This window comes from Nesoenas mayeri (genome assembly GCF_963082525.1).
Source record: "Nesoenas mayeri genome assembly, chromosome: 16".
In the NCBI taxonomy this organism is placed as follows: domain Eukaryota; kingdom Metazoa; phylum Chordata; class Aves; order Columbiformes; family Columbidae; genus Nesoenas; species Nesoenas mayeri.
The window spans coordinates 8,346,463-8,418,551 of NC_137562.1; the positions used below are offsets into that span (position 1 = coordinate 8,346,463).

General features: G+C 47.1%; 1 protein-coding gene across 1 annotated transcript; it reads right to left on the reverse strand.

Moving 5' to 3' along the window:
* Positions 1 to 26,018: 26,018 nt before the first annotated feature.
* Positions 26,019 to 37,998, reverse strand: GATA5 (GATA binding protein 5; the record flags this gene model as incomplete). Its single annotated transcript, XM_080354832.1, has 6 exons — positions 36,658 to 37,998; positions 34,415 to 34,581; positions 28,825 to 28,950; positions 27,914 to 28,001; positions 27,210 to 27,334; positions 26,019 to 26,174 (listed from the first exon to the last, which is right to left on the reverse strand). Exons 1-6 carry the CDS (start codon positions 37,175 to 37,177, stop codon positions 26,019 to 26,021), a joined length of 1,182 nt encoding a protein of 393 aa, XP_080210958.1. The 5' UTR covers positions 37,178 to 37,998.
* Between the last annotated feature and the right edge of the window lie 34,091 nt (positions 37,999 to 72,089).

The window sequence follows — 72,089 nt, forward strand, 5'->3', positions numbered from 1 at the left end:
AATAAACCAAAACCTTGTTCTCTTGGTTTGCTGATGCTGCAACAACCTACCTGGACCATTTTACACAACAGGGCTCTCCATGAGGCTGAAGGTGGCACCACTCATCCTCGTGGTCCATAAAACGTTCCTACCATCGTTAGGCTGCTCAGAGCCTTGTGTGGTCCATTATATTTTATGCCGGTTTCCTAAACATTCAGAGTTAAATAAACTGTGATAACACTTCATAAACATTTTTCTAACATGCGGAATGTTTGACATGAATTTCAGCTATTTTAAAACTAATAAACAATTGTCAATCGGACATCGGAGACTAAGCAGAAGCCACAACTGTTCTTATGGAACATCAAAGGCATAATAAATATCTGATTTTTTTTAAGTGAGGCTTTTGTACTTTCGCATATGAGCCTCTGTCAGAAAGCAGAGGGAGGAGCACTGGGGCTGTGTGTTATTGTCTACCATGGTTTAGGTTTTGACTGAGACATATGAGGCGATATACTTCATAGGATCAGACTGCACTTCAGAAATCTCACAGTATTTGGGAAAAAAAAAAGGCCGAGCAGGCATCAGGCTCCTGCTCTGCCCACTGCAGATGCACTTACGTGCTTTTATCCATCTCCGGAGGATTTTGCATTGCTGCAGTATCAGAGCACATGCAGGGTACTTCAAGCATTTGGGACAGTGCCACCAGGCAGGGATGGGAGCACAGGACCAGGGCCCCATGGCCACCCCAAGCACTCGCGGCTCCTCCTCAGCACAGGACCAGCCCTGTGATCATGTCCCGCTGGGTGGGAAGAGGAGACAGCTCAGAAAAATGTTTGTCAAGAGAAACACAATGTCAGTGGAATATTTTTTCTCTGAAGAGTACCCTGGATTGGAGGGGAAAAAAAAAAGCAGCTAATTTAGAATAACAGCTCATTTAGCAAGAGGTAGTTCATCTCCTTCAATCTATTGTTTGCAACAACCCAACTGGTTAAAGGTTTCCCGGCTGGACAACAAGAGCTTGTCAGCTTTGGAAAGGAAACTACCACCGCTTAATATTTATCTCCGGGCACATACATCAGGAAGGAGTCACTGCGGGAGCAGAGCTATCGGGTCCCTGCTCATCTCTCCTGTGCCACGAAGGATGCGCCATTCTAGATGAGATGAAAGTTGTTCTCCTGCTTGGGATGACAAATGGTGGTCCGTGTCAGGGGAGGACCGCTGGGATAATCGCGCTGCTTTATAAAACTAGAGAGTTTTGGAACTGAATCTAAGGAAAAGTCGTAGAGATGCACTGAAAGCTTCATTTTTTGTCATGACACAAAACAGAAGCACTGGAGAAATCCTTTAAACCACCCATGAGGCTCATGGGGGTTCGGGATGCTCTTGCCAAGCTGCTACAGAGCCAGTGGTCCCCAGTACTGGGCTCCCACATTCCCTGAACAGCTCTGGAGCCTCTCTGCCTCACTCAGTAAAAGCCAAGAGGTCCACAAGATGAGAAGCCAGGAGGGTATGAAGCTATCTAGCAGATCTCTCACCCTTGTCCAGAGCTTTCTGCAGGCTGACAGGTGTGATGCCTGAGGAAACCATGTCAGGGACCTGCCACAGGGATGCTGTTCCCCTCTTCCCAGCAAAATCTTCTCTAAATACACACCTCAGCCTGTGCAGATGCCCCCTGCCCCTGCTCAGGATTTGCTTTAGTCCCTTCTGCCCTGAGATGTCTCTTCTTCCCATTACAGCCCTGCTGCTCCCATCTGTGCTGTGACAGGAGAAGAGGTGATGGTTTTAAACTAAAGGAGAGGAGGTTCAAGCCAGACATGAGGAAGGAATTTTTGACACTGAGGGTGGTGAGAACCTGGCCCAGGTTGCCCAGGGAGGTGGTGGATGAACCATCCCTGGAGACATCCCAGGCCAGGCTGGATGGGGCTCTGAGCAACCTGAGCTGGTGAAGATGGTGAAGAAGAAGAAGAACCCCTGCTCATGGCAGGGGTTGGACTAGATGACCTTTGAAGGTCCCTTCCAACCCAAACTGTTCTATAGTTCTATGATCCCTGCTGCTGCCATCTTCCTGTGCCAGGGCTGTGGGAAGGTTTTTGGCTGCCTCACTTTCCCCCTCCTGTCCCGACTAGCTGGGACGGGGCCGGCACCATCACCCCATTTTTCCCAGCAGCAGGAAAAGGCTGGTGAGCCCCAGCGGAGCCAGTCTGGCTGCTTTTGGCCGAGTCGGGTGCTGGGGCAGATAAGTAAACACTTGCAGCTCTGACATAAATTACTTTAGTCCTTGACAGCAGGACACTGACCAGGGTCGCCTGATAAGGGAGGGAAAACCTTGCATGTCTCTCAGTCCCACTCAGATATTTCACAATAAATGTCACTGGGAAAGAATAGACACTTCTGTACCCATTAGGCAGCTGCATGTTCCTGTCACCTTGAGAAGAAGGGACGCATTGTCAGAGCTGTCCGAGCAGGCAGGAACCAGCTGTTAATCTGCTTCGACATCCTTTTTCACAGAGCAAGTGTGAATGGGGCGTTGCAAAAAGCCAGTGGAAAAGTGATTAAAAATAGGCCCTCCATGAACACCTACAGGGTCTGTCACTGCCCTGCCGATGGAAGCATCAGCCAGAGAAGCAGGATGGAGACACCATCTGCACCACTCTCTGCAGTCCCCGCCTACCTGTGCCTCAGTTTCCCCTTGTCAGGGATTACATCGTGCAAGAGCAGGACATCTCCCTTTACTTCTGTGAGTAGCCAAACTATGTCTTGCCTTCAAAGGACCCTGATTCACCCAGATCCTCCTCCAGAGCAGATTGTTTTGGACTTGAGCTGGTTGCCCAAGTCCAGGTGGCACAGCTGCAAAGTTGATTTACAAAAGTTGAGGTGGATGGACCAATATTACATCATCTGCACGGGTCCTGGCAGATGTAACAGTGATACCTGAGGATGCCACTGGGTCCAGGTGGACACCCTGCTCCTCTGCTGGATATCACCCATGGAAACCTTCCTGTACCTTCAGCATCCATACCCAGTGTACAGATGAACAGATTTCTGTAGTGGAAATGAGCTTGATTTTTGCCCCGATGGGTAAGATTGCTGCAGACCCATTGTAGCTTGTTACTCACAGTGAGACCTTGCTGGCCCAGCTTTTGTTCCATGTAAGTCACCTGCATGCACTCTCTGTCAGATCTTTCGTCTATTCTTGAAACACCATGCCCTGCAAGTCTTCAGGTCATTGCTACTTGGTCTTTTAGCTACAGGTCCCTTTTATTACTTCAGATATTAGGAAATCTTGGGTGGGAGTCATCTGTTTAGTGTCTAATGTATTTAGTATACTTACTTAAGGGATATTTCCCTCCACTCTCTCACATCTGATCTCTGGAGGAGGATGCTGGTCACTGTGGTCAAAAGCTGCCACGTCTCACCAGGGTCTCACCATGGCACAGGCTGTGCCCCCCCCAGCCCTGCACACGCCCGGGGACCTGGCCTTGGCTCCTGCCCAGGTAGGACAGGTCTGGCCAACACCGTGAGCTTAAAGCTCCCTTGCAACCCCATGTTCAATATTTGAGTTTGCTCCACTGTTTAGCCTATTAATGTAGTTCTGCTTATTTTTACAGGTTTCCCAATCTGCCCCCTCCCTAGATTGTTTATATTTTTGGAAAGCCTTCTGTTTAGTGCCTGTAATACCCTTGACGTCCTTTAGCTGCAGTGGTCTTCCCCCACCCGCCCCTCTGCTGAGACTTAACTGGGATTTGTTTCAATACTAATCTCTCAAACTGTTTATTAAACCACCTCCTGATTTATCGGCAAAAGATTTTTCTTTAAGTTATAAAATTTCAATCAAAATTCCTTTGGGTATTTTACATTCCCCTCTTACGATCACTAAATCCTATTTGTTCTCGGCGTGACCCCCCCTTGGCTTGCAGCCTGGGCTCAGCTGGAGAAGCAATGGAGAACTTGGATATGCACCACAATCGAGTGGCTCCGGCTACCCCCCTGCCCCAAAAACCTCCCACCTTCAGATGATCAGCAGCACAGGGGCAGCTTTGCAGCGTTTCCACCACAGTGACTCATTCCCTGCTGGACTTTTTCTTGAGTTGCTCTGCTGAAACCATTTCTTTCCTTTTCACCTCCAGCCTAAGCCACCAGCAAGGCTTCCCCATTAGCAAGGGTGAGTTTTCCTTGTTGTTTCATCCCCTTGCACCTCGTTCCATGCTAAATAATTCCTCTTCCACCTTGGTGTTTACATTCTTCAGATACTTTCCACTGCTTTTCATGTCCCGACTCATTTGGCCCTTTGCTGGTTATACCCGACTCCTTTTATCTTTGCCCGGCGGTGCTGCCTCCCAACCCTCGCTGTTTTCAGCTCAGCAATGGCAGCACCAGCCAGGCTGTTTTCTCACCAAAAAAGACTCATCCATCCACCCCAGTTCTTTCAGGACAAGTGTGGCCTAAAGGACGAGCTTGTTCTCCGTCCCTGTTATCTCTCAGCCTTCCCACCCAACTCACTCTTGGTGTAAATCAGATGTAGATCAGACCAGGTAGCACTTTATACCTATTTCTCACTCCACAGCAAATACAAGTGTCCAAAATCCTGATTTGAGAGGCAGCCCAAGAATGTAAATGGCAAAGCTGTACCCTCCCAGATGGATGAAGCTTCATCCTCCTATTTCCCACACGACCACCACAGATTTTCCTAGAACCCATGGAAGCTTTTGGCCAGAGGTGAGGACAGAAAATATTTCATCTATCTGGGAAAAAATATTTGGTGTTCAGCCCTTCAAACAGCTTTTGGGCTTTATTTACAGGAGAAGGAAAACGCTTTAACGGTCTGCATACTAAATAATGTCACATTGGGTGTTCAAATCCTTATGAGGGTTTTACCCTTGATGTCATTTGATTATATATTTACTATAGCAAAGGAATGGCAAGCCAGTAATTGGAATAATACAGCTATACAGAGAAGAAAAAAATGCCTTATTAGTTTAATAAACACTATTTCCCCCAAAACACAGCTCCTGACTAAAGTTAGCCAAACAAAACCATCCACCTACTATATGCAAGACACTTCAAAAAGAAAAATAAAAGGGACAAAACTGATATGAGAGGATGAGGAATCCCAGAGGGTCCTTATCAGGATCCCTTTCAGTGGATGTTCCCATGTTTTAGTGGAAAAAAAAAAAAGGCAACAACAACAGAAAAGAGCCGGGAGTGCGAGCCTCTGTGGCTGATAGAGGATTTTCCTCTGGCTAGACACGAAGTCTTTAAAAAAGCTGTGGCAGAGTGTGGGATCATTAAACACCTTCAGATTCCTTCCCCGCTGCCAATCATGGCATCAGCAACCGCCCTCTCCCTGGCGTCTGCTGATCCCACTTTGAAAACCTCCCCATTTATCACTGCTGGGAGAGATCCTGCTGGGACCGCTGGAGCCTGCTGCTTGTCAACAGGGCACCTTATCTTCTCCAAACATTTGCTTAACCCTTTGTCTGGCAGGCCAGGAACAATGGGAGCCCGACCTCAGCCCAACACTGGGATCCCAATTCCAGTCCTGCCTGGGGCAGGCGATGCTGGACCCTGCGTGGCCATGGGCACCAGCGGTGGGCTGAGTCAAAGCAGAATCTTGGAGACCACCATAATACCAGCCTCCACCTTCATGGAAAAGGTCACTTGCAACATCATAGAACAGAGAATTATTTTAAAAGTATTTTCTACCAGGGACAGAGGTACAAGGAGCTTTTCTAGCTCTAAGCAGGCCATAATTGACCCCAAAACCCACCCCAAACCCCCCAAAGTGACCCTTTTTTTAATCCACCCCACCAGCGGTGAACTGACATTTAGCACTGGGATGACAGCACACCCAGACCTTTGCTGTTCAGGGGATCTCACCTACTGTTCAGGTGATACGATTCAGCCACAGACCTGATCTCCAGGTAATAGTGTTAAAGATAAGGAAACCTTTTGGGGATCATCAGAAGTACTCACAGGATCTGGAGCATGCCTGTTGAAGCTGTAGGTCTGTACCAAGCTCTTCTGCCTTTCTCTGGAGCCGTCTCTGCAGAAGCAGCAACCTGACTGCATGGAGACCAAAATATTACTGATTATGTGATGGCAAACAGGTTTCTGATGCTGTAGCATGGCATGCTTACACAGGTAAACTTTGTCTCCTTCAGGGGAAATATTCCTCAGAGAGAGAGGACCAGTCTGAAAATGCCTCCTGTATTCCTCTTCCAGGCATTGAGCAGAATAAGTTTTGTTTGATGGTGTTGTTTGTTTTTTTTTTCCCCCCACCTGAGCTATTTTTGTTTATCTTAATGAAGAAGGATGACTATTAGGAGGAAAAGGCCATGGTGTTGCTTTTTTCTGCAGCTTGCAGAAGTTAAACCTCATCTTTAGGCTTTCGTTTCAGAACAGGTATATCTGCACCAAACCCACCAAATTGAAAACTGTTTTTTTTTGAGTCACCCTCTTCACACCTCTTTTGCCCCAGCCAGTAAGTTGTTCTCGTGGTACCAATGCCAGGTAAGCATTGCAAGTCTGACTCCAGCTCCTTGGGTCTGAGACATAAGTGGAGTTGAATAAAAGACATTAAGCTCATGAAACACCAGTTTAGACACCATGGGACTCTCTCAACCAGTAATTATCTGACTACTATAGACCAGAAGACCAGATGTAGTGCATTACTACCCACAAGTGTTGACTTCCTCGCTGTCTGCTAGGTCACTGTTAATATGGCTTTAAGAGGAGAACTGATGAGAGCCCTGCAATTATGTTTTACACACCAAAAATTCCCCACAATATGAACTTAACTTAATGGAAGATTATTATGAAGCAAGAGGAAAATGTTGTCAGGAGCCATTGGAAGGGTTAAAATAGAAATAAGCCCTTGAAAGTTTCAGGCATTATCACAGCAAAGCTGTGGTTTTTTGACTAATAAAGCACCTGGGACTGCCTGCAAGACCCCAGTAACCCCATAGCTGGATAAAGAGCTGCAGGTGAAGCTGAAGAGGTGACCTCCTCTGGGCCATGTGCTGCCAAATCTGGGCACAGAAGACCTAATAGTGGCAAGTCCTCATCAGAAAATTGGGAAGCAGAACACAGAGAAATCTCAGACCCAAGTCCCACTGTGGGAGAGAGAGATTTCAAGCCTCTCCACTGGGGAATGAAGCATTTCTGGTAGAAGCCAAGATTGCTTCAAACCCTAGAACCACATCCCTGAGACAATACACTGTTTAGCACACCTGATGTCTGCAGGTCCTCCAGGCAGGTCGGCAGCTCTCACTTGTCCTGGGCTTTCTTGGACTTTGAACCAGGTTTGCTGTACCAGGAGAGCAGCAAGTGTTCACATGGGGTGGGGAAACACTACTGCATCATCCAGAAGCTGCTGCTTACCTAAGCCCACCTGGAACCTTCACCTGCCTTCTCCACCAAGAACTTCCCTTATAAAGCCCAGCACCTCCAGCCAGGGCTGGGGACATCCTGCTCGCTCTTGAAGAGGCAAACTCTGGATCTGGCCTGTTCTCACAGAAATTGGCTTTGTTAGAGGGAGATAATTGCAAAGGAAAGCTTTGGGCAGCGGCTGATGGATGTGCTGCAGCAGGGATGGAGGTGGGGAGTACCCAACTCTCCTTTGGGCCACACAGCATTGATGGAGCATCCTCTGCTCTGTGTAAATACAGAATCATAGAAGTCCGTAATAAATATTTAATGCATAATTAGTCATTTTTCATTCATCGTCACTTCTATAACGTGGCTCCAATATGGAGATAATTTAGCTGGAGGAGTATAAAAAATACTCCAAGTTCCTACACTTGCATTGACTTAACATTTTTCCAGATACTCTTCCTAGTCTTTATTCATGTTGTCCCTACCCGTCATGGTCTTCCTTTAGCCATAATTTGGTTATTTATTTCTTTAGTCCCCAAACGGTGAGGGAATACAACATGGAAAAAAAAATGGGAAATAGGCCCGGCAAATGGAGTTCAGGAGAGATAGGAAGGAGCCAGGGACTGTCAGCTCCCCGGGGCCCCGCAGGATGCCTGCGAATGACAGACAGCATTTCCCGAGTATCAGACGAGGCCAAACACATTTCTTGATAAACTAATTAAGTAAATGTGTTGAAACAATGTGAGTGTGATTGTGTGCGCTGGCTTGGGCTGCTGCTGGGGCAGGAGGGAACCCTGTGCCTCCCGAGGAGGGTACGGCAGAGGTGCAGCATCTTTCCAGGGAGATGGGACCCAATAAAGTACATTTTGTGAGTGGGTTATGACCAGGGTGCCTGTTGTCACTGCTCAATAGGGAATCTCCAGTGCCTGCTTGAGGGAGGCTCAGTGGGTGCCCACCTCCAGGGTCATCATCCCAATGTGCTGAGTGAGTAAAGGTCACTTTATGGGGCTTTTCTGATATAAAGTGGGGGTGCCGAGGTGGGACGTGGCATGCTACAATCACTGTTATCTGGGGTAGCCCATGGGAGCAGCCATGTGCCGAGGGTTCAGCCCCAGGGCAAGTGTCCCAGCCCACGAGGGAGATGTGACATTTTGTGGGTGAGACTGGCAGGTGAATAAGGGCTGTCAGCCTGGACCAGTTGAGCATTGGCACTAGGAGTACTGGGGGATGTGATGTGGGCAGCTTTGCGCAATAGCTCTGGGTAAAGCCACCTGTGCTTATTATTTAGTTACAATGCTGATGCTGCTGGGGTTGAGGTGAGAGCAAAGAGGAAGATGGTGGTGGTACCCTGGAGAGGAAGGATGGGGTGAGCTGGCATGTGGCTGCCCTGCGGTATCCTGAGCTCACACCTGTGTCCATCAGCTCAATGCTGAGCATCCATCCTTCTTCCTCAGCTCACCCATCCCCACTGGACGTTGACTGTGGTATGTTTGTGCCTTTAGATCTTCTATTTCTTCATCCACACAAGAATCACCACTGAGTTTAGCACAACATTGCTGATTTTTTCTGACTCTATGTTTTCCCTGTGCTCAAAGATATTCTCAGAATGGTGGTGCCAGGGCTGTGGAGACAGTGGCTGCTCTCTGCCTGGGCTGGGGACTCCATTCCTACACCCACTTGGGGCAAGACCCCCAACAGCAACAAAAAGAAATGTTCCCATCCAACATACTTGCTCGCAGGATGAAAGGTTACATCCTATCCTTCCTTCTCCTCCCTCTCGGTCCTCCACTGCCTTCCAAAAATGACGTTGGGCCACGTGTATCCTGAGCAGCATTTGCTCAGACACGACAACCTGGACTTGACCCCTGCGGTTCTGGCTCCACCGAGTCTTCCTGGCCGTTTCGGGCAGCAGGAACCTCTGTCAGCGCTGGTGATGGATGGGTTCAGTGGGAGAGAGCCCTACAGACAGAAAGTCTCACAAACACAGCGACAGGCGAAAATAAAATAGGCCCAGAGCAACAGCAGCTTGCTATGGGCAGAGCTCATTGTTGGCGGCCTCGGAGGGCCATCCCTCCTCAGGGACACTTGGTTGTCACCATCCTTTCTGCAGCCCATGCTGTAGGTAGAAATCTCTCTTGTCCAGGTACTCATTGGCTTTTAGGCTTTCCCACCCTTCAGTTTAATCACCAACAGCTGGAAATAAAGCAAATAACAGCAGAGATTTCTCTAGTGTGTTAAGAAGCAGAGGTTTGAGTTTTCCAGGTGGAGGGAGTAACATGGCAGACACAATAAATGCCTGAGGCCACATCTCTGTTCATTCACAACTGAACTCCCAGGAAAACAGCTGGTCCACAATGGTATCTCCAGCTAAATGATGTGATTTGACAAGCAGATGACTTCATTATATTGTGCAGGGTCAGGACAACTTCTGGATGGGATCCATCTCCTCAGGACCATACTACCTGTGAGATATCTCTCAACTAGAGGTGCTCCAGTATCCCAGCCCGGCACCCATCTCTTGCAGCTGCCAGTACCCTGGGTTTATGGGTTCACACTGGGAATCCCTGGTGAGAAGCATCCTGGACACTGGTCTCAGAGACATGAGCCTCTTCACTCCTCTGTAGTGTCTGAGCAGCCAGTACAGATAGAAGAGGAAATGAAAGCAGAAGAGAGAGGATCTGACCTTATGTTTCTGCCTCCTTTTCCAGATTAAGCCATTTCCTTATAAGAGACACACACCCTGCAGTCCAAATATTAGCTGAGTTTCCATTTCAGGCAATGCCATCATCAGCAAACTCAATCCCAGCGTGCGTTTGTACCCGCACTCCATTTCATGACATGCTAACATCAAAACTCTGTTCATTTTCTAAGACTAGTCTTTCATATGTGCATCCAGCACAGGAGACCAGGTTGTCTGAAGTGTCAGTGATCTGTGAGCACTGGATTGGGGGAACACCAAACTGGAGGGACAAGTCACAGCAACCCTTTGCTACTGTCCCAGCTCCACATGCTAGGACACAAGCAGAGTAATTCTGCTTCTGGGAACACCAGAAATAATGTCCCTCCTTATTCCACTACCCCTGTTCCACCACCAAAGCAGCAACAGGAGCCATGTTGTGCGAACCATTTCCTTCAACTATGGGGATCAAAGCTGGAGACTAATCCTTTGGGAATACAGGATCTGACCAAGAAATTGAGGTTGCTGTAGGACAGTGACCGTGTCTGCTCTGAACCCTTGCTGTTATTGCCGGTACCCCCTTATTCACCTGGTGCTTTATGATGGGTTATGCTAACATACATGAAATTTAATTTCCGGTTATTAACCCGCATAAAGGTATTGCTGGGTTCAGAGAAATTACATTGCTTCCAATTAGCGTTGCCCTTTGGTTTATGGTATGTTGTTTTGCTTGAAAACCTTTGATCCAGGTTGTACGCCAGCTGAAGGGCATGCTGGGGCTGTTAATAAAGATTAACTCTTTTGAGCAAATACGTGTTCTGATTCATTTGTGAGGATTGCACCGTTGCAAAGCAAGGAGATCTCAGGAAATGCTAGGCGGCTCTTTGCTTTCCCTTCAATGTTCTCCATATATATTTTTATGCTTTCCTGTTCCTTGGGTCCCAGTTTCCAGCCTTCCCAAAGGAGATGTCCTCTCTGTTGCCACAGCAAGATGGTCATGACAAAGTTAGGAGTTGCCTTCAGAAGCTGGACATTCAGCAACTGCCCTGCTTCTGCTAGAGAGGACTTTGGGTTCGCTTTGTCCAACATCTCTGTAAAACTTCCATGGAGAAGAGGAAACTAGAGACATCAAGAAGAGGGAAATGGGAGTCATTGTCACTTAGGAACAGTGATATACAAATCGATTTGACTGTCTTGCTTAGTCTTGACTCTCACCCTCCATCTTTCCCCATGGTGCAAAGAAATTTTATGGCTCTGAGCTTTAGTCTTTCTACTTGTCAGTTATTTACCCAACCCCTTACCTTCAGTCTACTGATGTATGGTACAAATACAAAGGCAAAAATGTCCCCAATGTGTGCATTTTCACTCTGACTGGCTTTCAGGTTACTTTTATTATCTTACACTTCTATCACGCTGCCAAAGGCCATAGTCTCCCGTGCTCATTTATTTTGTCCTTTCAGTGGACCTTCCCCAGTTAAAATACTTAAAACCAAGGGAAATTAAAAAAAAAAGAAAGAAAAGAAAAAAAAAGAAAAAAAAAGAAAAAAAGGAAATTTACCTTTAAAACGATAGCTTTCATTCCTGCCTTTCAGCCAAACACTTCTCTAGACTTCTTGCAGCCCCTGCAGGAGAAATGTGGTTTGCAATGCGGGTACCTGTGCTGGACGTTTGTGAGGCAAGGTGATGGGGTTTTGTCTAGGTACAACAATTCAGAATATTTCAATTTTCCTTTATTGTTTGCATGACCATGCGATAAACAACAGCTGGTGGATCTGAGCCACTCAGCAGTATGTCTTTCATCTAAACTCCTTTGATTTGCCCCAGCCTATCTTTTTTTTCCCCCTCCTGTCGAGTCTGGGTAGCATGAGATGTAATTTTGCATTTATTGTATGCTTCTCACCTTGGTACTTAGCTCCTAATGCCCATATTACCCCATAGATGCACAAGGCTCTCCAACATGGAGCTCCAGGACAGAATGTGGCAATCCCACCTTCATCCCCATGCTCCAGGGAGACACAGATGTTTCTCGTTTCTGAAAACCTACCATTGAGCTCTTAGAATGCCAATGTGTAGATAAGTCCATTATCTTTAATTTCAAGCAAAAAAGTGTGAATTAGACTAATTTGTGGACAGGTTTAACATTTTAGGAGGCAATATCTACATGGATTCCATTGGGATTCAAGAGCAGCTCACCCCTTTGCAGGTGCAAACTAAAGACAAGATCAATGTGCTGACGGCCATGGGTCAATATATCCCTTGTCCATACTAATTCCTTATGGAAGTGGGCGCTTTGCTCTGTGCCTGTTTAATCTAACGTCCTGGTCTAGCACTTCTCATGAAAGCTGATCTATAAAGCAATGAGCATAAGATCCTGAGTGGGAAATACATTGCAGATATATGGCCATGCTAAAAACAGATAAGTACAAGGTTGTGTGGTGAGCAAAATGGCTGCAACCTTGGCAGGTCTGTGGACATTTATTGTGAAAAGCAGCTGGGGAACAATCAAAGTAATTGCTCTGGGCCAATGTACGTGTTTCTAATGAATCTCGTTGCAGAGGGACTTATTCAGTTTGTCTGCATTATTTACACAGGACACCACTATCAGTAAAAGGCCTTATTATCTTCTCTGTATTTGTTTCTATATCTATCAGTTTAGCAACTCTCAAATTCAGTGTGGGGTTTTTTTTGTTGTTTTATTTATTTTTATAGCTTGTTTCCTCTTTAGTGATATTATCACAGAGCCAATAAAAGTGCTTTCCTACTACATCTGGTCAACGAAAGATTTTGCTGGGTACACGAGTCATATTTCTGAAAATGCCTCTGAGTGAATATAAAAAGCTGTTGGAAGCAATTGAGTTTATGGTTGCCTTATGTACTGTCATTAATTAGGAAATAAAGCAAACTGCATTTTATATAACTTGTAATCAAAATGTTACAGTCTTAATGTGAAGTCTTCCAAGTGCAGAGCCTGCAAACAGCCTCTGTTCTTGTGCAGATGAGCAGAGAAGAAAAAAGGGTATGGAGCTTCTTTAAATTTTAAATTAATGGCCCAGATTTTCAAAGTGACAGTGTAAGAAAAGCTGCCATGCAGTGAGGCAGGATGGGGGCAACTGCCCCGATGGGGAAGGCAAGATAACTGCACAGGATAACCAGGTGGCTGCTGTGATTTATTCCACCACTGCAGCATCACAGTAGCTGCAGTAACTGAGCTACAGCTCAGTCTGGCTCCCATTCTTGGGTACCACAATATGCCCATCTTCAGCAACCACTCTTTTCCTCTGTCTTAGATTAAATTGATATTTTGCTCCCTAATCCTGTTTTCAGGGAGTTCAGAGTTTTCCTGATTCCCTTTCCTGCCTCCTGGTTCAAAACATTGAGCAGGAAAAAATATAAATAATAGAAGAAATACAAACAAAACACTTTAAAAGAAAAAAAAAAAAAAGGCATTTCATCAGCAGCCCCTTTTTTCACAACCTTTAACATTAGCTGCCTTTGTCAAGTCCATTAGGACCATATCTGCACTTTCCGGAGTTTGAATGCTTTCATATATTTGGCTCCGTGTGAACAAACTGGTGGAGCAAACATATTAGTAGATCATTTGCCATATATATGATTCAGATACCCAGACATGTACAAAACCCAGGCAGGGATTAACCAAGTCTGACAGCACTGAAGTGACTCCAGTTCTGTGTATGTATAAGCGATAATGAACCAAAGGCCCTGTTTGTCTTCAAATAATACACAAAATGATTAATTAGACAGAGGGGCATGAGTAATAATCACAATATTATATGCTCTACCATAATGGAACGCTGCTCTCTTCTTGCTTTGTTCCTCTAATCTCTGAGAAGCAAATATCCACAGGGTGTTACCAACAGAGCTGGAGGCAGATTGCAGTTGCTCGCAGTTTATAAGAAGTACTTCTTTCCCATTGTGATTTTATACCCCAGGGACATACAGAAAACCTCTTTAGAAAATACACATGGTTGCTAAAGGATTAAAGGGATCAGCAGGAAAAAAAAAAGCAAAGAGCTCTGGTTGCAGATTACAGAATTGAACATGTTCCCATTAACTTCAGTCGCAAAGTTTTCTTTGAATCAAGGTTGGATCTTGAATGCTTAATCATCAAGATATTATTTGGTAAAAATCATATAGATACATTAAAAAAAAACCCTGAAGTTGCTTAACTGCTTATTTCCTGATTATTCTTCTACTTCTTTTGAATTCTTTTGAATATTTACCAAAGCAGCTCTTCTGGTAGGGGGTTCCCACCCTGGGAGATGGTCATGGTGGGGTTGGGCACAGGGTCTAGGTCCCTGGGCTGAGCCCCTCGCTCTGAGCTGGAGTTGGCAGAGGGAGCAGCAGCCTTGGCCACTCCTGTCCCCTTGTCCCTCCAAGGAGCAGCACATTTCCAGCACAAACTGGAGAGCAAAAGGTGATGGCAGGAGCCACCTTACATGTTGCGCCTTGGCCCAGATAGCTGGGCAGCAGCTGCTGTGTGAGCCCATTTCCAAACTGCAATCCCTGTCCTCCACTCCTCTAACCTGCTCAGCTGAATAGCAAAGGGGAGAAGAGGGTAAAATCCCCCTCTAACACTCAGTGCCTTTATTATATGATCCATACTTGTCCTCCAGCTTCCTCAGGAAGCCCACACACTGTGAAGCAGCCCCCAGGTGAGCTCAGCAACACATAGTACCCCGAAATTATTTCTGGTTTTGAAATTAAACCTACATCACAGCAGTTATCCAGCTAAACATCTATGCTTTTTTGTTTTCCTTATTTAAGCAACAAAACCCATTTTTCTGTGTTTGTTATATATAGCTTTGCCATCCTCCAACTTTAAAAATATTATAGGCAAGTTCCTGTCTTTGCCTATTTTTAGTTGCTATTGTCCACTTTGACATTTTAGTGTGCAGTATGGACTTGGATGCACGTGGATCTGGCAGAGGTTTTGAAGTGGTTTTTCAGTAGGAAGGGACAAGGGAACACAAGCTCTGATGCATTTCTGCATTTTAATTAATTAATTAGAGCTCAGCCCAAGGGAAACCAGTACACTCAAGTACCACTTGATCTTCTCCCCCAGGGACCTTTGGGTCTGGAGGGAGCAAGAAAGTGATCACAGCACCTGCATGGGAACCAGCCCCGGACAATGGAATTTCCCAATGCATATTTGCTTTTTGCAACCATATTTTTCTCCTTTAAAATGCCTCCCACCTCTCCCTCTTTAAAGATGACTTGGTTTGCAGATGCTCTTTGCAAGCAGGCAATGCTCAAGTGGAAGCAACATTAAGTTTTGCTGTCTCCAGAGTATTTCTGTCTCAGCAACATCAGTTTCTGGTGGAAATCTTTGTCTAGGGTTGCAAAAGGGCGCTCTCATTCATTCAGCAAAATAAGCTGTTTCCACCATGACCTTTTGGTCCAACTATGCTTTTGAAGCACCTCACATTGGCTGTTGACAGACAGGGTAAACGGAGATGTGAGAAACTCTCCCAGGCTGCGCCAAGCTCTTGCTCATGTTAGAAAGACTTGAACAAGTAAGAGGAAAGATGTTCTAGCCTACTCCAGAAACACAAGTTGGATAAGCTTGGGAAAACTGGTAGCTCTTAATGATTTAACTGTCCTTGCAACCTTGCAGTAACCTCTGAAATGCAGAGCCAAGCGGCTCTGCCAGCACAGCTCACGAACACCAGCTTCTCCTTCACCACCTCTGGGTGCCCAGCACCCCATTCCCACCAGGGGCTGCCTCCCTGGCACTGTCCCTTCCCTGCAGCCTCTGAAGAACCCTGGACCACACAACTTTACTCCTTGTCAGCCCTGACATTTGCAGACACGGTCCTGTGAGTGACCTCAGCAAAGCTGGAGTCTGATGCAGAAGGGAAAATATTCCCTTCACTTGACATACCTACGTGTTAAAATGGAACAGGCTTGTACAGGGGAAAAAACCTCACCCTTATCAGTGTGACATTGTGGAGTCTCACGATCATAATCCAATATTAGCGTGCGATAGGGATCCTGCTGGTGCTGCAGCCCATGACGGGGGAAAAATTGGACCTTGTGAGTGACCTCTGCCTGGGTCCCAGGTCTGTTGTCACCTGCTGCAGAACCCCAGCACGTCCCTGCTCCGACATGAGGAACATCAGAGCATTAAAGCCACATGTTCTGCAGGGAGGGCTACAGCCCCTCTAACAACCGAGCACATGTCAAGCCTCCTGCAAAACCAGCCACATGTCCCTTCTCATATTTATCATCCTATAGTCTCTCTGGCTCAAGGAAAGACATTTAGCATGTCAATCATATTCCCATTACTGTAATGATTCATTAGTGCGGTGGAATGAGAACCTGGGAGAAACCCTCTTGAAAGAAAGGGGAGGAGGAACAGGCTGGGGAGTCTGCAAGGTTAACTCACTGGGGAGTTGCTTTATTTTTTAATTTCAGGCAAATTTAATCATGCCTGCCAACTATTTTAAGGAAAGAACAATTACCTCGGGTGCTAAAACAACACAGAGACAAGCATAAATAGGGACTGGTCTGAGTTACACCCCTAAACCCAAAGCAGATGCAAGCTTTTCCAAACCAGGGGTAGAAAACAGCAAATGGCACTGCTTGGCCAGGCAGCCATGTACCAGCAGTAAGATCTAAACCTAATACTAAAATTTAACATGACAGTGGCTAGATGATGCTAGAAACCCTCCTTTTACTTTATACCCCTTGTAGTTCTGCCTTTACTACCAGGTAACTACAACCAAACAGCAGCACAGGCAGCAGCCTGTTTATTTGCTCCCCATACCAGATCAGTGGGATGCACATAAGCCCCTGGAAACACAACATTTGTCCCTGCCCTGCAGCATCCCTGGTCCAGACTTCAGCAAGAGCTGCTGAGAGCATCCGTTTATAACCGAGACAGTGGAGATCCTACTCAGCACTACGGAAAGGCTTTTTACATCATAAATTGTATTTAAAGGCTCTTTCAAGAAGACAAGCAAATTTAAGAGGGCAGTTAGCTTCTGGCACTTAGATGCATAACTTTATTTGAGTATTCAATTTCCTCCTTCATTCATAAAGTAAACATCTGAGTTATCTGAAAGTGACTGTATACTTACGCAGTGTTTTCTTAAAAGAGTCAATAGGAGCAAGGCGACATAAAATGCTTCAGAGAGCATGACACAGGAAAACACAAACCTTTAAATTATACACATTCAGGAAACGGTTGAATTCAGCATTTTAGATGGAAAGGTTAAAATGTTTGTGCTGAATTGTATTAAATCTTTCACCAGTAAATCCTGTAGGAAGCAGAACATTTGAAGGAACCTACTTATTCCCAGTGTCTAGGAAAGACTCCCAGAGTTTCGAAGGAAAAAGTCCATTAATCTCATTGGACAAGCGCAATCTAATAAAAGCTGTTGTTAAATTAAGGCAACTCTGTTATTGAGTGTTTTCCAAATTTAGTCTATTTTTCTCCCCCCAACAAAACCCCTTTTTGTTCTGAAATAGAGGAACCTTGCTGCCTTTCAGCCCTGAATGTTCTTTTTTACGAAGACTACTGGGCACAGAAGATTGGTGGTCCGCCTGCTAGACAACAGTTTTCTTTACTACATATCAGCCTTTGCAGGATTTCTTTATAGATAGATGAGGTTTTGGTTTGGGCATCACCTCAGTGGTGTAAATATCCTACTGACAAGCCAAACTTTACCATATAGATGTTTTTTACCCTAATTCCATGACAAAACCAGGGCCATTCTCTGCCACCGATCTCCGGTTGGACCTTGGTCATGTCACTTTGCAGCATTGCAGCCAAGTGTGGATGTGACAATGACCTCTTGCGTGAGGATGACACCAGAAAGTGCCCTCGACACTGTAGAGTTAAAGGTGATGAACCAAGCTGAAACTCTGATAGAGATTGAACATTTTACCAATATTTTACCAAAAATCTCTCTGGGCAAGTGAAGGAAATCAACTGAAAACAGGACAGTATATTCGCAGTCACTTTTCAAATTAGAACTGAATTAATACTCAGTTTCAGTGAAGGATTCACAATGCATAGATAGATTTATTGAAAACCAAAACAAAACAACAAAAAAGATAAATTAGCACGTCTAGAGAGCCTGAGGATCTGAACCATTGAAACTCCTGAGGTTCTCTCTTCTCAGCGGTCAATTCAGACTTGGCTGGGAAGGGAAATTCTCAGCTTTCTTACAAAACAAACTAAAAGCAAAACAAACCACTTTTCCTGGTGAGACTTTCATTCAATTCTGCAGACTCAGGAAGCTCACAAGATAAGCCTCCACTCCAAGGATACACTCCAAGGTGGCTGAAGCTTAGACCCAAGCTGGCAATTAACAGGAATGCAGCGTGCTTAATGAATTAACACATTGGAGCAGACTGACCCAATATGGAAAAATAACCTAAACATTTGTGGTGTTTTCTGCAGGCCGACTGAGCACCTCAAAAAAGGCATCAGTGATAACAAAAAGCATGTCAGTCTCCCAAGAAACCCCCTCAAGGAAGTCCCCAGATTTCCTAGTTCTGAGAAATCATGAGGATTTCTCCCTGACTTATTTTTTTTCTCCTCTTGGTTTTGGATGTCAGTGGGAAATTCAGAAGCACTTCAATATCAAGTTAAAAAACAAAACAAAACACAACATTATAAGCCTCAAATTGGGTTTTGGTTCTGGTTAGATTTGGTTTCTGATGAAGAGATAAGTAGATTCCTATTCAATCCAAACCAATTTCCTACTAATTATAGACTGATCCCTAGCCTGTTTTGCTTTGAAAAATCAAAACTGAATTTAATTTTAAGAGTAGAAGACAGTTATTTCAACTGGAAAACATAGATGCTATTGTGGTTTTATTTTTGGCTTTGAGTCCTGCAGACGCAAGGGGGTTTGCTTGCCATTTATTCTGTCTGCCTTCAAAAAACAAAAGAAACTCCGTCCCTGGTGACTTTGCTCAACCCACTCCAGATGTAACTGATTTTGTGGTTATGTTACAAGCCCCATTGACACCACTTTAACTAAAATGATTGGTGATGCACAAACCAAGCCAGAAAAGAAAAGCCAAGAGGTATCTTCATTTCAGAGCAACCATAGGCTTTAAAAAGTTTAAGAAAAACCACTTTGTGCAAGTGCAGAGACCTTCTGAAACCTGGAGCTCCCAAGGAGGAAAAGTGCCAACATCTCAAACCAGCTGCTGCTGTCTCCAATCTGCCCTGGCTGTCATCCCCCAAAATTGTACAACGCTTTTCCTGCCTACAACTTTGTTTTAAGAATAGGTACAAATTTCCAGGGGTGGGAGACAAGGACAGGCCAAGTGCTCCCTGCCTGTGAGCACCCAGGGTGCTGCTCCTGCTCTCCCAACCATGCAGCTTCAAAGTGGTGGGGCAGATATGGCTCTTCCCAGGTTTACTGGCATTAGCTCTGCAAAAGTAACACAGGCTCTGAAATGGGGGTGCCCAGGGAACTCCACACAACAGGGGAAAGAAAGCAACATGAAGCCCAATTCTGCATCTTTATCTAAAGGGCAAGCAGCAACGTCAAAGTCGATAACCTAGAACACAGTCAACCTGAGAAGGAGCACTGTTATTAAAACTTGCTGCTCAGAAATGAGCTACCCATTATTAATGTTTTAAATTGCTAAATCCTTTCTAATCACGCTTTAATGTGAGGCAAAGGTGTATGATTTAAAAACAAAACTCAAGCCACTGTCAGTCACTCCTGGTCATATAGCTAAGCCCACTACAGGAATATTGATGATACCAACTTCAGGGAGAGATACTTCTGGAGCAGCTTTGCTGGGTCCTCAGTCTCCTCTGAGAGAAGCTGTGTGGCCTTTCATGCTTTGGGCCTTTCCTGGAAGCCACAGACTCTGCAGGTCCATTTACCTTGGATGTAGAGCATGGGGCCAAGCTGGCACACAAGGCTCATGCTCACAGATCCTCTTCTGTGGATGCAAGATCTGCAATGCACCAAGAGAGAAACACATCCAGGTACAATATCCCTTTACCCTTGGTTCATATCATAGACTTTCCACAGACTCTTGTGGAACTGCAAGATCCTTCTAGCATGCAGGAAGGATTTGCTCCTGGGGAAAGCCAGTTTTGGGGCATGACCTGAAACATGGCTGCAGCCAGCAGCCCAAGCTACAGGCAGTGAGGTCTTGGATGCTGTTGAGTGGGATGAACTTGGTTATGGAGGAATGACAGTCCCTATTTATCACATGTTCCAATCAAAGGAAGGTGAGGCCATCACTTTCAGCTACATTCAAGTGTCAAGTCAATCCCAAATCTTGCTTTGTTACTGTATTTGTATTATTAAATATAGAAATAATATGTACATATCATATTCATGATGACATAATAGGTTTAAAATGCTGTGAGACAGCAGAACAAGCTTACACCTTTACAAGGGAACTCTCATGGAGGCTCAGCCACCACCATTATTCCTGAATGCTCACCATTAGTCACCACCATCCATGGAAGTCCTCTGCTCCTGTCTGGTGCTGAGGCATCATTAATCGGGGAGGAAAGATGACAAGGTCAAGCTCAGGAGTGACAATCACCCTGCAGGCCCCACCCACACTGACTCATGGTGAAGGGAATGTGTTCCCACAAAACAACAAAAAAGTGGATCTGAATAAACTGCCTCCCCCAAAGGCCACTTTATGCTACCCTTTGAGCTGCAGCTTCCCCATTTAACACTTAGGCTTACAGGTCCCTATACACACACAGAGCATCTATTAAAGCCTCCATCATACTCAGAGTGAATGATTAACACTGCAGATTCCACCTTGCCGCTCACCTTACTCCTCCTGCTCGTGCACAGAGGGGTGGTGTCTCCAGCACTGTTTTTCTACCCGTCTCGGTACGGGCACATCACTAAAAGCAGATTAAGCACTGCTCCAGTCGATGTTTTAGTGGGCTCCTGCAGCTAAACACCCGTCATTTCCATTCATTTCACGAACTAGAGCTATTCTTCTTTATTACAAGCAAAGACTGAACAGATGGGAAGAATGATACCGACACCTGAAATAACAGCGACATCAGGGCCCCGCTCCGTGCTCACCTCTCCTTTCCTCCCATTCAGGCTCTCAGGAGGTCCCACAGGAGGGTCAATCCCGTGCCTTGCCCTGGAGCAGAGGAAATGGAAACACAGGTGATACTGGGACAAGGGCTGGAAGTTTCCAGCAGGGTTTGCTTTAAGCTATTTGCTTGGTTTGGAGAAAAAAAAAATAAAATAAGAAGCACACTCATTCTACTCTTTCCTATCCATCCTTTCCCCTGTGTGTGCTTTTATTTGCACTCATTCTGAGAAGAGGGTTCCCAAAGCTTTCACAGGCACAAAGCAGCTAGTTTTGTACCCAAGACAGACTTTACTACTTGAATGATAAAGTTTTCCCACTTTCTCCTGTTTTCTTCTGGGTCATCAGGAAACACGAATAGCATCCTGTTAATGAGGTTAAATATTTATATGGGAGACCAGTGCTTTTACCTTGTGTCAGCTGAGGAACTGGCCCCGGACACAGCTCGGACTCTAACACCACTCTCGGCCACATTTAACACTCCTGTAGAAATATGTGTTATAAAAATCTTTCTTTAAATTCCAATACTAATGCATTTTCTAATGACATTGAAGAGCCTGCAAGAACAGGAAAAGGCTGGTAAATGCTGACAGTCCCATTGGCATTAGAACACTGTAGATAAAGCTGGTTTTTTGCCAAGTTTGACTATAAAGACAGTCTAACACTGTTCTCCTTCTTTCCTCTCATCATCTATTGTATCCATGACATGGTAGTCTTAGGTAGAAATTTTAGTAAAATACAGGATCTGGGGTTTTCAATGATAACAGCCTGGGGATAAACTCCCTTTAACAAGAGCTTTTATGGTATGTTCTGGTGCTCACCAAGCTTCCCCTTGAGGAAAAGCTTCCTTGAAGTAACCACTTTGCAAAAGGTGTTACTGCTCCTCATTAAGTGTCTTTTGGGTTATTCAATGTAAATTTGATGCTGAACAGGAGATGTTCTTTGGAGATACCACCTCCTACCAACCCCTGGCTACAAAGCTTTCTCCATGGAGGACCACCTGATGTGATGAAAGGAGCAGTGCTGTTTGTTTTCTTCTCCTATGCATACAATGGTGAGAAGGAATATTTGGCTCTGGTTTAGCTGCTGCACAAGTAAATAGCCTGGACACTTAATTACTGCAGCACATTGACCTGGAAAGCAATGGGCTGTTTTCCTCACTGGTACACAACCAGCTTAGCAATAAAAAACATTGGAGAGGAGCAGGGGATGAAGACTGAGAAATAACAGTGAATTTGTTTCTCTATACCATCAAAAGTATCAAAATATCAGCACCAGGACCCCTACACCCCCACCAGCCCCTATAGCACCGCTGTACCTGGTCACAGACTTGACTCCACCCTTTTCTTCTGGGGAAAAAACCTCCTGGGTTCACACAGTGCTTCACATCCCAGTGCACACACTGGGATGAAGAAAGGGAAGCTTGATGCTCACATCCTCTTATAACCATGATGGGCTTGTTCCTCAGCTGGCACAAATCAGCCTAATCAGAGACTTTGGTGGACAGCTTCACCTGGGGCATCCCCAAAGCCTGTGCAAACTTAGAACCGAGCCTATCTGCCAGCTGGGTGGTGGCTGCAGTTCAGGCAGAGCTCAGTCAGCAGCTGAGCTGCCACACAAGTTGTGCTGAAGACTTCTGTGCGCAATGCAGAAAGAACGATGGCTCTCTGTGCTCCAATGTAAAAGTGACACCCCATTAGAGAGTCTAGGACTTTAGGGCATCCAGCAGAAATTAAACCACAACTTTCCATTTTCCATGCGGAACTCACAAAGAAACAAACTTTTTTTTTTGAAAGCAACTGCTTGGGTAAGCAATGATTTTATTGTGCTATTAATATGATCATAAACAAGAACAACATGTGTTTATAGGCTCAAGTGCTTCATTACTCACTCGCTGACTTGGGAAAAATCACTGTGGCATTAGTATAAAGTGCAAAATGGAACAGATCATTGTAGTCGTGTTGTAAAATCATCTGGGCAGGTGACCTTTGAACAAAGGCAATTGATAGCTCTGAGGCAGCTGTACAACAACAGTAAAGATAATAGTTGTCCACAAGACACCAAACCTGTAGGAGAGCAAATACGCACCATGCCTGGGTAGCGTGAGTTGGGAAGACCCAAAATTTCCCGTGTTTTCTGTTCACACCTATTGGGGCAAATGCTCCTCTTTGCTGTGTAAAGAGGGATATAAAGTGATGTGGACCCCCTAGGGAAGGCCTTCAAAATGGCAGGTTGGGAATATAATGGCTGGAAGGAGCATGGGTCCCCCTGGATGTGGCTGCTGCAAGGCTGAGACCTCCATAGGGTGAACATCCCGGGGGGCTGGTTCCTCTGGGGATGTGAGGAGCAGGAGCAACGGAAGGTTCCCCTCTCCTGTTAGGGCTGATCAGGAGTCAGAAGTCTGCAGGGGTGGTTCCTGCCTTGGGGATGGGAATGAAATGTTAGAAGACGCCCCTAAGAAATGAAAAAACAGTGTTGTGGATGATGCCGTCCAGTGAGTGCAGAAAGCGAGCAGGAAGGAAAAATTACACACGTCCTGGATATTTCATTTCTTGTCCCTCTGCCTCATTTCATCAGCCACCAGCCCCCAGAGCATCCCAACACCCGGTCGACAGTTACCAACAGGCAATAAATAAAACCTCTGGAGCCACTGGTGTCAACATCTTGGCATTGTTTGGGTCTTCTTGTTTGCCTTTAAAATAACATTCCCCCTCGGGGTCACATAGACGAAAAAGCAAGGACCCCCTGCCATTGTCCGTAGAAATCAACTTGCCACAGCTTGTGTTGCGCTGCCTTTTTTTTGCCTGCAAACTTGGGGTTTGGGGAGCTGCCCAGGAGTGTTACACTATGCCCAGAGTTCCTGCTCCATCCTGCCCGGTCATGTCCTGACATGTCATCTTGAGTGCCTGCAGGTAGTCTGAGCCTGGCCCACATCACCCATTTTCCTGACTCCCAGAGGCACAGTTTGGGCTGGATTTGGGGACGGTGTCACCCCGCCAGCCCTCTGCTGCTGGCTTATCTGCTGCACGGCTTTGCCCGGCTCTGCTGCAGATGTTGGCAGGCCAGAGAGTGGAAAAACAAACGGTGGAGATGTGGATCTGTGGTGAGAGCCTGGCCATGCAAATATGGTGTGCCACTGCCAGCCCAGCGCTGGAGGCATGTCCCTCCGTGACAGCCCCTGCCCCAGCACTGGAGCTTGGCATGACTCAAACTGCTGACGAAGCTCTGGAGGCACAAGAAATACTCCTCCAAAGACAGTTTTCAGCCATGGACTTTGATAAAAGGATGGCTTGAACCCCCCAAGAGCTGCACAGAGCTACGTTGAGGGACAAGCCGCTGAGCGATGGCAGCACTGGAGGGGACTGATGCTCCCCAGGCCTGGAGCATCTCCTTCCCTCCAGCAAGGGCTACACAGTGGGAAGCATCATCCTCCATCTCAGCTGAGTTGTGCCTTGATGTCAGATTCACTCTCCCTGATCATCTTTAGCTTGTTGTTTATAATAAAAATCAAACGATCCATCTCTTCTGACAAGAGGAAGAGTTGCTCCAGGAAGCCCTGGACAGGTCAACTTCTATATTAAGGAACTATTACTTGACAGCTTCCTGGCCATAAATAGCTGTCCAGCCAGGCTGGGGATTTTATTTAGAAATAACAAACGAAGCAGGCCATAGAAGTAACTTAATGACCTTGCTCCCCTTCATTTCCCACTCATGTCCCCTTCTTGCCATGGTCTTCTCCTCACCCTGGGCTCCTCGGGAGCTTCAGGACCTTTGCATGTCCCCAGCAGAGCATATCTCCCCTTTTCCCACCTCCCTGGGGCAGCTCCGAGAAGCCATAAATACGTGCTGTTGTCAGCTTTAGGAAGTGTGGTGTGGGTTTTGCATCACTAATGATATTTTGCTACAGCTCAACTCCCAGAAATTATTTTCTATTTGGCTTTCATTAAAATAATTAAAAAAGAATCTCTACCATACATGGGAGAAAGCTGGAAATCCTCCATGCAAAATATCCCCCAAACTGGATGCAAACAAATACACCTTCAACGCATCCTTTATTTTTCAGTCCCTCAAACCCTTCTCTTAACTTTTGGAAGACTGACTTCTGGTTTTCTAATGCTCAGAGTTGGCAATATCAGAAGTGATCAGGAAATACAAAAGAAAAACAACATTTCAGTATTCTTTTATTATTAGGAGGTTTTGACCATTTTTGTCATGTGGTTTGCCTAAAATAATAATTAAAAAAATCTTTGTTTGGAGCTGGAAAGGGAAGAGCAGTGTGTTTATTTCATGTATGACTCATCAGCTCAGTGTTGATACGCTAAACGCTTCAGAAGCTAACACTCTATAGAGATGATCATTTTTAATATAAAACAGCAAATGTTTAAAACAACCGTTACTTTTTTTTTCCTCTTTTCTTCCTATTGTGGCCAATAAAACATAAGGGAGGCCACACAGTTTACATTTTAATAAAATTAAGTTATTTTGTGCCATGTTATTACAGTCTTTATTGGAAAGTGGAATAAATTGCACACAGAGGAGTCATAGGAGGGAGAAATCACTGTGAATAAACATAGATTCTGCGATGCATTTATTTGCTGGTTTCATCTCAAAGGAAGAAGGCTTTCCCCAGGAAAACAGATGTGGCCCCAGGACTCCAGCCTCGGGGAGACAATCCTGGGTTTCTCCGGATGTGGATGAGCTTTTTGGGGAGCTGGTGCCACAGCGGGACCATCCCGACCCCATCCAGCCAGCATTTTCCATGAGCATCCTCCAACAGAAACCCGTCCTGTGGCCACAGCTCGACACCCTGCAGTCCCAAAGCGCCAGGGCAGCCCGTCCTCCTGCCCATCAGACGTTTGAAGGGCCAGCCAAAATGTTGGTCCCGAGGCTTTTTGCTGGAGGTGGGGGGTTTCTAGGCGAGTGCCAGGGCACACCAGGAGTCCTGCCGGAGTGGCATGCTCAGCCCGGGCTGCGGGGCCATGGTGGTGGGTGAGAAGGTGTAGTCCTCGGGCTCGAATTTGAACTCGCCGTGGCTGCTGGCCAGCACCTCGTCCGACTGGCTCTGTGTCTGCTTGGGAAGGGAAGAAGAAAGTCATCAGAAAGCCTGTTATTAGCCAATAGGTCACTGTCACCCTTGTTGTAAGGTGGTGGTGGGACTTGGATAGATTATGGACATGGTGGGTTATCCCTGAAGCTACTGCTGCTCTTCAGAGCAGCCTGGAGCTGGGCATAAAAGGTGCTTCATCCCCAGCAAGCACAAGGAACACACCAGAAGGAGACATCCCGGGGCCCATCTGTATTTATTTATTGACTAAACATGTCCAGTTTGGAGATCTCTAGGCATGAGTAAATTTTTAAGAGTGTGGGACAAATCAGGTTTATCAGTTTCAGCCAAAAAAAAATCCCTCTCCCATAAAACACACCAGGCACTTGGGTGCTGGAGCTGAGCTTCCCCTACATATATGTATGTCCAGCTCGGGGAGGGCTTAGGCCCAGCCTAAAGATAGAGCTGGATCACAAAATTTTGGTGTGTGGGTTGATTTAGGGGCACTTTTTCCTCAGTCAAGATAAAACAGCAAATAAATCCTCATTGCAGAAGTACAGTCTTGCAATCAGGTGTCTCTGACAGTATCACAGTATCACAGCTCTGTGAGCACTGAGCACCTCAGGGCTATAAAGCACAGATAATGTATGTCCTGGAAGACATTTCATAGGAGCTACAGAGGTTTCCACCTTGGGATGATCACACCAGCTCGATGGGGTTGTAATTCCCAGGATTTCATGGCAGGAGATGGGAACTAAACCCAGCCCTGCACCAGAGCTGGTTCCTCACCAACTGCCTCTGCAGCAGCAGGGCTTGGACCTCCCATTTCCCCACTGCAAGATGGAATAGCTGATGGGGAGCCAACAGGCTGGAGTCCTTCCCAGTCTGCAAAATCTTGGCTCGTGCTCCCCACTTTTCTCTGTCTGAGGCGGTCCATCAGGCTACTGGCCGCCAACACAACCAACGAATTGCTCAATATCATCAAGCTCCCCCCAGGTCTATTGAGGTGCATGGAGCATCCACTCCAGAAGACAATGGATGTGGGTCCCTGTGCCTTACCTGGGACACTGACACGATGGTTTGCCCAGGATACTGCGAGGTCGCACTGGGCTCTGACTTTAAAGTGACTGTGCTGTCTGAGTTGGTGATGGAAGAAGGGGAGTTAGTGGCTGAAGTTGTAGACCCTGGAAGAAAATCGGTACAGGACGATGAAGCAACATAACACAAATCTGCTTTTAAGTAAATTTGTATTTTAATGGCTAATATCACATCTCATCGCATGAATCTACTGTTCTCTTTCTCCATCATATCTCTGTCAGGGTAAGGCTTTGTATTTGGCTGCCAAGATGCTGGAGGAGGAGCAGCCTTTCACAGCCTGGTAGTGCTGGTCCTGGTACAGGACGAATGGGCTAATGTTGAATGTGTTATGATACCTTCTCCTCAACTCTTTAATATACCATTCCCAGCCCTGTTTTTTCCCGTTACTCAGTTTAGCCCAGATCTGCTTGAACATGAACGCTGCTGGGCTGAAACTGGATGTCTACAGCACAGAGGAACCTCACGGGAATATGACACTGTTGAGATTTCCCACCCAGCGTCCTCCTTCCACGTGAGGTCTAGGCATAAATACAGGCCTTGCACCTAAAGTAATCATCAGGCAAAAATTCACAATAATGTGTTCTAGTTATTGTAATTTCTTGAAGAAGAAGTGTTGCGGTGGATTTTACTCCAAGCACCTGTGACGGATGATAGCAGCACTGTACCTGTTGAGGTTTTGCCTTTGGTAGTGTTTTTAGGCTTCCTTTTCCTTGTCTGGATGCTTTCCTTTTTCATGGCCAGAGGTCGTGGTACCTTGACATTCATAAAGTTTAGAATCATTAATATTGTATTTTACTTAGCTCCTTTCCACACATGTTGCTCTCCTATTTATGTGCTGTAGCTCATGCAAAGCACCTAAAGTCCTTGTCCTTCACTAAGTGCTATTTTTCTCTGCAGCAGGCCTTGGCTGGGAGATGTATAAGGCTAACAGCTAAGGCTTTCCCACAAAGTTTTCCTTTATTTCCTATTTTCCTTTTCTTGATTTATTAGTGACCTTTATGACAGCACCTTATTAAATTACAATGCCAGACTGAGACCCTACATGGCTCATGGGATAAAGAGACTTTAACCTTTATCGCAGAAGTTTAAAAAGGCCTTATGGAGGGATGAAGTCTCGTCTTTGGCTGATGGACGTGTTATCAACAATTCCCATCCTCTGTGGATGTCATCAGCCAGCCTCCATGTGGAGTCCTTAGCATCCTTCACACATTCTTAATCACCACATCTATAAGAAATATAGCCCTTATCTCCAGTTTGAGATTGGGGAGCTTCAGTCTCCAGCTACTGGAACCTGGTAAGCTTTCTTTTTGGAGAGTAACTTGACAACAACCTAATTAAGAGCTACTCAGTGCCAAAAATCTCCCCTCTGTGCAGATACCTCCTGAGACTATTCCAGAATCCCCTTAGCTTTACCCTGGAGAACCTCAGTAGACTGAGCTTTTAACTGTTCAAGGAGACAGGACTGAATTATGGCTCTTCTGGGTCCAGCCTAGAGGCTGGTGCTTAATATCCTGAACCTACTTGGTGGTGATCCCAGCACCCAAAGGGTCCCTCCCAGCATAGACATGGTCCTTACCCCATGGAGCTTCATGTACAAGCCACAGGCGTTGCAGACGGGCTCCCCTTCGGCATTCCTTCTCCAGAGGGTGGTATTGGTTGTGTGGCAGTTAGTGCAACATAGGCCAGCACGTCTAGATGAAGACTTAAAAACAAGCAAACAAACATGAATGTACACATAAGCATGATTAATTGGGAAGTTTCCTTTCATATACAAATAAAATCTCCAATTACACAAGTTTCTTGGAAAATGCGAAACACGGATGATAGCCAAATTCAGATCAAAGAAATTACATTCAAATGAGATCACTCTAATTTGCAAGTGCTTTTTTTAACGGAGCTTGATAAACCTGGCAAATATCCTTGCAACACACAAACTTTCAGCAAATCTGCTGGAAGTGATCAAAACTCAGAGCACAGAAAACTTTCTTCCAGTAGATCCACTCAGATGGAGAAGGAGATGGAAAATGCCAGACAGGCTTTAAGCACATGAACAAAACTTCTCATGCTTTAAGTGAACTCTTCTTCTGTTTTCTGCACTCAGAACTACTGCTAAAGTTAGCAACATCCCAACTAATCTCTGGTTTAAGACAATTGGAATCAATTGGCTGAACTGAGCAGGACTGAACTGAACTGGCCCATGATGGGACCAGGGAGCTTATTCTTTGCACGTCTCGCAGATAATCTGTTCTCTTCCAGGCTGCAGAAACACCATGTAAACATTAATTAATGACATATTTGGTGAGAGCAGTGATTGCTGGCTCTTAGATGTTAATACTGCCAAATGGAGAGGGAAAATATTCTGGCAGAAGCAGCAAACTCATTTCTGACAACTGTACTCTGAGCCACTGGAAAATTCACAAGTGTCTAAATACAGGCTCATCAGCTCAACAGGCATTTCATTTGAAAGTCTCTTAACACCAGGTATTGAAACTATTTTAATAAAAGCCTTCACTAAGTATAAGATATTAGTGACATAAGTAATACCACAGACTCTCCACATCCAGGTGTTTGAATACGTTCTTCAGCCTTGAGAAAAATCACTTTGATTCCTCTCAAAGGCAGAAGAGAGGTGATGCGGGCAATAAAGAACTCCCTGTTTGTTTATTCTTCCATTATTACTTGATATCATGACTGAGCAATATAACAAATGAAGTGGGAAGAGTAGGAATAAAAATGACATGTTTTTACAAGGTTAGCGGTCAAATAAAGCTCTGCTTTTAGTTTCAAGAGACACAAGTGACATGCCCAAGCTTTGATTCACTTGTTGCTCAGCAAAGAGGTCCCAGCAACTATTTGCTAATAAGAGTATTTCTTTGGAAATCATTTAGCTTTCAAGAAATAACCAGGCAAAAATAATAATACACTGAGGTGTGAGCTGACAAGCCTGGCACAGAGCAAGGGACAACAACCCTTGTCCTTCATATGGGACGTGGCGTCACAGCAAGATCCTGGAGCAGCTACAGAGCTGCCTGAAAGTCTTCCAGCTGCTGGGGCTGTGTCATCCATCCCTGTGGCCAGGAGGGACCTCAGCCCTGATGGGGGTGGAGGGAGGGATGAGCAGCCCATGGGTGTGAGGGCTCTGAGGTCCAGCTCCTGCTGTGGGTGCGGAGGGGAATTTGGAGGTGCTGAGCCCTGCGGTGCCTGGCACTGTGAGATCTGCCATCGCCTGCTGATGGAGAAAGGCCAACACAAAGCCCTTTGGAAAGCCCTGAGATTTCTGGGCCACCACAGGTCCCTAGAAGTGAGGGACACACTGTCCCTGTCTCATAGAATGGTTTGACCACGGCTTGCAGATGAGGTGGCAACCAGATCTGTGGCTCCAGTGGCCCAAGGGCAATGGCAGCTCTGCCAGAATTCTGCCTGTCTTGCCAGCACATTGTTGCCACCCGCTCATGGGCAGCGACTCGTGTCTTCTGTGTCTCCTGCACATCATCTCTCAGATCCATGGAGACCACAAACCACCCTCCGCAGCCAAATATTACAATTTAAACCCCCCAAACCCCATGCAAACTTGGTCCTGTAGCACAACCTGCCAGCTTAACAACAGAGACAGTCAAGGTTACTGTTGGTCACTGAAGGACGAGAGTACAATACATTATTGCTGGTTTCCCAGCAGTTCCCTTAAAAGAAAATGCATTTCTGCCTGCCTCCACCCGTCTGCCTTTGTATCGTTCTGACCTTGTCTAGGAAGTTGTTGACTTCAACATTGTGCTCCAGTGTTTATTTATACAAATGCAGCATACACTCAAACAAAAACCCTTCACAGACCTGGTTTGACAGCCAAGTGCTGCTGATAAGCTCAAGGAACGGTGAGCTGATGCCTATTGAATCGATCGTGTGTGAGCACTACTTGGAGAGCCCAAAAAATTTAGTGCCAGCAGGGCAGATCCTTCAAGGCAGTCCGAAGCTGTCAGAGACTTTGCTTCTCCTCCTTTTCAAAGGTGGTAATGAAACCACAGGGTCTCACAGGAAAAAAAGAAGCCTCTGAACCTTCAGATTTAATCAACGCTTCTCTGTCCTCCCTGCCAGCAAGATAGAGGGGACCTGGAGCTGATAGGAAAGAGGTTGCAGCCAAGCGTGCTGACATACCCAAGCTCAGCTCCTGCAACTGGGCGGATTGAGGCTCAGAGCCAAAGGAAGCAGCATCTCTTGAGATTTGCCTTTGTTACCACAGCTCTGGGCAAACCTGCACCTTGGAGGATGAGGAAGCAGCAAGAACTGATGTCCAGGAGAAAGCCAAGGCACACAGCACATATGCTGCATGGCTCTGAGGTCCTAATCATCCCAGGGCTGTGATCAGCCCCATCCCCACCTTCCCCAAAAGTGTCACCAAACTCACTATGCATTGCAAACTGTAAAAAAGGACAGGCTGAAAAAATACCCGCTGAGCCAAGCTGGCAAAACTCAACTCCAGATTAGTCCTTCAACTTAGGACGGTGTGGGAGCTGCTGAGCACAGGACGCTGCTCTATCTGCCCCCCAACCCCCGCCGTGTGCTGCACCGTGCAGTGCAGCTCTGATCCTGACATGGGGGAATCGCACAGGCAAGAATGGAGCCATCCACCTCCACTAACTGCTCCTGGATGGTAAAAGTGATCTGGCTTTTAGGACTGTGTCCAAGGTATCATCTTGTGAAATGCACCAAGAAACTTTGGCTAGAAAGATACTGCCTAAAATTAAGTGCTGCTCCCATCCTCCTCTAAGATAAATACTTTCTGCCAAAAGCCACGGTGCTTTGAATCAAGGCACAGGCCATAGCAAAACGGCTGTCCCTGCTGCAAAAGGGATGTTGCCCTGTCTCAAAAAAAAAGAAACAAAAAATGAACTGGAAACTACACTACACACTCTCACACACAAGCACTACTGAGCTGCAGGACGTCATTCCCGCAGTGTTATCTGGGTCACGTTGTGTTCTTCGGGGCTTTCAGTAGGACTTTGCTTTGTGAAAACAGAAGTCAGAATAACTCCCAGTGTGGCATCTACTTACAGAACAAAGGTCGTAACGTAAAGGACAAAAGCAACCATTTTTCCTCCCTGTGTCTGTATTTCACTGCATCACAAAACAGCCAATTTCATCATTTCTTTCAATTGTGTGTCACTGCGTTCACCACTCTGCTCCAATCCAGCCCATACGGGGAGATTATGGGCTAGGAAAATATTCCCTGCCATGGAAATCGTTTGAGGGAAGAAACATGCCAAGCCACAGGAGTGCAGGTCGCTCCCTCGGTGGCGGATTTGCAGATCACGCCTGGCACCCTCTTGCTGATCATCAGTGGATCCTCCGTCCTCTGATGGGGCAGAACTTGTTGCAACATGACATTCCAAACCCTTGGGAAAATCCGAGATTTTGAAATGTTTCATTCCAAAGTCAGAATAGAAAGTCAAAATTGCAGCCTCTTTTCTAATCCATAGAATGAAATCCCCTCAGGTATTTCAAACTTATTGAAATGTTTCCCCTGAATAAGAATCAGCTCTTTTATTTGGGCTTTATCATTATTGTATTGATAGCAAAAATAACAATTTAAAAGCTTGTAAGTTCTTTGATAATTCCCGGCAAGCTTTGCTTGTCCCTGGGAAACGGTTTTAATTTTACAAACTAGCATTCTCCACTTGAAAACTCTGCTGAAATATTTGCTGAAAAGTTCTTCATGGGTGCTACATACAGGGTGCAGGCAATGCAGGGCTGTCTCCCTTCCCTTACCGAATTAAAATACCGAATAGCAACAAGATCTCTCCAATTCCTTTTGGGAAGAGCTGTTAAAAAAAACCCCTAAAATTCATCCAGTGCCACATTTTGATGCCAGTCCAAAATGTGGAGTTGGGTATAAACTGGTTTGCACTGATCTCTCAAGTCACGGATTGTATTTGCTCTGAAGAAATCAACAGTGTAACTCTGAGATTCGCAGCACAGCAGTGAGCAGAGCCTGCTGCTGCGGTGCGGAATTAATGGCGTTATATTAAAGGAGACCAGGAGGGCTTTGGTGAGAGAAGCAAATCCTGTTGGATAACGCAAAACGTCTCACAGAAATGCTTCGATTTTCATGTGATAAACAAAACAGGGTGATTTTCCACGTAGCCGCCGCTCATTTCATTTTGCAAATCTGGAGCCTCATTTCCGGGATCGGAATCAAAAAGAAACATCTTGCTCAATCCCAGCTTATGGGGGCTTTTTATGGCTTTCTTATGCAGAAATTTGTCACTATTGGGTTATTGCTAATAATTTGTTTTGCAATGTAAAAAAAAAAATAACTGCATGAGTACACCCCAAGTGAAAGCAAAAGGAGCTCCCAGCTGTCCCGCCGCACAGCTCCGACAAACATCCTGTTTGTAAGGACGGCTTCTGACAACAGGCGCTGAAACCGAAGCTGTTACCACCAAATTTAAACATCCCAAAGCGACTCCACAAAAAAAGAAAAAAAAAGAGGAGCCTTTGCTCTCTCACTGTGGAATTTCAATTGGAATTGGAATTGGACAAAGCCAAATATCACATTGAGTGGGGGGAATTAATGCCTTAACCTGCAGAGAAACCAAGAACCACCAAACCCCAAACTTCCCTCTTAGGCAGGTGGGTGAAGGCAGTGGGGGAATGAGCCTCATCCTGCTCCCATCATGATCGGCCGCAAACCTGCCTGGACCAGCTCAGGATCAGCCATGTCTCCTGTTCAACCCTGCCTAGACCATTCGCGTCTGCATGAAGAACTAGGAAATAATCATCACTATTATAGAATAAAAAGCAATGCACAATGTAGGAACAGAGCCAGGGGAAGCCCAGAGAGCCCCATATCGTGGGCAGGGCTGATCAGCCCCTGCTTGGCTGCGGCGCAGCCCCTCCATGCAGCCCTGGGACCCCTCTGGTCCCTCCTGCCCTGTCCCTGTGCTGCCCACTCTCCGACTTCACTCCCTTCCTCCAGCCAGCTCTGCCCCACAAGAAGAGGCTCCTTCCAGCACTGGCAGCATTTTGTTTGTGGGAGAACTGAAGGTCAAACAGGGCCTAACACAAAGTGCAGAGACCGCGACAGAGCAGACAGCGCAACAGCCCCCCGGCTCCTGCTCTCCAGCCACCTCCCGGGTGGAGTGGGGGATCCCTGTGGGGTTTCCCCCTCTTACCAGCCTCTTCTGTGGCTTGAGTGGCCGGTTGATGCCGTTCATTTTGTGGTAGAGCCCGCAGGCGTTGCACAGGTAGTGCCCGGTGCCGTCCTTCCTCCAGAGCGGCGTGGACATGGCCCCGCAGTTCACGCACTCCCGGCCGTCCCCGGGGAACTCCTCCAGGTAGTCTGGAAGAGACACCCAAGACATGAAGGTCAGGAGCTGTCCCCACCGGACAAGGCCACCCATGGGGACCCTGTAGGAGAGGGTTCCCAAAATCCTCTGTGCCCCGCTGCTTCTCTGTAAGGGAACATCCCTGCCTGGTGGGAATTTATCGCCAGCTTGCAAAGTGAGGAACAACCCCTTTTCTTCCCTCTACACCTTAATTTTTTAAGATTTTGCTCAAAACTAGAATATTCCCCATTTCTTCCCTAACAGACCTCAAAGTGCTGAGGGCGGCTGGGGTCTCCCTCCGATGGGATCGGGCAGGGAGCCCATCAGCGGGAGAGCGTGGTGTTACCCCACACCAGGCACAGCCCGAGTTGCGAAAAAATAAATGATGAGGAGGAAGGCAAAATGGGGAGATTTTCCTAATTTCCAAAGAGTTGCGTTGGTCCCTGGTCCGGGCTCCGGGCTGCCCGCGGAGCAACGCCCGGGCTGCGGCTCCGCTCGCCCCACTCCGGCCGGGCTGGCAACCGCGGGGCTCCCCCGGACACCATCCTCGACACTTCCCCTCCCTCAAACTCCTGCTACAGCGGCTCTTCCTCGCTTTTCTCCCCCTCCGAAAGCCCCGTGAAGAAGCCGCGGAGCCGCCCGGTCCCTTTCTGCCCCGAGCGCGGCTCCTCGGGGAACGGGCAGCCCGGAGCAAAACTCTCAATCGAGAGAGTCCGTCTTTTCCCTCCTGCCGCTTTTCTGTCTCTTTTTGAAATAAATTCCTCTGCCTGGAATGTTATTTTTTTTCGAAGAAAAATATGGTCTCATTTTTTTTTTCTTTTTATCTTCGATCGTATTAATAATGATCCATCGAAACGAAAAGGAAAAAGAACAAAAATCACAAAGGGAAAATGGAAAATAAAAATAAAATATAAAAAGTACAAAAAAAAAAAAGGCTCAACAATACATTAGTGAAAAAAAAAAAAATAGAGAATAGTTTACGCTACTTAAGAGCAGTTTACACTATTCAAGAGCAAATAATAAACGGCAGAGAGAACGGCGGCCACTATTCCGGATCCCAAACCACCAGATTCAAAGCGCAAAAGACATTTCCGCGCCACCACCTCCCTCGGCAGGACCGGGGAGATCCCTTCTCGCACAACGCAACGGATTTTCCCAGACAAAGAGAAAATCCTAGAAAGAAATTGCTCCCGAGCACCTCCGGCATGGGAGGAAAAGCCGAGCCGGGGAAGCAGCTCGGAGGGGAGAGGAGCTGCTTCCCTGGTTTAACTTTGTTCTTGGGGTAAAGATAAGATAATTCGGTCCACCGCAGTAAAGATGATAACGCGGCTGAGATCTTGAAGTGGCTTTTAAAGGATTTTGCAAACCACAGCCGGAGGAGGATGGTGAAATACCCCCGGGGTTATAAACCCTGCGCACGGAGAGCCCTTTTAAATCAAGCCCCAAATTTTATTTGCTCAGGGCTTGGTTTAAAAGGACTGTCCGGTGTCGATGCAAACGAATTGAAGTGAGGTTTATTGTTCAACGCCTGAGTGCATTTCAATGTCTCTCCAAAGGCCGCAGAGCCATGCAGCTGCGGACCTGTTTGGGAGAAGGAGAATTAGGAGACCGAGAGTCTGTTCAAATATAAACTAATTTACCACAATAAATTACTTAAAAGGGAGGGAGCTATAAATCTGCCCCGCTAATTTAAACACAAGGGTAAGTATTGAAGCACAGGCACAAAGTCGATATTGTGAGAAGGAGATATCGCGGGGGTGGGGAGGGAAAGGGTTGAACCGTCTCTGTTCCTCTGTCCTGCGGGGGAATTGCTCTCCTTTGAGACGTGGTCGTTGCCCTTCGTGTCACACACACACCCCCACACCCACCACCTCTGTCCAGGGTCAGCCACACACGCCGCGTGCCCAAACCATCTCTCCATCCCTGGAAAAAGTCATCCCCTGCTTTCCCGTCGGGGATGGCAGCTCAACCCGGGGCCGGGCCACCAACACACCGAGGAAACGGGAATGGGAATGGCTACGACCCGGCGCCGAGAGCCGGGAAACGAGCCCGCGCCCCGAGGCGACGGTGAGGGGCGACGGCGACCTTACCGAAGGTGGACCTGCGGCCGGGTAAAGCCGCCTGTCTCGTCTGCAGGCTGTGCAGGACACTGCTCTCGAAGTGTCCGGCCGTCCAGGAAGGCGGTATCTCGGGGGTCACGTAGGCGGGGTAGGGGCTGGAGTAGGACCCGTTAACGGAGCGCACCAAGGCGTTGCCGTATTGCTCCCGGCCCCCGCCGCCCAGCAGCAGGGACCCCTGGTAGGCGCCGTCGCGGCCCGGGGGGCTGCTGCCTGGCGGGCTGTGCGAGTAGGAGAAACCCGACGGCGGGTGGGGGCTGCCGGCGTTGAAAGGAGCGGCCTCGCCACTGCTCTGCCCCCATCCCGGGGGGCTGGAGAGGTGACTCTGGTGCGGTTCGCAGCTTTGCAGGTAGGGCAACGTCTGAAGGACGGAGGGTACCCGGGTGGTGGGCACGTAGACGGGCGAACCGGCCGACGAGTGGAGGAAGTTGCTGGAGTCGTGGGAATAAGCCGACTGGCCATGGTTGGGGGCGAGGGCCAGACCCTGATACATGTTCCGTCCTCGGCGGCGGCGGCGGCTGCTCAGGGCCCGGCCGGCTGCGCCCCGACGTTGCCGAGGGACTCACTCAGAGGAACCTGGGGAGAAAGAGTCGAGAGCCGCAGGCTGAGAACCCGGCAAACCCGGACCCGGGGCCCTTCGCACCCGCCGGCGTTTCCCGCGGCGAAAGCGCCTCTTCCGTGCCTCAAGCAGGAGTTGTAATTTGTATTTTTTTTCTTTTTATTTAAACTTTCCTCTGGTCAGTTCGTCCCGCAGGGAAACCCGCGGCGCCGGGCCGAGGGCAGCGGCCGAGCCACAGCGACAAATAACCTCCGCGCAGCGGGAAGCGGCCCCGCCGGCACCTTCCCAGCGCCCCGCCGCCCGCCTGGGCACTTCCAAAAGGTCGGAAAAAAAAACCAACACCACCAAACAAAAAAAAGCTTCTTTTTTTTTTTTTTTTTTTTCCTCCCCAAAAGTACTCCCCTTCCCGTCTTTTATTTTTTTCCAAGCCCCAGGCCTGGACTGCGTCTCGGGGCCTTGCTGGCGGGGAGGCGGCCGGCAGCGCCGCGGCCCTTGGGGCGCCCAGGTCAGGCGGGAGGGGGGTCCCGGCGGCTCTGGGTAGCGGCCCGGACCTGGGGCATCCCCGGTGTCCCACATCCACTAGCGCTGCCGCTTTCTTGTTAAAAAATGAAATGACCCTCAGGCAGGCCTCTCCGTGCGGAGGAAGCCGTGGAGCACCGCAAGAGCATCCCGCCCCCGGCCCCCCTCCCGGGCCGCTCCTCCCGCACAGGTACTTACATGGCAGCGGACCGGGAGCAGAGCCGGGCATGGCCCAGGTGGGCATGAAGCTGCACTCAGACCATCCAGGGGTATCCCAGGAAAATAAAAATAATAGTAGTAACAAAAATAGAATAAAGTTTACGGGGGAGGGAGGAGAAAATCCCAAAACAACCAGGACTCGCTGGCAGACAGGGGCTGCTCTCCCCGAGTCCCTCCCCTCCCGCTACCGCCGTCTCCCGTGGGTGCGTCCCTGGCTGAGCCCGGCGGGGAAGTGGCGGCGGCAAAGGCGGCGGCGGCTCTTTACGGCGGGCCCCGGTGTGGCCCGGCCCACGTGACGACCGGCGGGGTAGCCCCGGTCCCGGCCAGGATTGGGCGCCTCCCGATATGGGGGGGGCACTGGATAAGTCCCACCGGCTCCGCTCCCGGCGGGGGGGACGCGCCCGCCGGCTCCCCCCTGGCGCGGGGCCGCGGGCGCCGGGCGGAGTGGGGACAGGATGCGGCCCTGAGGGTGCCCCGTACTCCCTGGCTGACACCCCCGTAAGGCTGGAGGTGTCCGCCCGCCCCCCAGGGAGGGGCAAGGGGTGGCTCCCTCTATTCCAGGCCTCGCTGTGTTTCCGGGGGTCTCTCCGACACCCCGATGCTCCCAGGCCGTCGGTGGATGCTGGGGAACACACCGAAATTTTTCCGGCGGGGGTTTCGGGGACGTGGACAGGCGGTTTTCTGCCCCGAGCGAGTGCTCTAGTTCTGCTTTTCAATAAAACCGATACTAACAGGGAAGGGGGGGTCTCGCCAACATGCCCCCCAGCCCGCCCTGCTTTTCTCAAGCGGCCCACGGTCCTTGCGAAGCTGGACTGACGCTTGCAGCCTCTCCGGCCCGGCCTTGCCCGGGGCTCAAGGCGGCTCTGCCCGTCAGGGCCGCTGCGGAGAGCAGATCTCCGGGTCCTCACCGTCCCGTCGGAGCCGTCGGGCCCCGGGCTGCCCCGCTTGCAGGGATTCTGCTCTTCCCCAGTGCGGGGGTAGCGGAGAGAATCCTCCTCCCCGGCCCAGCGGCTCTGGCCTTGCGACGGCAGCAAAATCGCTGTTCCCGGTTTTCCCCGTCGGCGCGACCCCGGGAAGGGACGGCAGGAGGGGAAGGAGCACTTGGTCCCTTCTAGCCATTTAGCCCGGGTAATTTGACCGATTTAATTCTCCTCCAGTACGGAGCAGCGGGGCTGGGCCTCACCCGCCACCGAAGCGAGGAGATAATTTAATCGTTATCGCATTTTGCCTCCGGGGCGTGCGAGGGAATTTTTGCGCCTTTGCCCCAAGGGGCCGTTTCTCTTCTCCTTGGAGAAATGGAGGAAAAAAAGCCTCGTCGAGTCTCACCCACCGCTTGTTCCACTCACGGCCGGACAGAACTTTGCCGCCTGCAGGGCACTACCGACAGGATCAGGCCCTGCTCGGCCCCAGGAACCCGGGCTGAGCGGGGTCCCGGCGCCCGGGGGAGCCCATCCAGCTCCGGCTCCGCTGGGATCAGCGCTGCGGGAAGGGTGGGAAATTTCAGCTCCAAAATAAACTGGTGCAGGAATGCCAGCTATTTCCCTCGGAATAATGCAACGCAACTGCTTGGAGATGTATTTATTTGCTCGCGAAAGCGGCCGTTTACGGCTCGCAGTGTATCCCTGTACCCGCAGAGCAAAAGACAAAAATAAAGGAAGAAATAAAGGAAATAAAAGGAAAAAATATATTAATTTTAAAAAATCAGAAGAAAAATCAGAAGAAAAAATAAAATAGGAAAATTAGCGTTAGAAAAAGAAAATAACAAACGGGGGATAACAGACAGGGGAGGCTCCTGCTCAGCGAGCCCCGCGGCGGCACGGGCAGAAACGTCCCCGCGGAAAACCGGCCCCAACCCCTCCGTGTCTGTGGCTGAGCCACCGCCGGAGCTTCCTTCGTTTCGTTTCTGTTGTTAAAAGCGGGGTGAAACCGTGGGGATGGGTGGGTTTGCAGGCTTTTCAATTTCAAATTGTTATTTAATTGTGATATTTATTTTTTCTTAACGCGTTCGAACTGCCCCCTCCCATCGCTTCTGGAGTTCAAATAAATGTGAAAACGTCGAAAGAAACGAGGCGCTGCTGAAATCCGGAGGGATTTACCCCGGGAGCGCGTTCACATCGGAGAAAACTGCCGTGAGCGAAAATCTGCCCGTGGACATGTTCGGTGTCTGTGCTCAGACCCATTTTTCTTTTTACCAGTTTTTCAACCCACTTTCTTACGGCAGTAGCGTTAGCTCAGCTCCCGGTAGTGCCGGGGCTGCCCTGCTGTTGCCCTGCCGGGCAGCGGAGACCCGAGGCCATGGAGAAGGGCGACGGGTTCGACGATCCCTCCCGCTGCCGCGCAAGGCAGTGCCCGCGGACGCGGAGCAGCACTACGGACAGGTGCTCCGACACCGGGGGGGTTTCAGCGTCAGAGTCGAGAGTCGCCGTTGGATTGGACCCATATTCCGGTCCCAGGAGGGGACTGGCCTGGTCTTGTGCCACCCATCCGTGAAGCCTGCGTGGGGTTGCCCAGGGGGTGGGGGAGCCGCACCCGGTGCTCACACCGTGCTTCCCTATCTCTGCGGTTTGGGCGTTTGTAGGAGTCTGGTCTGTGCATGGTAACCGGGGCCAGGCGGGGGGTGCGGAGGTCCCCCGTTGAGGAAGGCCCGGTGTGGGCGAATCTTTAGGTGAAGCGGGAGGGAAGTGCCATCGTGGCACCGGTGCCAGAGGCGATGCCCCATCCGCAGCCCTCGCACTGCGCCCATGGACGTCACTCTGGGGCGCGGGACACGGGGAGCCCGGGCTGCGCAGGCAGCCTCCCGTGGGGACAGGCAGGGGGGCCCTGCCGCTCCCTGTCCCGCCGCGGGCACCTCCGACGTGGCAGCCGAGTACAGGGTGCCGGACAACTCTACCCTGGACCCAGTTCACGGCGAGGCTTAGACGGGCACAAATATCCGAACACCACCGCAGGGGCAGGTGATCCCCGAACCCCCCGGAGGAGGCCACAGTCCCTCTCTTCCAGCCCCGGCCGGGGCGGGGGTCAAGAGGGAAGGTCTTTTGGGAGACCACGGTGACACCCCGACGGCTTTACCACCGACGCACATCCCTTGCCAGGCTCACGGTCTTTCAGATGGGCTGGATAGGACCTGGATCAGCTCTTCCAGGGGGATACAGCCACTTTTTGGGAGGAGAGAGTGAGTTAGGAAGGGGTCCCCGTTCACCGTTCCCCCCGTTCAGGCAGAGTTTAGCTCCGGCTGCATCTGAGCGGGGCCGGTGCGTCTCGGCACGGCGCGGCTCCCGAGGGAGCCCTGACCCCTCCAGGTGAGGCTCCCCCGGGCCGGGACAGACTGCCCGGCGCCCCGGCCCCTCGGCCCTAATCCCGCTCCGGCTGATTTGTGAGTCCTGCGAAGGGGCGGACGCGTGGGAGCGTCCTGCGAGGTCCCCAAGGGGAGATTTTAGCTCCCCCTCTCTCTCCCCTCAAAGAAAATCAAGGGAAAAAAAGTGAAGTGGAGAAAGGAGGACAGAAGCGTACCCGTTCCTGCTGCACCGGGCACGGCAATGTGCACCCTAAGTGGGGAACCGCGGGTTGGCGTTCCCCCTCGGTGCATCGAGAGGTGGCAATTAACTAAATATGTCCCCACTCCTCCCTCTGCCTCCTGCGGGCTGCAGCATCCTCCTCCGGGCTCGGAGGCAGATCTCAAGCCCGCTGCCCTCGGGGGTGCGGCTGGCGGCGAACCCCGATGTTAGAGCCGAGTCTAAGCCGGTGCCCCGCGGCGGGGCTCAGCCAGCCCAGCAGCAGGGACAGGGCCTGTTTCGGGATGCTCTGCACCGACTACCCCGCTGCCGAGTATTTCCTCCCTGCAACCCCGATGAGGAGCATCGGGCTGCTTCCCAGCTCAGCCCGCGGCCCCAAATTGAACATTCGGAAGAAAGGACGAGCTGCCTGGGGGAAGACCAAGTTCCCCCGTGCCTACTACCCCCTACCTGTTGGGCTGTGAATGGCAGGGATGGATCGGAGAGGACCAGCAGGGTTTGCATCCCCAGGTCTGCATCTCCCGATCTGCATCTGTGGTCCCCATCCCCTGATTAACATCCCTCCCTCCATACTCCCCACAGCCCCTTCCTACCCAGTCTCCAAAGGGTGACTTGGCCCCTGCCCCGGGACCAGGCTCAGGTGCCTGCTGCAGCCAAGGTCAGGTTGATTCGTGGAGCAGTGCTGGAGAGGAGAGAGAAGTGATGGATACGGCCAAAGCTGGGGGAGGCCCCAGCAAAAAGGGGCTGTGGGCAAGGACTGAGCTGCCCCAGGCCAGCCAGCCAAGGGCAGCAGGATTTTGTGCCTGGAGAAGTGAGGGGATGCCAGAGGGCTGTGTCTCAAAAGGGTTAAATAAACAGTGGGCTCTGCCAAAATATATTTATCTCGTGTTATATGCGTGTGGCAGTGGCTCTTGAGAAATGGGGCTGTGAGAGATGGGTGGGGGAAGTATTTAAAATCTTTCCCCCTCTTACTCTGAGATCCTCTTTTCTTCCTTAGCCCATAAAGATCTCACTGGAGTGGAAAATAAAAGAAGTCCCATAGAGCTGATGTTGCCTGCTCTCCTCTGTGGACCCATTGTATGGGGATGCTTCAGTCTCAGCCATTCTTCCATCTGCTCACAAACCAATAACAACCACAAAAATCACCCCGCTTCCTTCAATATTTGAGGGTACGAAGTGCAGACTGCAATGTATGCCCCCCTAATATGGCTAACTTGGCACATGACCCCTAAAAGTGACATTTGCTTGTGTGATTTTGGCCCCTATTGTTTAAAATTCATTTTCCTTCCAGATTGATATAACATAAAGCTCCAAGTTTCAGTCATGAAATCCTCAGGCTGATGATGGCAGGGCCAGCAGGCACGGGCCAGGGCTGCAGCGAGTAGTCCTTAAGGGATAAACCACCTCTTTTTTTTTTTGCAGATGGGCTCACTGTGGTCTCCACATTGACCTGACGGGGGACTCTGTGGGATTCAACTTTGCCCCAAACCCAAATGACAAAGATATCCAGCCCAGGCAGGACATCCAGCCCTGGGAGAGGCTCAGCATCTTGCAGGGGGTGAGGACCAGACACAGCCTGGGATGTTCTCCAGGACTTTTGCTGGGGGCAGGAGCAGGAGGGAACAGACAGTGACTCAGGCCCTGGCCACACCGGGGTATATGTTGTGTATCCTGTTCCTTGTGCATGTAAATGCTTGTGGGGTTGAAGCTGAAGGGCACAGTGAGCCACTGGTCATTCAATGAGAGGCAAAAATCTTCCATACTGTGAAATGGAAACTATTTCCTTGAATAAACTGGAGCCTGCGTGTGCTGCGCTGGTGTGCTGGAGCTGGCAAAGTCAACCTGGAACTTGTGAGCAAAGACCTGTGATGCAAAACCACCTCCAGAGCCTTTCTAGCCACGCAGGTTTTCACCACGCTCCCCACTGCCATTACAGGCAATAAAGGAGGAAAGAAGAAAAGAAAAAAAAAAAGGCTATTTTCGTATATTAACCTCCTTGTGGCCAGGTGAAAGGTTAAATTCACATGATTCATTGGCGGCTGAGAGACAGCACTTTGTTGCTAGGATTTTGGGGAATGTGGAGGGCTCCAGCAAAGGAGTCTCGCTAATCTTTAAGGGAGGGAGCCAGGCTCCTGTCTGACGGCTGCAGGCCCAGCAGCTCTGTGTTTCATTTCAGACTGTCACTCTCCTATCTCTCAGCTCACTCCCAGCTCCAGCTTGCTGCCAGATCTTGGGAACTGTTAACTCAGACAAATTTATAGATGGAAAAAGAACAGTTAGCCATTGTTCCTGAGGTGGGGGAGGGAGGAAAGTGAGGAGCTTCGGCCACCAAAGTCATGATGTAACCTGGTTGTTGCTTGGTTGGGAGAAATGTGCAAAGGATCTTGCTCTTCCCGTGCCAAGGAAGGAAATTGGGACCATTATGTCACTGCTAAATGTTGGGAGATGGGACGCTGGTGCCCAAGTCACTTGGAGACCTTTGTAGAGCGTTCCCATAAAGCAGAATCTCCCAGCTGGACATCTCTGGGGTATGAGCTCATTTTTTTGCGTCCTGTGATACTGCGTGTTTTTCCTTAAAGCTTCAGACTCTAGAGTCATGAGATGTAGTATCAACAGCAGTGTTCTCATAAACAAAGCTCCCGCCATGTGGGCTGTGGAGAAGAAACTGGAACCGGGGAGATCTCAAGGACTGAAGAAAAGAAAAATCCAGTTGACGAGTATGAAGACCCTCAGATTCGTTATTCTTTAGGAAGCATTACTGAATTCATCTAACTGGGAGAAAAGTGAGGCACCAAGAAGTTGTCTGACTCGGTGCTCTGCCCCTGCTTCCCAGTTGGATATTATCCCAAGCAGTCTTTTTCCTATTTTCCTACAACAGTCTTCTTGCTGGAAAGACGTATATTCCCCCAATCCCCCCCTATACAACTTTAAACCCTGTATCTGGAAAACGAGAGAGCATTTACTCGGCTTAGTATAGTCTCTTTTGGAGGCATGTCTTCTGCAGTCATCTGGTTCTTTGTGCTTACTTGCTCAGAGGGAAGTGTGGGAAGGGTTTGGAGGACTGTTTGATGTGAGTGAGTCCACCTGCCTTCTGCATGTAGCTTCAGGCCAGGAGGAACATGCATCTCAGTTGAATAAACCAGTTGGGGTTTTTATAGCAGCTCTGAATCCAGATTCCCAATTTTTTGACCATTTAATGTGTGTACAGAGTAGATGGAGGTGAGAAATTTTGCATTTCAGAAGTAAATGGTGTCATGTTAAGCTCTTAGTAAATCCAACCGCTTAAGAATCTGGCTGCATGGAAGATGGTTTGTTCTTCCAAGGTCTGAAGAGCTGCAGAAGTCTGTTTGAAGCTGCTATTTTTAATAAGAAGCCTGCAGAGATTAAATTCTGAAGACCTGTAAGGCAGAACAGTCCCCAAACATGACTCCCCCTCATTTTACTTACCGGAGTTTTATTTAACTCTGCAATAACAGGGACAGATTTTCCCAATCTATAAAATTTCTGCCCAAAGTCAGCTGCGATATTGATGGTCATTGTCTGCTTAATTTTGGTATCTATAACTAGAAGCACTTCTTTTTCCCATTGCAGTCTTGGTGTGAATTATTGACTCAAACCCCCAGCATTACACAGATGTGCACTTATAAATACAGGTGAGAATTATTCTCAGGTGGAAATCTTCCACTGAAGTTAACACAGATGCCCAAGGGATGAATTTGGGACACTATCTGCATCATGGGCTAATTTTCATTTTGCATCTCTCTGCTCATATATTTTATATGTCTAAAAATAATCTTCCATGAGGGGGAAATGGCAGTCTGACTTCTTATAAGCAAGATACTGAAAGGATGTGACAAATGAATGGCACAGCATTCCCTATCTGCTAGAACTAAATTTAATGTTCCATGCATTGCTTTGCTGTGCTTAATTTTAATACCCCTGTGCCCGATATTTTTTTCTGCTTTCTCTCACTGTGCTCATGGGCTCTGCTGTCCTTTCACAGCTTCCCAGCCACATCAGAACTGTCTTGGTTTGGGTCAGCAAATCTTCTCTTCCACCTCACAAAACTCCCCTTGTCACTTCTCTCCAACTCTTCAGCTGCATCTCTGACCTCTTCTAGCCTCATTTTTCACCTTCTCAGCAACCTTTCAGCCCTTGATGACCGCATTTTTCATCTGCTTTGGCATGAAAACATGGCTCCAATTAGTTGGAAAGGTGGTATGGAGAGGGAGAGGTGGAGAGGCAGCTGGTTTGATCAGGGTAGGGAGCAAAGCACCTCTTTCTCTGGGCACCCCAACTGCCCAAGAGAGGTGGTGGCTTTCATGGTTGAATACTCTGGAGCTGGGAAGAAGGGGGGGACAGCATTTTCCTATTCCTTTGGATTTGCAAATATGAAGTTAAGCCAGACCCTGAGCTTTGCACCACATGAGTTTTAGGCATGGACCATAGCTGGACCTACCCAGCCTCCTTCTCCTTGCACAGTGCTGACCCACCAATCCTGTGGTCAAAGCAGCACCCGGGGGAGGACATGGCAATGGGCCACTTGGAATCTTGTGCTCACTCCTGAGATTTTACAGAAACAAGCTGAGCAAAGCCATGTGTTACAAGGAACCACTGGAATGATTTTAAATGAGCAAAGATATGCAGAAGCAGAAGTCCTGGCAAACCTTTATTCAGTTCCCCATGGAAGAGGAGAAAATTATGAGAATGTATATCCCATCTGATTGTACCCAGGCCAATCTCTAGGTAGAGTTTAACCATTGTCCAGCTTTTCCAAACCTTCAGCCCCACATCTGGTCAGCCAGCCCCTTCCCACAGCCAAATGTCGGGGTCTTCCTTTCAGGACACATTGGCCGATCTGCATACAATTGGCGCTGTGGGTTGAAGCTGAGGTCACCATTGAAGTCGTGTGTTTCCAAGAGTTGTTTGATCAAACAGAATTTACAGACCAGGACGGTTATTGACAGGGCTGACAAAAGTGATGTTCCAATGATTTACAGTCCAGGTGTGTTGTCAGAGGAAGATATTTACCTGAGATCCCAAGAACTGTTAAAATTTAATCCCTAGAGACCTTCTTTGGCTTTTCTGTAGTGTCTTGAAGGGTCACACCTCCATTCGAAGTCACCATGCAAATAGCCCAAAGTTTAGGAACTTCTAGGGGAAATATGAGCAGATACAGTGATTTAAAATGTTTTTAATGGGTATAAAACTAGAGAGGTGAACTGATATAGGATGCCCTTTCCCTTATCCCAAATGTACAATTCTCCACAATAAACCTCTTTGAATATATACACATTAGTCAGGATTATCTCTGAACGTCTAATGGGCTAAGAATATGGATCCTGGAGACGTCAGCAGGAGGATTCATTAGAGGAGACAGCAAGTGCTTGGAAATGGGAAATGTTTTCTCTTATAAACACAGCCTACACTGGTGTTGACCTTAAGACTGAACAGAATTGGCTGGAGAAACGGGCAAGGCAGGGAATGAAAACAATGTTCATACGCAACTGTCTCCGTTTTTTGCAACAAAACCCATTATCGAAGTTTCTGTAACTTCTCTTCATGTTCCAAATGAAGGGAACTCTCACCCTCAAAATCAAGACTGCTAAAAAGGGAATGACAGATCAGCCCAAGCTTACTCTTTCCTGGTGAGACAGATTTTGTGGGTTTTGGGGGCACATGATGCTACTCCAGGAGACATTTCCCCTCTGCTGATGTGATGGAACATCCATGTGACCAAAAGCAATGCACATTTCTTGTTCCACATATCAGATTACTAGTTATTATCTCTCAAATCTTACTGGCCATTTCAACTCTATAATATCAGAATTCACATATATGGATGAATTCTTATATTTGAAGTGAAAAGATACCAGGAAATTTTAAAGCTCCTCTGTGCATATGTGTGCACAAAACGTGGATGTTTTCCCCTTTATTGCCACCTCTTCTTGCTCTCTCATTTGCTTACTGGGCAAAATGAAAGGAGCCAGCACCGAGTACGAAAGGAACTCAGCAAGCCAGCATTGACTCCTACCTCATATCTATTAGCTGTAAATTACTTTAACATGAGTGACATCACACTTGACTCTTGGTAAAACCGTGTTAAGCTAGTGGGTAATAAAACAGCTTGACACTAATGATGGGTTCTGTGTGATAAATTACTGTCAGTGATCAGATAAGGGTTCTGGAGACTAACCTTGAACTAAATCTGTTTTGTTGCTACATCTTGTGCGCAGTGTTCCACTTCTTACCGTGGGGATTAAGGGCTCAGAGCCCGATCCTACTCTGTGCTAGGGGGCGAAAGGCTGCTCATGTGCAGGAGCATTTCCAGAAGCAGCTTCCAAGCATCAGGCTGCTCCCACGAGTGGAGCAAGGAGGGTTTGGCCCTAAGCTTGAGAGTGGCCGTCCAGTTACATGGGCCTCATGACCAGTCTTTCAAAGGCAGGAACAGTTTCCAGCAGTGACTTAAGCATCCAAATCTCTGATATTTTTCATTAAAAAAAAAAAAAAAAAAAAAGCATTACACAACTAAGGGGTGGATCCTCAAAGTTTCATTTTTTGTGTGTTTGGTATGATGGATTTCATTATTGGATGACACTGTTTGACCTATGTGTTATATCTGCCCTACAAACCACAGAAGCCAATGATCTCAGTAAGAACAGAGAATGCTCAGCAGCTGGCAGGATCAGACCTTCATTCAAATAACTTGTTTTACTTGCAAAACTTTGGGAGAAAGCTTTATACCCATGAGCTGGGAGCTGGCCAAAGTCAATGTAACGCATGGGATTTTGCATATTTTTGTATGTATTTTCTTTGGAATCTAACCAGGGTGCTGCTTAGAAAAGGCTTCACAAATTGTTTTACATTGTTATTATTATTTGAGGGTCTGTTTTCATTTATCATTCAGGTAGCATGCTTGTGAGTTTTTTTTTTTTACTACTTCTTGTATAAACCATTGTATTAAAACATTTACCATGGTTCAATTTCGGACCTAACCACTGTTGTCCTGGCCTGTTTATTATGGCTGGTCTTATCCTGGCATGCTTGTGTGTTATAAATGACTTCAACAAAGAGAAGTTTTCACTATGTTATCCAGATACCTCATTCATCTGTGATTGTGACAGATCTCATATCAAGATGCAGTGGTTTTAATGCAAGTTGCAATTAATTTATCATTCTGGAAAGTCCAGAGTGAGAAAAGAGCCCTTGAGGATGGCTCCAGTGCAAGAGAAAGAGAACTGTGGGGAAAATAGCTGGAGATGTCTGGGTCTCCCAAGCAACAGGGATTATTGAACCATGGACACTACATCAGACATGCAATTAATGTGCTCCTGCTCTAAGTTCTTTGTTGAAATGCAAAATATTTATTGGTGCTTCCAACTGAGCAGTCAAGTAATGAAGAGCCCAGAGACACCATTTAAATGGAAATATTAATCAAAGCCTGTATTAACATGAGGTTAACGCACCGTTCACAGCGAGAACACAGTTAGTTCTCCCCAAAGGGTGATCTCGAGGATGGAGATGGGGACAGGGCTCTGGTCATGCCCACAGTCCCTGTGCTCCGGGCAGGTGGCACAGGAGCGGGGCTGCTGGAGAAATCATAGGTGTTCCCACAAAACATCTCCAACGAAGCAAAATCCATTTTGTTCCTTGTGCTTTCCCCTTTAAATCCCTTTTTTCTCAGAATTTTCTTGGCTATTCAGTTCCATTCGAAAGAAGTGGGTCTTTTTCTGTATGATTCAATGCAAAAATCATTTCTCTTGGCTTATTGTTTGTTTGCTCACTTGTGCTTCTTCCTATCTCATATCTTGATTCCTTGTGGGGGAAAAAAAAGAGGTAAGGAAAGAGGAGGAAAATAACACTTCTGCTTGGAAAGAAAGGGAGGAGTTTGTGTGGGAGATGTCAAATGGAGCAGAAAATCCCTGGACTTTCTCCAGAAAGCCCCATCCACTTGAGCTGTGGATATGATCAGTTTATCAAAACACTCTCTGGTGCATCGCTGTGAGACAGCAGAGGCTTCTCTCCATTGGGAAAGGTTTTTAAACAGTCCCCTGGGTTTATAGGACAGAGGGGAGATTTACATCTGTATTGCAGCCCCTGTGCACAAAGCAAAAAGGTGCAAGGGTGGATAGAGAGGGGCTGACACCCCCCAAGATGCCCTGATGGAGCCAGGAGGAGACTGGGTTGTGGTGGCACTGAGGACACAGGGGATACCGGGCTGTTGCTTCTCCCTTGCATCCCCACACACTCCAAAACCCACCCCTGCCCAAACCCTGATGGTCTTTTCCCTCCATTGTTAACTGTTTCCTTGTCATATGCTGTCCTGGGGGGAGAAGCCTGGAGCTCTCCTGACCAGTGATGGATTCACGCTCATCATCACTGAGAACCCAAGTCGCATATCTCCCAGCTGACCCCAGGTTCCCGCAGTGTGGGTTTGCAGGGCACTGGAGATGTGAAATCCGCAGCAGCAGCTGGTCTGCACCCCAGATTTCCCTGCAGCTCCTCCAAGCCCTTCTGTTGGGAGGGGAAGTGACGGGCCATCAACATTTGGGCGAGATCTGCAGGCATAGCGAGGAATTCCTTCTTTCTTCCATCCTTTGATTTGCTGAGTGTGGCTGGGGGCACAGATTTTACATCCCTGCTGCTGACAAACCAGCCCACGAATGTGTCACACACATGCTCACAGACGTGTCCCAGGTTAAATGCTTTGGTCTTCAACATGCCACTTTTTTTTCTTTCCCTTCAATCTCTTACCAGACGTAACAGAGCCCAAGCGACCAGAGACACTGTGACTACCATGATGTAGGAAAGAAACAATCTCTGGCTGGAGCAGTGGGCTCCAAACAGCTTCTCCGACAGATGCATGAGCAGGAAATGCAATATCATGTCCAATTTCACATACCTTATTCATGACTGTTGCAATCACAGAACACATGTAGCCCAGCGATATGTAGCGCAGAATGCTTTTGGTGTGAGTCTTTTCTCTTGCTCCAAACCAGGCACTTCTGCTGGGAGAGAAGCGGACTCCTGAGAGATGCTGATTTAACCGAGTTGAGAAATCTCCATGGGCTTATGTAAAACAACCCAGGCACTGAGAATGGATATGTGCCCATGTTTGCTTTGCTAATTAACCTTAGCTTAGGCTCAGTGGGACTTGTTTTGGAGGAGTAAGTGAGAAGAGATGGAGCAGAGCCTAAATGGCTCTTGCTTGCTCCGTGTAGCTGCCTCTGGGGCTCAGGAAGTTTCTTCTATTCTCCTTCTGGCCCTGGATCCAGTCCCTCATTTCCCCAGGAACATCCTGAGTCCATCAAGCAGTGAAAACACTTGATGTTACAACTTACCCAAGCATGAGCAGAACTTTTGGTCCCCAACATCCCAACCTCCCCTCTTGCTCCTAAAAGCAGAACAAAGACAAGAGGCCAAATTCTCAGCCAGCATCACAGCACCTTGGTGCTCCCAGAGCTGTGCAAGGAAAATGTTCTTTATTCCCATCTCCTCACTGGGAGTCCCTGGGTGCTGGATTCTCCCTGAGCTGTTCCCCTGCTCTGCAGAAGAAGCATTTCCAAGAGCAACGGCATAGCTTTTATTTCATTGGGGACTGTAATCAGGTCTGGGCAGAGCAGGATGAAGTAGCTCTTTAAGGAAGGCATTGGGACCGGTTTCCATTCTGGGATCCTGGGGTCAAGCACCCTTTGGGGTTGGCACTGTACCTATCTAACACTCAGTTTCAGCACAAGCCTTTTTATTAATCTAATAACTTCCCCCCCACCCCTATTATACTGTGTCATAGAAAAAAAGAATGAGTGACAGACTGATCTGAATGAAACTCTTCTGGCAGCAATGACAGGAGAGTTAAGATTGTGTCCTGAAACACAAGGTTACAATAATACGACTGAGAACTGCAGGAAAGATGAGTTCAAAGTTTTAGAAAAATCCCATCTGGGTGTGTCTGTGTGGAAACACCTATTTCTGCATGTCAGCACCACTCAAAATTTAGCAAAGCTCAGCTCCATCCACTAGTTTCAAAACCTAATTTCTGCAGTTTAACGCCAGTGGTGAGGTTTTTCCAAATAGTGCTCATTGCACTTAGAAAGGTGCCCACAAATTTAATAATAATCATTACAAAGTTTCTACATTCTTGCCCAGATTCCAGGGTTTTCCTCTAAGCTGGCTGGCCATACAGTAAAAGTTGGTAATAAATATCTGTCTTTGGTATAATAAAAGCAATGTTTATATTCTTGACAGAATGCATTTGTGAACTTACAGTCATTAGAGATGTAAACTGAAGGCAAGAAGATAACCTCTCTCCCAAATGTTCTATTTATTTCTGTAAAGTAATTTGTATGATTTATCTTATAGACTAAGGTTTATGGTTCACTTTGAACTCCAGGTTCTTAACTCAGCAATTGCCTGTTTGGGCTGAAGCGTATAAGTGATGGCATGACCCAAAGTGCTAGATGAAAGGAAAAAGACAAAAACAAGGCAGACTTCTGGGATTTTAACCATCATTTCTATATTCCATTGACATGTCTGGGTTAAATATTTTCCTTTAGAGGCCAATATGATCATTCCATCTGTATGCCATATCTCCCAGTGACAAGGCAAAGCGCAGAACACGGGCATCTTCAATGAGGCATGCCAGGCTGCGTCCAGCGGGGAATGCGAGGAGGTCAAATGCTGGTTTTAGTCATAACTCCCAGTTTACCCATACTTATAAGCAAGACAGCATCTATTTCATGATTCATAAAAGAACCATTTGATGTGGGTCCGTGTATCACTGCTGTGCTGGGCTGGAAAGCTCATGTGTTTTTTAAACAGACTTCTAAGTCATGTTTGCAAGAGATAATATTTAATAATAAATAAAAGCAACTTTCCTGACTTTGCAAAGTCTAAAAAGAACAGAGAAATGTGACCTGCCCTATTCATCCAATGCCAAGCAGGAAAAGCTGTTAACGTAACAGGAAAGATCCTACTACACTCAGGTTTTGGGCAGATGGGCAGTGTGTTGGTGCATCTTGAAAGCCAGAGCAGAGCTGGGGCTTTGCAAAACTCAGTGCAGGGAGCTGCTGAATAGGAGGGCTGGTCCTTCTATTTGGTTTTGTATTTTTATCGCCTTTTTATAAGAAATGTCTCACTCTGCTATGTTGAAAGAAGGGGAGTGAATATGCTTTGCTAAAATATTCAAGGTTGGTATAAGTGCTCACATTGGAGAGTGTCTTTCTGTTAAATAGGAACCACATCATTAGGGAGAGTTGCTGGAGACAGAGTAGGACCTGGTTCCCATCACATTGTGGGTGATAAGAGTTGTTTCCAGGGAAATGCTTGCTTCCCTTCAACCCCAATTTTAGTAGATTCTTAATATAAAGACGTAGTTAAACACCGCTCATTTCTCAGCATCTCCAGTAGTGCCATCAGAAGGGATGAACAAAATTCTCTATCACTTAGCCTGGCAAAAATGCAAGAGACTCAAGTATGTATTGTTACATGTAACAGTTTTCTTTGAACAGGTGAGAAAACCTAGAGTAGGAGGAAAATTATCCCTCATTCTCAGACCTGGCTAGAAGATGGAGTTTATACTCTGTAGGAAATCTGAAGTATTCAAACCATTTTTCATTCCAAATCACTGTCGAAAAGTCACCTCCCCTCCAAAAACAGCTCATAAACTGGAAATTTTCACCATTTTCCTTTGAGAAACATCTGAATGTATTAGTATTAAGGTCAGTATTAGAAAAATACATTAAATATATATATATATATATATACATGAGATATATATATATGTATGAAATATATAATGGAATAGAACCAGGGAAGTCAAACTATTAATTTTGTTACATTTCTCCTGTATATTTTCATAGTAAGAGTCCAGCCACAAAATACACCCCAGGTGCAGGGACAACACCATCCTCTCCAGGTCTCTGCCATTACATTAGTTTAGCACTAATGTTTGTTTAGTTGTTATTTTATCTGGTGGCGCTGAAGCGTAATTCGGGTTGGTAGCTGTCAGTGTCCCTGCAGAAATCCCTCCCGAAGGTGGCGAGATCACCCAGATTAGCAGGAAAAATGCTTTTTGTTCCACATAGGAGCAAAGTGGAAGTTACTGAAGACATTTAATCTCCTGGATAATCATTTGCATTTGCAATTACCTGCCCTCCTTGGCACTTTTGCTGTCTAGCCTGGCTACATACGGTTTCTGAGAGTGAGGAAAAGTTGCGTGCTAAGCACTGGCTATATTTTGGTGCATTTAGTTATCAATATGTGGAATTCTGTCGAGTTCTGGACGTGAAAAATCCGTATCTTATCTGGCCTCTGCCAGGTCAACATTACTCACAATTCAGACACCATTTACCCTGCAGGGCTGAGACCTGTGTGATGCCTGGCTCTGACCAGTACTATTATTCACTTACTCTTGAGAACACTATAATTAATCAGAAATACATGTTAACACCCTGTCTTCTCTCCCCTGCCTCCACCAAAAATCCCCACCAGCCACTCAGCTTCTGAAAACCACTGGATTAAGCCCTTACTGAAGTTAATGGGAAAAAGCTCAGCAGGAATTCATCACACTTGGGGTCAGCCTTCTACTTTTGCTTGTCTCCCAAGGTAGGCAGAAAGCCTGGAAAAAGGCAGCAGAGTTAGGAGCTACCAGCTGCATGCATTTGGTGTTTGCTGTGCTGGGTACGACCATGGCAGAAGTGAAACAGAAACTTCCTTGGAGCTGACTTAAGTGGAGACAGATTTTGATACTGAAGCTGCTGTCGTGTTAATAAATTATTATACAGTACAATAAAAATTGCACAAGGAAGATGGTGATGAACAGTTTGGAAACATCTTCATGAAGTGTCTTTACAAATGTGATTGACATAACCCACTGATATCAGATAATATATCATGCTTAAGAGTTTTCCTACTAATGTAGCATCTGTCACCCAACAATTAATTGGGATGTCAAAAAGTGCACCTCTAGTTACGCTTGGGGTTCCTGGCTCGAGGACACTTGTTCTTGCCCCAGGGATCTTCTTCTCCAGCCAGTTCCTTCAGGACTATCAAAACCAATCTCAATGCAAGTGGTGCCTGAGCTGTCCCCCACCTAAAGAACACAAGATGTCCTGCCCAAATTCCTCCTAGCACATGCATTTAACCCGAAACACGGAAAATCAGAATCAGGACCTGGCTCCAGCGCCGGGTTCTCGGGAGCCGGCGTGGGTGCGGGCAGGAGCAGAGCGTACAATGGACCATCTGTTTCCCTCTGTTTTTATTCCCAGATTGGATCAGCCAAGCTAAAGAAAACTAGAGGCAGCCAGAACCCAACACTGCAGCCCTCACTGCACGAGGGGCACGCGTACCCGGGGAGGTTCAGACACGCAAACCCTCTTGCAGAGGGAACTGGCGTGGAGACAGCTCACTGACTGGCCTGGAGAATTAACAGAAGCATGTCTGAGACAGCACGGTGTGATGGGAATATTTCTCCTGAAATTGTGTCCATTTGCCCCAAAATGTCTCTGAGCGGGGCCCGGGAAGGGCTCTGCTTGCGTCCCAACCCAGCAGGTTGTGACAGGCTCGATGCTCTGCACAGAAATAATTTCATCAGTGTCAGGGGAACTACTGGTGGCCTTGATGTTAAGCACATGATTAAAATCTTCGTTCTTTTAAGCCTTAGATATATAAATAGACACAGGCTGTAAGGTGCATGAGAATAAATATCGGCAGGATTCAGAGCGTTGTTTAGGCTCATCCTGTGCATCAGCAAAGCTTCACTCTCTCCTGGGTCAGGCATGGAAATGTGCACAATTCTGGCTGGAAAAGCAGCTTTTTTTTTGAGCAGGGCAGGTACTTGCCCTTGTGTATCCTCTATTTGCTTTATACTGATTCTGTAACGATGCAGGAGCAGGGCACCAAATGGGATTAAACTACCTTGAAATCTTGTTCCCCCATCAGAGCAGCTTTTAGATGGTAACCTGGGGGTGACCCCCTGGGCTGTCCTTGCAGCCCCTGTCCCTGCACCCACCCCACGGGTGTCCCTCCACCCGCTCAAAGCGCTGATAAGGAGGAAGGCGATGGCTGTTTTCTCTCTTTGGGGCTGACCTGCTGCTGACCCTGCTCTTGACAGGTCACATTGTAAAGATGGTGGGGCACAGGGTCCCCGCGCTGGCACTGGGGGGGACGTTGGGACAGGAGCACGTCGGGGCTGTCCTGGGCTCAGGGGACACCTCTTGAGGGGGTTTAAATGGATTTGCTGTGAGGGAATGATTTGGGAAACCATAGACGCCTGGTCCTGATGTATGCACCTTCCTCATGCATGTGCCCGTGTTATGGGCATCTTGCAACCTCCCCTAGGCACCTCTCTGAGGGTATTTTAAGAATAAAAAATCTGTTTCACATCACTTGGCCACGTCAGCCCTGACTCAAGATCTCCCACTTTTCCACACCTTTGCATGTCTGAAATAACAGGGTTTGCCATTTCGAGCTCTTCTTGGCAGCCCTAAGGTATAAAAAATGATAATAAATGAAAGCTGAGATAATTGCACAATAACACGACTCCAGGCTCAGTGGAAAAGAAAAAAAAGAAACAACACTTGTTGCGAGATTCAGGGTTTTATCATCACAGCTGGAATCGTTATCATTAAAAGCAAATATTGCACACCAGAAATATCTGTTATGAAGCCATATGGGAATTTTGCACTAAAAATAACCTGCGTTTCTCTTAGTTGTACTATGGGAGAACCTCTGGACCCTAGCTGTAAATGTGTTAGGAGCCCTGTAAACAAATAATATCAATATCTCCTTTGTGGTATTTATACCCTTCATAAATACAACAGGGAAAAAAACCCAAACCTTTGCAAAAGAGGGTGAGGAAGCATAAAGAGATTATAAAACCTGCAGAAGAAGTCACTAGAAGAGAGATGAGCAAATACGGAATTCTTTATCATTAAGATCGTTCCTCTGAGAGATACGGGCTATTTAAATATGTATTTTTAATGCAGCTAAGCAATATAAAGGCAACACAGAGAAGTGATTTTAAATAAACAAGTAATAACTACCTTGAAAATAGATCAACAATGAAAGCACAACAAAAAGCTTCATATAAATGAAGGTGCTGATGGCAGAAACATATTTTGCACAACAATGTGTATAATAGAAATGCTAACATTATTAATAGCATAGAAAGATTTGCAGGAATACTATTTTGGGGCCATAAGGTTATTCATTTCAGAGCTTTTGATTGTCAGACTCCTTCAGAAAAATGACACTTCCATTTCAGCTACTTTACCATGCAGGTATTTTTGTCAAAAAATAATCTCATTCATGTTTTCAGAAATGGGTTTTTTCCTCTAAATACTTCAAACAAACTTACAAATAACACCTCATTTTTGCTCGTATTGCTCTGACAAATCACAGAAACAACGCTCAAAAACATTAGAATCAGTTGAATCAAGGAGTTTAACATTTAGAATTGCGATAACTGAAAAGTCACTGAGGGCAACAATGACTTTGAGTCCAAGAGCAAAACCAAGGAAAATCTGTAAAAGGGAATTTGTAGTTAATGGAAACACCACTTGAAATATTTGCCTTGTCACTTTACAGCATATTCCATATAGTTTTGTCTTATGTCCACATAAATACCAACCTCTCTGGCTCTCTTAAACTTCTCTAGTGCTTATCTCCTCCAGCAACCCCAAGTCCTTGGATCTCTGATCCTCCTGCCGCTGTCCCACACATGCCTGTGCTGGGGACACGTGCGCAGTGTCACCATGGGTGTGCAGGGGACTGTCCTCCCTCCCTGGCATTTGCAATCACAGCCACCCCCAGCCACGTCCTGCTCGGGGACCCTCAGTGCTTGGCAGTGGGATGATAGGGGGCAGCTATGACAGGGGAGCCCTGGTTGTGGTGTATATGGTCTGGTCCCCGCTGCCATCGTCCCCATGCTGGTTCACCCTGGGGGGTGACACTGGGGTTTAACTGTTGGCCCCAGGGCTGCAGTCTGCATGGGACGCCCTCACTCCTCTCCAGCCCTGCAGCAGCACGGCTGCTCCGCTCCCACTGAGCCATCCCATGTGAGCCCCAGCCCTGGATTTCGGCTGCCGAATGGTTTCTGCCAGCCATATCCTTTCATGACCCTATTTCCAAAGCTTCCCCGCACCCAGGAGCATGTGCGTCCCTGCTTGGGGCTTGGGAGAAACCCCCCTGCTTATTTAAACCAGATCGAGAGGGTGTGAGCAGATTAGGAGAGGATGTAGAGAGGCTGTTTCTGCCATGCTCGGGGCAGACTACATCTGTCCTTCATACGGGACCCTATAGAAAATGCAAGACTTGCTGTCTGTTCCTGCCCTGGACTGGTCCCAAAAGTGATTCACCTGAAGGCACCCATGGAGACCTCAGAGCCCGAGGGTGGTGGGCACTCATCAGACCTTCTCCACTGCTATGGTCCCAAGGAAACCCAACCTCACATCATTTCCTGGCAGCTGGGAAACCTGAAGCCCTATCTATTCCTTCCCTCTGCTTTTTATAAATTAGCTCCCAGCATCTCAATATGTTTTAAGAACTTTCCAAACACTTTATTTATCCCTAGGATCATGCAGGAATAATCAATCCCCTGAGCATCTGGTTCCTTTTGATTTTTTTTCTTTTTTTCCCCACCCCCTCTAATCTGGAAACCTGCTGGGGAAGCAGCAGGAGACCCGTATGATACCGAGTGACTTCATTTATACAGCTTATTCAGTAAAAGCTATCTTCCAAATACATCCTGCTGCTAAAGACAACAGCTGATCAGGGAGGGAGAGAGAAGGGAATGAGGCTGGGCAGGGAAAAGATGTTCATCAGGGATGGTGGGTTGAGAAGAGGGTGAGATGTAGTGGAGAAAGTCAGGACGGCAAAGGGACCAGCGGCTGAAGACAGGGGCTGTGTGTGGACAGGGAGCAGAAGAAAGTGAGTGTGGGGCAGGGAAACACAGGTAAAAGGGTAGAAAGGAAATCATAGATTGATGAGAGGTTTTTCTGTTGCAGTCCCGGTACACACACTGTGGTGTGAGTTGGTGCTTAAAGTGCTGGAGTTTCAATGGATGGGGCCAGGTCTCCTGTTCACAGAGAACGTCAGCTATTACTCAGCAAGCTTACGCAATTTTCCTAAAAGAGTTGTACGGAAACATCTATATTACAATTACAGCAGCTTTTTAAAGTTTAGCCAGTTTTATTTTGAGAGGATAAGCCAGTAAAAAGGCCATCATGAATATGAAATTAGCATCTTTAAGTGAGGGTTATTTCAGATGGCAGACGCATCTGATACACCCCAGAGTTTATGCTGGAAAAATGTCAGAGAAAAGATCCCTGTTGGGAACAAGTGTCACCCCCACCATCAGACAATGATCCCCGCAGCCCCAACGTGCATCCCAGGCAATAGAACTGCCTTACACCCAGCCCTTCCTGGGCAGATCGTCCTGCCTCCGTCACATTAACTTGCCATACTTGGGCAGGTTCCTTAAACCCAATGCCTTTGAAGGTTAAAAAGCAAAAGTCCTACCCACTCCCTCTGGCTCTGGAGCTTTCACCCCGTTTTCTTGGAACGGTGATGTCTGTGAAATGGTTCCCATCCACGGGGCAGCCGTAAAATAAATAAATGTGTAAATCGACAGGGCACACTTTCAGACTTTGAACCGCAGAGCCAGAGAACTCGAACTAGTGTTTTCACAAGCTCATGATTGAGCTCCAGCCCTTTGTAAACTTTTACTGGATTGCCATGGACGTGGCAGAAGCAAACAGTCTGCCTCAGCAATTACAAACACGCGGGGAGGCTGCGGCGGCAGGCGGCCGCCCGGGACGCCGTGCATGGCACCGCCAGACACGGGGCCGGGTGACTCACACCCTCCCCGACCATAAACCCCAAGGGACTGGTAGGAATTGCAGCCTGGTGGGGCCAGGACCGGGAGCGGGGCCCTCAGAGCGGCTCCGCCGAGGGGGCATCTGGGCGACGCTGCTGCTCCCCGCGCTGCCTTATTGACCGCTTAAATCCTCTGCAGATCAAAGCGGGTCTGAGAGTGTCTTCCTAATGCTGCTTGAACTACACTGACCTTTTCCTCTGGAACCTCTGCTAACTCCTGCCTGTTACTCATTGTAAACAAAAGGGAGATCCAAAGGGTTTCCAATGGCCAAGACGGATGGGAAATGTTAGGAAGCTGGTGAAGGATGCTCATGCAGATGACATGATTTAGGGAAAGGCAGGAATTCAGTCCCATGCAGGCTGGCAGCCCAAATCCATATTATAGTGCCTTTAACTTCAGCTGTGTCTCACACAGATATGGCTTATAGAAGATGATGAGCTAAAATGCTGGAGAGGCTCAACTATGAACTTTATAGCTTGGTTGTGGGTCAAACTGGAAAGGAATGGCCAGCCTTGCTGAGCACGTGCCAATGCCATGTCATGGTTTGCAGTTATATCAGACAAAATCATCCCATCAAGTCAAAGGGACCTTGAACTCCAGGGGAGTTCTGCTTGGAGCTTTGAACTTTGTGGCTCGGCTCTGCTTCCAACACAAACACTGTGCTGCCATGTGGATGTTTGGCATTGAAGTTTATCCTGTCCTTTCGTATCTTACCCTCTTTGGGAAGCCCACTGGTACCTCACCTTCACTTTTCACTGGCAAGATGATATGTGCAGACTTTAAATAATGTTAAACCTTGTCATGATCCATTACTCTTGATGTAAAAAAGTATTTTTTCTTTTTTTTTTTTTCTTATAATGCATCAGAAGTGTCTGTTTAATCTCCAGGGATGTTTCTGCATGGGCTGCAAAGGGGAGGAACAGCAATACACCCCTTTCACCAAACCCAAGCCTGTGCTTGTCCTGCAGCACAGAGGTGAGAGCTGCTGATGCACAGTGGCCAGTCAGTCCTGGGTGAGGACCCAAATTCTCCTCAGCCCTTCCTAGTGGAAAGTGCTGATAATCAAAACTGAGATGGGTTTCATGTGTGATGGCTTCTCAGGTTCATATTGAGGCACAGTTCAGATCAACTCTTCATGCTCTCCAGTGAACTGATGGTGAGCTGAGCCTGGCAGGTTCACCTGTCTGCCTCTCCTGCCTTCAGCATCCTCCTGACCATCTCCAGCAGACCTGCTTCCTGGTTTTGATTTAAGTGTGGCTCATCTCTCCCCATCCATAACCTCACCTGCTGCTTGCGCCAAGCCCTTTATCTCTCCTTGGCTTGAAACAAAGGCACAGGGTGTGGCACGGTACCAGCAACACCGATTCCCTGTCAGATGGAGAGCGATAACATGGAGCTGCTCTCACCCGCTGCCAGCCAAGCGTCTGCCCCGTGCCTGGGCAGGCTGCCTGCCCCCAGCCCCTCCATCAGTTCATCTCTGACTCTTCCACATTCCCTCCCTGTGCAACCTGGCCCTTGGCCCAGGAATTTTCCCCATAGAGTCTGCCATGAACTCTCAGGAAAGTGCTTTTGAAATATCTCTGCCCGGGCAGCCTCTGGGCTTTGGGGATCTTTGGCGTTAATGCCCAGGGATTTAGGTATTTTGGGAGCTGCAGTTCATGGTCCAGGAGACCCAATTTGCTGTGCAGATGCTGAGCAGTGACTAACTTCTTAGTGTTGTGGGTTCTTTTTAATGGAGCTGCAAACATGGGATGGGGAAGAAGAGAGAGGGAGTAACTACTCCTTTGTGCTGCCCTGATACGAGAAGGTTTATGATCACTTCAGCACTTACCTGCATCCTGCAAGCCTGCGCATTGCCATTGACGCAAACAGTAAAATTACTGCTACAGTTTTACCAAGTCGGGAGCAAGTCAGATGAAAGGCACGAACTCGAAAAGCAAGACCAAATTTTGCAGGGTAGAGGGAGAGCCCAGCCATTGCCCGGGGTTTGGTGTTTGTGGTCTGCCGGGCACACAGTGACCTCTACTGTCATCTCCCCAGCAAATCTTAACCCAGCAGGCGAAGGCAGATGGACACACGTCTTTTATGGCAATATGAGCTGAGATTATTGGCCAGACGGTGCTGTATTAATCACAGACGCTGCTGGGATGCTGCACGCTCGCCCCGGCCATTCTTTAGTGCCATCTTCAGGCAAAGCTTAAATATTGCTGAGATCAAAGAACTGAGTGTGGCATCAGCCGGGCAGCCGGCTCCTCGTCCTGCCGTGTCCAGGCTTCAGCATTTGCTGGGGTCCATATGGGTCAGTGATTTGATCAAGGGCTTTCGAAGGGATACCATGATGGGCACAGTGTCTCTTGCTTGAGATTAGATGCTGAGAAGTTTTTCCGGGGGTTGAAGGTACCAGGTAAACACCAGCCCAGTGAGGTGGAAGTTGGGGTAATGTCAGTGCTTTTCTGAATAAGGTACTCACCTAAAAACCCTCCATTTATGGTCATGTTTTTAGAAAGGGTGTAGCAGAAAGGGCTGGGGATTCCCACTGTGCTGTCTTCCCTGTTCTTCTGGGTGGGATACAGGGGGCTGGTGGGGGCATGGGGAGGATGCATCTCTGCATGGGTTCCAAGGACAGCAGTCCTGGCACTGTGAGCCCCGAAATCCTTATTGCACCTCACTTTGCTCAGACTGCTCCCAGCAAAATGTACCTGTGCGCAGCAGAGCTGCAGGTCTGACCGTACAGCCCGGATGGCCAGGCTGGGGTGGTCTCTGTTCTTTCAGGTACGTCTGAATCTCTGGAACAGGGAGAGCTTAGATGGTTACACACTAGAAATGCACGTGCTGGGAGCAGCTCCTCTGCTGCGGATGGAAGCGACAAACAGAGCCGAAGGTCCCATCCAGACCCAGAGATCCCAGCAACTCTTGGGGGGCTCCCCAAGGGGGCTCTGGCATATTCATATCTCAAAACCGTGACCTCCAGCTTTGCCAGCATAGGAACACGGGATGAGAAAAACTCCAGGCTTGCCTGCTTCCCGCACACATCTGGCACAGACATGGAGCCGATCCTGCAAACTGTTGCTCATGTTCCTCTTCCGCTGGAGGGTTTTTCAAAGACCAGGCTTCCTACAGCTGATTTACAGCGCTTTTTAAAGCAAAGGGGCGATTCCAGAGAAGCCACCAATTATGTTGATGAAGAGCCTGACAGTAAACAGTGTCTTTTCTCCCTCTAAAAGAAAAAGACACGGAGAGAATTCAGCATCTTCCCAACATCAAAGCTAATAACAGAAGTGAAGTGAGACTCTGACCTTTAACAGCCCGCCTGTTAGTGTGGATTATATCATGTCAGCAGCCATCTGCAATATAAACTATACCTGGCTTTGATGAGACCTCTTATAGACCTTTAAATGGGTGGAAATACTGCACGGCTTTCTGCAGAGAGGAAACAACGCGAATACCGAGGCATTAGCTACGCAGCACATAGGACGAGGGTGTCTTGCCCAAGCTGCTGGGTCACTGGGGCTGCTGTGACCCTCATGCAGCCTTATCTGAGAAGCTGGAGCCATGGCAGGTCGTGATGGTCCCTGACAGCCTGAGGGTTCAGATATTTCTGAATATTTGGGCCAATAACACCTCCTGGGCCTTTTTCTGAGAGCAGAATGAGGTCACACCCCTGCTCTCGTATGAAGAGGTTTGCTCTCTGGAGACTTCAAGGGTTTATCAACCCCATTGACAAATTCATCCACTTGGGCAGCTTCTGTCCAGATTTTTGCTGGTCTTTCTTTTCATTCTTCCTAAAATGCTGCCCTCACATGCTCAGGGGATGGACAATCTCCCTGAAATGCAGCACCCACCTTCCTGCAGTGTCCTTTCCAGTTTCACCGAGTGCTGGAGCCAACCTCAGGTTGCTCAGGTGCTTGGCCGAGCTAACAACCTTATAGATTTCCAATTTCCCTGGGTTTCACCTTCATCTGGAGGCTGAGGAACAGCAAAATAGAAAATTACTGGGCTAAATATAGCAGGAGCTACTTCCAGTAACATATTAGTCTAAGTGACCAATAATTAAAGCTAAACAGGAGTAGAAAGCCTGGGAAACGCACATGCGATGCCTGCATGAATACTAAGTACTGTCATTGGGACTGTGGCATTGCATGGATGTTGGTGACCATGAGCTGACACCAGCAGCCTGTGTTACTGACTGGGAAGGTGTAGGAAAATGCAGGTGACATCTAACTATTTGAAATATAAGGTGTTCCAGGAAAAACATATGTTTTAACTCAGTTCTGCATTAGATGATGTCAGTGCTTCCTGGGAGCTGAGCAGTCCTCTGGTTAACAGAAAGCACAGCACTAACCAGCACCTGCATGGTTGAAAACCAGGTTTCTTGCAGATGTGCAGGACGGGCAGTTCAGTGCTCAAAGCACCTGCAGTGACACGCAGAGAGCACTTGTAACTCTTGGTCCGTAAAGCCGTGTTTCTAACCCGCCTCTCCTGAGCTGTTTGGTGCTGCCATGCACCTCTGCAGTGATTTTTTTTTTTTTAAATCTCATCAATTTGCCTCATGGGAAGATCCCATGTTACTGCTTCTGCTAAGCCCCAGCTCAAGTGAGGGGACAGTGCATAAACTGTTCCACCTTGAAGTAACCTGCTTCATTTGCTGCCCTCCTGCTCCTGGGAATGATGGAGCCATTTGTTGGTTGATGCCAATTTAGAAGTCTTTGGTACTTCTTAGATGTGCTGAAGACTCCAAACTCATCCTTTTCCCTCACCCTGGGGCTACTCTGTGAGTTGGAGACTGATCTGTGACCCTGACGGAGCAGAGCTCAGTGCTGGAGCATCCCAGCACTGCTCTAGTGTGGTAAGAAATGTGGAAAAGCTCTTCTGCATTGAAGCTTTGGGGGTAGATAAGGGCAGAGTGGGATCGAGGATTGCAGGTGCTGGTCACAGGAGTTTTCCCTCCTCACAGAAGTATCTCACTAGTTTAGAAGGTGAAAGCCATTGGTCTTCAGAGAAGACAGAGAAATAGTATGTCTGATGGAGCCACAGAGCATCATTGAGATGCTGATCTAATTTCCTGATATGTTGAAACATCACATGGATTCACAGGGGACTTGTTCCTAGAAAGGAAGTTTTCTTAATCGCATCAGTAAGAAAAGGAAAATGGAGGAGGGAAAAGAGCCATCATTATGCTGACACCTGAAGATAACACTTAAAGCCAAGCATTGGGTAGGATAACTCTGCTCCTAAACAAAGCTGATTTATTAGGAAAACTCTTCCATTTACAGTCCATAAGTTAAGGGCTCAGGGTTCTGTGCACAGCGGTGTTTCAGTCATCAAGGAATATGGTAATAATGTTTTATGGAAATGTCTGAGACTTCCTCTCCACGGAGCCCTGGCCATTTCTGTTATGAAATACACAATGCTTTCACGTCTCAAAGTCCTACACATTGAGCCATAAAGACAAACATGAGTGATTTTGTATCTTCTGGGTCTTTATGGTGTTATAAAATATGTTTTATGTTCCAATCAGTAGCGACAATTTATGAACAGAGAGGCTCAAAAAGATATAACATCAGACTATGTATTTTAATATAGTTTGAGAGAACTGTAATGCCTTGAATGACATTTGCTCTCAGTGCACATGGAAAATGAATAGTAATGCAGTGGAGATTGATGTTTTATTTCATTGGGAAGGGTCTTCTGTGTGAAGAGTTTTATGAGCGTTATAGACAATAACTAGTTGGCTTAAGGAAGATGATTTATTGGCTGTGTGGCTACCTTCTCCTAGAGTGCTCACATTTTCTTAGTGCCTTGTTTGTGAAATTTGTTAGCATCGAGCCCAAGAATTTCTTTTCCTCACTGTAAAATTAGAGCAGGAGGTAGACATCAGCCATTTTTATTAATGTTTCGTTTTATTTACACAATGTATCAGTTATAAGAATGTATTATGAAGTAACACTGAAATGATCTATTTTATATGCAACTCCTCTGGGGAGCAAAAATAAACCTGCTCAGAAGTGGAAGTAACACGGGTGTCAGACAAGAATTAGAGTATGCTCTTTGTTGAGTATTGGTCACGTTTAAGCACCCCATTTTTAAGATTACACTGTGTATTTATTGCTAGTGCTGGATTTTTGTGAGTTCAGCATCTTTTGGTAAATCATCCTCAAAGCTTCTGTTATAATTCAGCTTTGGTTAAGCATCACTGCAAAGCACGGTATGCAAAAGGATGCTTGGGCTGGTGTTTGCACAGGGGCTCAGCTCTGCCAACAAAAAATAGCTGTTTAGCCTGCAGCAACCATCCTGGACTTCTGCCCCTGAGCTCAGGATGTGGGATGGACTCAGCTGCAAGTGGGTTTTGTTATCTCACATCTGAGTATCTTTGTGCATGCAGCCATCATTGCCATTTATTGTGCCCAAACCACCACCAAACTCCATTGCCAAAAATCCCATAATGGCAGAAGAAGCCAAGGGCCCATTTTCAGATTCAAGTGCATTTCTTAGCCACTACATTAGCAGGGAAAATCTAGAAAATGTGGTTTTTTAAAGCCTCCTCATGAGAAAACAGGAAGATGAGAGCAGCCAGTCTTGTTTTATAAGCAGGTGGGAGTCTCCTGAAAGGGCCAGCTTATGATTTGTTTAATGTTGGGCATTGCAGCTCTAATTTGCTGGTCTGCAGTGAAGCAGAGGAGAAGGCAGCTTGACTCCATAAAGAGGTGAGGGTTTGGAGGCTGAAGAGTCACTGCATGGGCAGGGTCACTTCAGCAGGAGCTTTTGCACCATGATAATGGAGTCAGGAGCTCTTGATGCCTCCAGAGTTCTCACACCTTGGGAGCTATTGGTCCCCCTCAAGGCAATGCCAGAGGTCAACATTTAATCCCTTAACATCCCCCTTATTAGACCTCCTGATTTATTTTTACTCTAAGAGTTTTATTAATGCTGTTGTCTCTCCTGTGCTTAGTACCTGCCCCTCCACAGTAATTAAGCATTAGCTAATATCTGCTCATTGAAAACCATAAGAGAGCTTTATCATCAGGCAGGAAAAGACTGCATTGATTTAGAAGACACAGTTCACATGGTAATTTCCATGCCACCTTAAAAATCACTGCAAAGTGATCTCTATAAGGTAATAAACAAGATGCAAAATCACCATGATAACATTAATCACCATGAACTCACTTGATATTAATAACGACTGTGCCATGGATCTGTCCAAGGGAATTGCTTTGTAATGCAGTATCAATGTCTCATTATTTTAAAGTGTTACTAAAGTAAAGGGGAAAATGGGATTCTTTATAGGATATGTGGGATTTTATTAAGCTCTTGTATGTGGAGAAGAATGGGAGTGCATGGGTGCATCTAGCAGCGATGACATCTGCTAAGGATGATCAGTTTGTCCTTTCAAACTTGAGTCACCTGGGTCACCTGTAAAACAACTCATCCTTAAAACCAGGACAGGAGAAGCTGAACCAGAGGAAATAATCCCAAGCATCAACTTTCTTGTTCCAGAGCCCAAGACAGGTAGGGAGCTGACAAATCCATCTCCTTTCCCACCATCTCCCTCCGGTGCAACCTCAGCTCCCAGGGTGTCACGAGGAGCTGGGAGCAGAAGGGGCAGATTAGACCCTTCTGGTTGGCATGTGGTGAATTATGTGTTAGCTCTACATACAGCCATTCACTAGAGATTTACCAGCTGCTTTTTGCCTAAATATTTGCTTAAAACCCTCAGCATATTTCATTCCATAGATTATTTTTTTTCCTACCAGTTATGAATCAGGGCTAAAAGCGTGTTAGAAAGAAAACACACGTTGCTGAAGTCGAATGTTGCATTCAATCAAAATCCATGAGAAACTGAAGACTGGTTGGAAATACAAAAAGGGTTGGTGTTCACAGTCCTGGCAAGCCAGTTGTTCCAAATTTTGGCTGAGCCCAGTGACTGGGACCAAGTCACCTGGATCAGATGCAGAGGGAGCTGAGATGAGCTCATTTCTGCAATTTTCAGCCTCTTCTACTCCAGCAGAATCAATAAGAAAAATGATTCTTTATATTTTCACTGTTTAATTTTTCCATTCCAGTGGTATAAGCCAGCTTTTCTGCCATTCCTCTAAGTACACAGGAATGCACTAAGTTTTGCTGTCAATCTGGGAACACTTCTCTAACAGCACTGGGGCTCTCAGCTGGTGCCAGCCTTCCCTGAGAAGGGCCTGTTGAAGGCAGCTGTATTGGCCCAAATCATTATGGGAAGCACTGTAGTCAGGGATATGGAAAGAATACTCCATTTTATCTCTTTATTTGTTTCTGTCATAAAGTCAACATATCAAACTTGCACCAAAGTTCTGAAATTCTGCCCATCAGTAACAAGCAAGTTTACAAGGTGTTGAAAAATCTGTCTATCTGTCTCAGCTGTCACAGGTTTTTCCCCTGGAACTTCCTGAACACAGGATTTTTGAAACAACATTTAATTTAATCCAATTTTAAGATGTGCCAGGACAACAGTATTTTAGAAGCTTTCCTTTTTAGTACAGCTTGAATCTTGATTGCCATCCCAGCAGAGTCAAACAAGCTGAGACAATTCACAGAAACTTCAAATTGCCATCAAAAACTTCCAGAATTCGTATCCAAATTCAGGATCTGACTCCAGGCTCAGCCAGGAGCCAGACCTTCCTCTTATGCAAGTCATCAGCCAATGAACCTGGATGAATAATGTTCACTGAGGAGCTGAAACCTTCATTTGTCTACCTTTGCGGAGCAATGCCGATGTCTCCCAGTAAGGGAGCTGGTACCAGTGGGTACTGCAGGAGCTTTGCCAATTCAAACCAGCTGCAAATCTCTAAGTGATTTAGTGATTTTTTTTTTTCCAGGTCCTTAATCTCATGGGTTAAAGCTTTACAGTGAACAGAGTACAGACCAGGACAGTCCAGCACTTCAGACTGCAGCTGCTAAAACCAGTCATCCCCCTCATCTCAGTGTTTGAAATAAATCCTTACATGGGTATCTTAAAGAGCGGGACTAACTCCCCAAAGTATTAATGGGTGTTAAGTGGTGTGCTGAGATAAGAGCACATCCCATTGTTAGGAATGACCGATAGAGCTCAGGGGTCAAGTGAAATTGTGCTTATCTGCTGGCAATTCAACCCTTTTTCTTCCTGTATTTGCTGTCTAGAATTTTCTTCTGTGAGAGAGAAAAGGGGGAAAAAAAAAAAAAAGAAGAAAAAAAAAAAAAAAGAAGAAAAAGGAAAGTGTAAACCAGCCCCTATTTTAATCAGGAGTCAATTGAAAGATTCTCCAAGGGCTATGTGTGGATGAAAGACAGACACAGGACTTTGGATGGAAAAGCTAAGACATGCCTTCCCTGCATGATGAAGCCTTTGGGACCACCAAATTATTATAAATTACAGGGAAGTCTGAGCTCCCTTCATGAAAGCAATAGTGCAGTAAAAGTCTTTTTTTCTACTAAACAATGAGCAGACAGAAGTCTCCTCACTACTTTCTTTAATGCACAGGAGCTGGCACCTAAACCTGCCAACTCTTTCCTGGTGTGTCCTGAATTATGAACCTCCAGAGGATGGACAGTGAGAGCCCTTTGGCTACAAGTTCTGCATTGGGAAAGCAATGACAGCTCAGAGCTCCAGAGGAGACCTTCACCTTTCCACATTTTGCTGGACTCCAAGGTTTTTGTAGCTGTAGCTGATGTGTTTTGGAGTCAACTGGGTGGGAGAAGGTTCCCAGCTCTGGAACGGACTCTCTGTTCTTGGCACGTTGGAGTCAACTCTCACTACCTGGGACATTCGCCCAGGATTTGATTAAAAGGTTGTTGTAACCAGGAAGAAATGAGGTTCTTGTGTACTGGGATAGGTACCAGCATATCCATTTCACAGGGATGAGTTGCAGAACAAGCAATGGCCACGGTCTGTGTCTGCCTCACCCAGGGGCACCTTCACTGGGGTTCGGGGAGTACCTTAACAGTGAAGTGACATCAGAAGAAAGGGTGAGGTAGGAGAAATGCTCTTTGAAAGCAAATATTTAACCTTGTGGCTTTTGTGGAAAGGGACCAACTTTTTTAAAGTGAGGAACTTGAAGTCACAAGTGAAACAAACAGCCGACCTTCTCTTTGTTAAGATTCTCCTGACAAAGCCTGAGGGGTTTTAATCACTCTGTGAAACAGTTTGGACTGCTCGGTTGCACACAAACTCTCCTAAATAATCCTATCTTGTTTCTCAAGCATTACAGTCTTTCCAACACTTAAAACAGCATTTAGCCGGCTGGGCAAATTCCCAGTCCTGCTGAGATCAAGTGGTGCTTTACACTTACCTGCAGCAGGACCACGATCTTACCTCCCTGTGTTTCTGTTTCCTTGCTGGTCACCATACTAGAAGGCTTCCATAGGTCTAACCACTGCAGAAATGCCTTTTGACATGAGTGGTCTAATTCCATGCAACTGGAGTTGAGATTTGAGATGTAAATGCAGCCCAGTTAAAAGGAATAGCTGCAAACTCCTGAGCTCTTTACCTAAAGAGCACATCAGGAAGGCAAGAGCTACATCTCCCCCTTATTGGAGTCTGATGAATCCCTATTAAAATATTATTTGTAGGGTGAAACAAACAAATGTGTTCTCCTCCATACATTAAAGTACCATATCTATATACAACAGCAGTTATTCAAATGATTGGCAAAGTACAGGTCTCTAACACAGTGTGTTAAAGCAATTTGTTTATAACCCTGAAGGAGTCTGGGATTTCGCCTCAGTTCTTCGGTTACAGTGATAAAACAAACCCTGGAGTGTTACGAAGTTGGGCAGGGAGGCTTTTCCTAAGCTATCCAGCCTGAGCACAGAAATAATAATGTGTGTTCTCCTTCCTTCTGATTAATAGTTCCAGTCAACATCAGCTAACTTATTCCTATTGACAGATCTATGAAATACTTGCAGAATCAACAGCTCTAAAATGGATGGCAATGCACTGGCACCATAAAGCCGTAACATTCGTGTCTATTGCAATCAAGGCTTTTAAAACCTAATTACTTCTCGGTGACATCAGTCATATATTTTCATGTGAAATTACAGTGGCATGCAAGTGCCCAGCAAAAGAAAAGAAAACAAATGATGTCCTATAATAATAGAGAAGTGAACTATCATTTTTAATCTGGCATGAAAGCTCCAAATGATGAAGCTTAATACAACTTGTTAAAACACCTAACAAGCGAGGAGGTGATTAAGTATTGTCCTTTTGCCTCTGGGAAAGGGGATCTGCTCTCAGCAAGCACGGGGTGACTGAGATGGCCCTTCGGAGCTGATAGAGCTGCACATAAAGTAACTTCTAATGATCTCAGTCCACTTTGAGCCATAAAGATTTAGAAGGGACAATATTTTAGAAATGATCAAGTTCCACTCTTTTTATTAGTGAGGATAAAACACCTTTGTGGAGGAAATTAAACAGAATAAATTGCTGAAGCCTTCTGCAGCTTCCGTCATTTAGCAGTGTTGGAAGAGGTGGCAGATGGAGTGAAGTGAGGGGAAAAACTGCCTTGTGCTCCCAAACTCACACACGAGGAGTTTCCAGGATGAACAAAAGTCCTCTCTCTGGTAAAATCCTTCCAGACAACCCCATTAACCAGATGCTTTTAGAGAGGAGTATCAAGAAATATTGCAGTCTCCAGCTCCGTTACCTTTCCAGCATTCCTGTGTTATCTCCCTCCATTCCTGCGGGGAAACTGAGGCACTCGGAAACCACAGTGAGGTTTGGGACTTTGCAGGATGGACAGACTCCCTCTGCAGCTGGGGTGAAGGAGGAATGTCCTTTGGAGGAGCACACGAAGGACTCCAGGGATTCCCCTGCCCCGGTCTCTGAATCTCTGCATTACTGCCAAATGACTCCAGTGCTAATTGCTCCACAGGGACAAACCCGCAGAAGTTCTCAGTTCCTGCAACGGACCATGGCAGAACCTGCCACAGTTTTTTCTTCTGACTTTTATTAAGGACACTTTTTTTTCAGGAGATGTTTCTTTTATGGTGTTTAAATTAAGTTTTCAAGGTTAATTGTCCAATTTGATGTCTTTGGTTCAATAAATAATTCAGAGACAGTTTACGTCCTCCCATGTAAAGATGCCTACTGAGGTTACAGTCGCAGCCAGGCACTTCCTCCGATGTGCTATTAGCTAATGTGCTGAAGGTTTTTCCAGCTCGTTTTGGAAGCATTTATGCTCTTTGAGAGGACATTTGAATGGAACTGAAGTTCACTGGAAGGGACCATAGTCAAGACAGCCAAAGCCACCAAGCTATCGATAAAGTCACTGCCAACGTCTGTCGTCCAGTGATTTTCCTGTTGTCAGCCACCAAACAGCAAGAGCACAGCAATAATTTTAGGTCTTAATAACAACCACCAGACTTCAGTTCAGCAGGTCAAATTGAGGAGCCTTTTACACACTCTTTGGGGACTCTTTGTGGAGCAGCTAACTCAGACAACCCTTTTCTGCAGGACCCTGACTTGTCACCAGAGCTGATAGCGACATTGTTAGAGATTTCACATCGCTGAGCTGCTGTGTGGTATATATAAAGTATCTTCTTAGTTACATTTTTATGACTCTCTTGCAAACAATTTACAAGACTGGTTTTCCTATAGGCTTTGTATAATGGGATTGTAACCCTGCTGGGACTCCCAGGTACCAATGCAAAAACCCCCTATAAATCATAAATATTTCTGTGGTGCTTTAGTGTGAGTTCCAGGGCTGGGGGAGTC